The sequence below is a fragment of the Lathyrus oleraceus genome, chromosome 7, assembly GCF_024323335.1.
Source record: "Lathyrus oleraceus cultivar Zhongwan6 chromosome 7, CAAS_Psat_ZW6_1.0, whole genome shotgun sequence".
Classification (NCBI taxonomy): domain Eukaryota; kingdom Viridiplantae; phylum Streptophyta; class Magnoliopsida; order Fabales; family Fabaceae; genus Lathyrus; species Lathyrus oleraceus.
This window is the reverse complement of record NC_066585.1, coordinates 496989869-497061957: the sequence shown is the minus strand read 5'-3', so window position 1 is coordinate 497061957 and position 72089 is coordinate 496989869. Positions and strand designations below refer to the sequence as shown.

The following is a 72089-nucleotide window of genomic DNA, read 5'->3' as shown; positions in this document are numbered from 1 at the left end:
AATTCGGATAAAAATACAATTAGTTGTTATTTTATTGGATACGCTGAACGTTGTTACGGGTATAAGTTTTATAATCCCTTCGCTTGAACAAGTTTTGAAATGGGAAATGTTAGATTCTTAGAGGACATAAAGGTTGGAGGGAAATAAAGCATAAGAAGTGTTGTCTTTGATGAAGAAATTGTTTCTCACTATGATGAAGTCTTTGTACCTATCTTTGTTCCAGAAACAGGTCCTGAAATAAACAATAATGTTATTCCTAACATCACTCAAGAGCAAGACAATACTAAGTTTCTTCCTCAATCACCACCTATAGTTCAAACTCATTAATCCAACTGTCACCATTAAGAAGATCCACTAGAGAGAGGAGGAGTGCAATTCAAGTGATTATGTTGTATTTCTTCAGGAACATGAGGATGGATTGGGTTGAGTGAGGAAAATCCTATCAACTTTAGTCAAGCTATGCGGAGTCCAAACTCTTTTAAGTGGGTTGATGCCATGAAGAATGAATGAATTCGATGGATGAGAATGATGTTTAGGATCTTGTCAAATTACCTGAAGGAAAGAAACCCATTGGTTGTAAATGTATATTTGAAACCAACAGGGATTCAAAATGTAACATCGATAGATATAAATCTTGTCTTGTCTCCAAAGGCTCTACTCAAAAGGAAGGAATTGATTATAAAGAAACTTTCTCTCAAGTTTCTTCGAAATACTCTCTTAGGATCATGATGGCATTAGTAGCTCATTTCAATTTAGAGTTGCATTAGATGGATATAAAGATTATGTTTCTAAATGGAAACATTGAAGAGACAATATATATGGTGCAACCATAAAAATTGTGTCAGAAGACCCAAAATATATGGTTTACAAACTCAAGAAGCCCATCTATGACCTTAAATAGGATTTCCTTCAACGATATTACAAATTTCATTAAGTTATATCCTTATTTGGTTTTGAGGTTAATCCAGTTGATAATTGTGTGTACCAAAAGTTCAGTGGGAGTAATTTAATTTTCTTGGTACTAAACCAATAGATTTCTCACAAAGAATTTTGGCAAGCAACAATATAGGCTTTTTGCACGAAACCAACAATATATTTTCTTGGTACTAAACTAATTATATATATATATATGATATCCTTTTGGCAAGCAACAATATAGGTTTTTTGCACGAAACCAATAGATTTCTCGCAAAGAATTTTGAGATGAAAAATCTTGGGGATGCCTCCTTTGTCTTAGAAATACGAATACTTAGAGACCGCTCTCAAGGTATTTTAGGATTGTCATATAGGAGCTATATTGATATAGTTCTAGATAGATTCTCCATGAAAGATAGCAAACCAATATATATATATATATATATATATATATATATATATATATATATATATATATATATATATATATAGGCTTTTTGCATGAAACCAATAGATTTCTCGCAAAGAATTTTGAGATGAAAGATCTTGGGGATGCCTCCTTTGTCTTAGAAATACGAATACTGATAACATGAAACTATATCACATTTTAGGACTTAATTCAATTAAATTATATTATCATTTGCTTCAATTGATTTCATTTTACTCGATATTACTCGGTATTTCCTTTCTATTTATCTCAGGTAGTCTATTTGAAGCAAAAGTAAAAAAAGGAAGAAAAGGAGGTGCAAAAAGAAGTTTTTGGAAACAAATAGCAAAAGCCAAGCCCAGCCCAAAAAGCACAGGCGTTGTGCCTGTGACGAGCGACACAGAGGCTGTGACGAGCGTCACGCTATATACACTTGTGTGACGAGCGTCACACATGGTGTGACGGGCGTCACACCATTCCCCTACATTTTTGGCATAAGGAACGCACAGACCACGTTGCACGCTTGACCCTTTTTCAAAGTGATGGGTATATTTAAGGAAACGTTCGGAAAGCAGTTGGAAGAGGTGGCGTATAAATAGTAGCTTTTTGGAAAGCTCTCGGTTCCACGTTTCCACTCTCCTTTTCCAGTTTTCGCTTTTTCGCATTTTTCTTTTTTCAGCAGCTTAAGCATATTCTTTACAGTACTACTTTTACAATTTTTATATTGTTTCTTTTGCAATTCTATTTTCTTTTCTAGCATTTAATTAATTTTTCGCACAATAGTTTCTACACCGGAAACTATTGTGTACCTTTTACCGGATCTAACCTTACGTTAGAATCTAGTTTTTTTATTCCTTCGCTTTTATTTTTCTGCCTGATTGAAGAACTCAAGAACAAATCCAACCGGTCTGTGGTGGAGTGTTCAAGACTGCTATTTAATTATTCAGGTTCTTTATTTATTTATTGAATTTATATATGCTTATTTTTATTATTAATTTATACTGCTTGCCTGCGATGAATCTGTTTATGCATGCTGATTATTTGGATCTGTTGAGTATGTCTGGCTAATTCATTTAGGTATCGGTATGTAAAGTAAGCGGAATGAAGGAATCAAAACTAAGTTGGTTTAATTAAGTTTAAAATTAAAATCACTCTTTTTACGGTCTCAATTTACAGGTTTAATAACAAAGTTTTTGTACGAAAGTAAAAGACATAAAGAAGTTAGAATCAATAGAGCGAGAGTTTGAGGTTTTGACTGGACAGTGTAAATTGGACATTAATTCTAGATCAGGGCGAGAGCAATTTTTAGAGTTAATTAAATTCTAACCTTTTTCAAAAAGTATTTTTAAAGATTGAATGTGAGGACGAGAGTTAAGCATTTGAATTTAATTATATAACCTAAGTCAACATAGCGAGAGTTTGAGATAAGGGTGTTTAAACGATTAGTGTTTTCTTAAAAAGAGTTTCTACGGATTCTATTGTTTTCAAAAAGTGGTTTTTGACTTAACTATAAGTGACAACTACGTTAATATAAAATCATAGTTTATTCAACAGAGCGAGAGTTTGAGATAAAACTTTTAATCAATAGAGTCAACTGAAAAGATTCATTTTAAAACCAAGAAACCAACAAAGAATTGATTCCTTAATTACGACGAACTGCATACCGATATCCGCTTATTAGATATTAATTTTAGATCTTATTTTAGTTTTAGCTTTTTCCCCCAAAAAATCAAAGTATTACCTGCCTTAGCTTTACGAAGTAACCTTAGATAACGGTATATCAATTCATAAGTCCCAGTGGGATCGATATCTTTTAAAACTACGCGATAGAACTGTGCACTTGCAGTTTGTACCCCAAATTCGACTCATAAAGTCGCGATCAAGTTTTTGGCGCCGTTGCCGGGGACTTTTATTTAGTCGATATCGTAACTCTTGTGTTACGCTGTAGAGACTAAGGCTTTTCTTTCTCTTTTCTTTCTTTTGTTGATTTGTATGCCACGCACTCGCTCACAAGGCGAGCCGTTCTACTTACGAATCAACAATATCGAACTATATCTCCGAGTCTTACGACGAATTCAGGAATATCGTGCTGCAAACAATCTACCTCCTGTAGAACTTCCCGATTTCAAAAATATTTTCCCTTCGATACCCGAGATGGCAGAACCAGCTCGTGCTCTTCGAGATTACGCCGCTCCATCGCAAGATGAACCGCATTCAAGTATTGCTCCACCCGCAATCGAAGCAAACAACTTTGAATTCAAACCTTCACTGTTGCAGGCAGTGCAACAGAACCAATTCTCTGGAAATCCTACCGAGGATCCTAACCTTCATTTATCCGTATTTGTCCAATGCGCTGATACTGTTAAAGCTAATGGTGTCACTTCAGAGGCAATTCGACTTCGTCTTTTTCCTTTCTCACTAAGAGATAGTGCTAGAAGATGGCTTCAATCTCTTCCTTCCAACTCAGTCACCACATGGAACGAGTTGAAGAAAGTTTTTCTTGCTCGATATTTTCCGCCAAGCAAAACAGCTATGTTAAGAGCCCAAATAAATGGATTTAAACAGAAAGACAACGAATCTCTTTTCGAAGCATGGGAAAGATACAAAGACATGATGAGACTTTGTCCACACCATGGTTTAGAGGACTGGTTAGTAATTCATACATTCTATAATGGTCTCCTGTACAACACGAGGTTAACAATAGATGCCGCCGCAGGTGGTGCACTAATGAACAAACCTTATGCTGACGCTTACCAACTTATCGAAAGCATGGCTCAAAACCACTATCAGTGGGGAACCGAACGAACAATGGTGGAAAAACCTCAAACGAAAACTGGCATGTACGAGATAAGTAACCTTGATCATGTTAATGCAAAAGTGGATGCTCTGGTCCAGAAAATTGAAAGTTTAAATGTATCACCTCCAGCCACCGTGGTTGCCATAACTCAGAATTGCGAAGTCTGTGGAATCCAAGGTCACACTCCTGCAGATTGTCAACTCCTAACAGGAATCCAAGCGGAGCAAGTAAACTATGCTCAAGGAAGCCCTTACTCGCACACCTATAACTCAAATTGGAAGAATCATCCCAATTTTTCATATAAGAGTAATAATGCTTTATACGCACCTGGACAATCTCCAAATCAAGCCCCAACTATACCTCCGGGATATCAGAAGCCGATTCCATCTACATCTAACAATAACGCCCCTAGGAAATCCAACTTGGAAATCATGATGGAAAATTTTATAGCTTCTCAACAGCAAACCAATAAAGATTTCTTAAACCAGAATGTACACACTGGCGAACAAATTAAACAACTAGCAAGTAAAGTAGATGCCCTGGCTACTCATAACAAAATGCTGGAAACGCAAATTTCACAAGTAGCTCAACAACAAGCACCTACTGCTGCCCCAACTGGTACATTTCCTGGCCAACCCCAACCTAACCCAAGAAGCCACGCTCATGCAATTATACTGAGAAGTGGAACGGAAGTGGAAGGACCGTCTGACCCAAGGATAGAAAACCAAAACTCTAAAAAGTCAACTGAGGAAGAAAGTGAACCTAAGGAAAAGGAAGAGAGTAATAAGGAAACCGTAGAAAAGAAGGAACCTTATGTACCTCCACCACCTTATAAACCACCTATCCCTTACCCTCAAAGGCTTATTAAAACCAAAGATGCGGGCCAATTTAAAAAATTTGTCGACCTACTAAAACAATTAAACGTCACAATTCCGTTTACAGAAGCTATTACGCAGATGCCCTCATATGCCAAGTTTTTAAAAGAAATTCTTTCTAATAAAAGGAAACTTGAAGATAGCGAAACTGTTACACTCACCGCTGAATGTAGCGCTATAATCCAGAATATGCCTCCTAAACTTAAAGACCCAGGTAGTTTCTCTATACCCTGTCACATAGGAAAATTTGTCATTGACAAAGCCTTATGCGATTTAGGAGCCGGTATTAGTGTTATGCCTTTATCCATATGCAAGAGACTTGAAATGGGAGAATTAAGACCAACTAAAATGTCTGTGCAACTAGCAGATCGTTCCGTAAAATATCCTGTAGGAATTCTTGAAAACGTTCCAGTGCGCATAGGTCAATTCTACATTCCAACTGATTTTATAATTATGGATATTAGAGAAGATGAAGTTACACCCATTATACTGGGAAGACCGTTCTTAGCAACTGCCGGTGCAATCATAGATGTAAAACGAGGACGACTCACTTTTGGAGTAGGAGAAGAGAAAATTGAGTTCATTCTTTCCCAATTTTTGAAAGCACCTGCAATAGAAGATACATGTTACTTCATGGATATCATCGATGAATGCATAAAAGAAACGGAGTTAGAAAAAGACAAATCATCTGACTATCTTGTAGAAGACAAACTTAACCAATGTTTAGCAATAACACCGGACCCTACGCAATGCCTTAAGAAACCAACCTTAGACCTGAAAACACTTCCCAAGAATCTGAGATATGAATTCCTAGACTTAGAGCTTGAACGACCAGTGATAGTTAATGCTGACCTAGGAAGACTCGAAACAGAAAAACTCCTGCATATCTTAAGAAAATATCCAACCGCACTAGGTTACAACATCACCGATCTTAAAGGAATAAGTCCCTCTATTTGTATGCACCGCATCATGTTAGAAGAAGATTGTAAAACTTCTAGGGAACACCAGAGGAGACGAAACCCGATCCTGAGTGAGGTAGTGAAGAAGGAAATAACCAAGTTATTAGAGACAGGTATCATATATCCTATATCTGATAGCAAATGGGTTAGTCCTGTACACGTAGTACCAAAGAAAGGAGGTATAACAGTCATTGAAAATGAAAAAGGAGAAACTATAACCAAACGAAAATCGAATCGGGATGGAGAATGTGCATTGACTATAGGAAACTAAACAAAGCAACCCGAAAAGATCATTTCCCTTTACCATTCATTGACCAGATGTTAGAAAGATTAGCAAAACATTCTCATTTCTGCTATCTAGACGGTTACTCAGGTTTCTTTCAAATACCAATTCATCCTGATGACCAAGAAAAGACAACGTTCGCGTGCCCTTTTGGTACCTTCGCTTATAGACGAATGTCGTTTGGCTTGTGTAATGCTCCTGCAACTTTCCAAAGGTGCATGATGGCAATATTCGCCGATTTTCTAGAAAACATCATGGAAGTATTTATGGATGACTTTTCCGTATGCGGACAAAGCTTTGAAGAATGTCTTGAAAACCTAGAGAGAGTTCTAGAGCGATGTGTAAAAGTAAACCTAGTACTTAATTGGGAAAAATGCCACTTTATGGTACAAGAAGGAATTGTTTTAGGACACATCATCTCGAACAGAGGAATTGAAGTAGACAAAGCTAAAATAGAGGTAATCGAAAACCTTCAACCCCCGAAAACTGTGAGAGAAGTACGAAGCTTCTTAGGACATGCCGGTTTTTACCGATGATTCATTAAAGACTTCTCTAAAATAACTAAACCTTTAACCGGACTATTAATGAAAGATGCTGAATTCATATTCAACAATAAATGTTTAGAAGCATTTCAAACGCTTAAACAAGCACTGATCTCCGCACCCATAATGCAGACACCAGATTGGAATGAACCATTCGAAATAATGTGTGATGCCAGTGATTACGCTGTAGGTGCTGTTTTAGGACAACGAAAGGATAAAAAGCTTCATGTTATATATTACGCAAGTAGAACTCTAGATGAAGCACAAATGAATTACGCCACAACCGAGAAAGAACTTCTAGCAGTAGTGTTTGCGCTAGATAAATTTTGTTCTTACTTGGTCGGAGCCAAAATAATCATTTACACTGACCACGCTGCTATCAAATACCTCTTAACTAAAAAGGATGCTAAACCTAGACTCCTAAGGTGGATCCTGTTGCTACAAGAGTTCGATTTGGAAATCAAAGACAAGAAAGGAACTGAAAACGTAGTAGCATATCACCTCTCTAGACTTGAGAACCTTGAACCGGAAAGAACATCAATTAACGACGATTTCTCGTACGATAAGCTTATAGCTACTTTGGAAGAGAATAACGCTGATAAACAGGTAGAAACCACCTTAACTATATCGGTTACACCATGGCACGCTGACCTCGTCAATTATTTAGCTGCCGGAATAGTTCCACCTACCTTATCCTACCAACAGAAGAAACGATTCTTCTATGACATAAAACATTATTACTGGGATGACCCCTTACTTTTTAAAAGAGGCCCCAATGGTATTTTCCGTCGGTGTATACCCGAAGAAGAGGTAGAAAATATAATCCAACACTGTCACTCCGCTCCTTATGGTGGACACGCAAGTACATCCAAGACCTGCTCTAAAATCCTACAAGCCGGTTTTTATTGGCCAAGTATATGGAAGGATGTACATGCAGCTATTAAGAGATGTGATAGATGTCAACGCACAAGAAACATATCTAGACGTGACGAGATGCCACAAAAGGGCGTTTTGGAAGTAGAGATTTTCGACGTGTGGGGAATAGACTTCATGGGACCTTTTCCACCCTCTTTCGGTAACAAATACATACTCGTGGCAGTTGACTACGTATCAAAATGGATTGAAGCTATAGCTTCTCCAATAAACTACACACGAGTAGTAACTAGACTTTTTAAGAATATAATATTTCCAAGGTTTGGTGTCCCAAGAATAGTAGTCAGTGATGGTGGATCGCATTTCATATCCAAAGTACTCGAAAAACTACTGCTTAAGTATGGCGTAAGACATAGAGTAGCGACACCTTACCACCCTCAAACCAGTGGGCAAGTGGAAGTGTCTAACAGAGAAATCAAACAGATACTAGAGAAAACAGTCGCCACTTCAAGGAAAGACTGGTCATTGAAATTACCAGAAGCTTTATGGGCTTACCGAACTGCTTACAAAACTCCCATAGGGACAACCCCATTTAAGCTAATTTATGGAAAATCCTGTCACCTCCCGGTAGAATTAGAACATAAAGCCTATTGGGCTATTAAAAATCTAAATTTAAACTATAAAGCCGCCGGTGAAAAGAGAATCCTTGATATAAGCGAATTAGAGGAACTCAGAAGAGACGCTTACGAAAATGCCAGAATCTACAAAGAAAGAACAAAACAATGGCATGACAAGCGCATATCAAGGAAAATCTTCAAACAAGGCGATACAGTCCTTTTATTTAACTCCAGACTAAAGTTATTTTCGGGAAAACTACGCTCTAGATGGTCAGGTCCTTTTCAAATCACCAATGTTTTTCCCAGTGGAGCAGTAGAAATTAAAGGCAAATCTATGGAACCATTTACCGTAAACGGGCAACGTCTAAAACATTATCACTATGCAGAAAACAATGAAGATTCGCAAGTCTTGCACTTAGACGAAATGCCTCCAGAAATTATAGATTATAATTGATTGTTTTTATGTCGAGCTTGCGACATTAAACAAAGCGCTTAGTGGGAGACGACCCACAAATATTTTATCATTTTCTTCTATTATCATTTTTTATTTTTCTATTTCTTCCTTAATTATTCTTCTAATTTTTGTTTAGTATTCATTCTTAATTTATTTTAATTTATTAAAAACTTTTCTCTTCTTTCGGCATTTGGCCAAATCCTAACTAAAACTCTTGTTTTTCTTTTCTCTAGCTAACACTAACCTGATGGGACAAATTGATCGTATGGGTATCAAATTCAGAGGAACAGCTCAGAAACAAAAGTTTGAGGAACTAGCCACAAGAGAGATGCTACCTAGTCTGTATGCTGATGACTGGGCAATGACTGCCCTTGGACTAAGACAAAGTGTCCTGTATTTGCTGAATCAGATAGGGTGGGAAACCGCTCCTATCCGTAGACAATTTGTCACATACCAGAGACTGACTCTAGAATTCCTTAGTTCTCTGATCTATCTACCCAGCCATGGAAAAGGAATAAGCAGAGGTTTTATCCAGTTCAGAATGTTTAACATGGAGTACCAATTTAATATTCAAGATTTTACCAACCTTTTAGGTTTCCCTACATCCTTTGACACATTCACAGTGAGCCAAGAAGAACTTTTTGAATATAGAGAACTTGAACACTTTTGGGGTAACTTGACTGGAAATGACGATCCCGGGGAACATGAGTTTCTCTCTGGAAAAATACATAACCCGGCCTTCCGTTATTTCCATAAGATCCTGACCCACACCTTATTTGGGAAGAAGCCAAACAGTACCACAGTTTCACGTGACAAACTCTTCATCATATTTTGTGCTTCCCAGAACCGTCCAGTAAACGGTGCCACTTTTATGTTAGCAAATTTGGACCACCTTATCCAAGATGAGCGAGCACCAATTCAAATAGGCGGTTTGATAGCTATGATAGGTAATGCTATTGGATTACGTCAGCCTATGCTTGACTTGAGCCCTTTTTGTGGCATTACTACTATGAGTATACCCTTCCTCTTCAACACTATGTTTATAGCAAACCTAGGATCCGATGAGTTTGAGCTTATAATTAATAACCAAGTCCTTTGCCTATTCACCATGCCCGATCCTAGGACCAGTGTTCATAACCGCAACAACTGGCTCTACAATCTGAACGAAACCCCCTCTCCTGCTAGATCCACTGAATCCATCCAGGACTATGAGATTTGTGATGACTATGAGATTTATGATGACCAGATTCCTTATGCTGAATCAGACCCTCAGGCACCATCTGGTTATTATGATATTGATCCTCCTCCTCAACCTGTTCAGACCGAAGAATCGGCAATACCCGACCTTAGACATCATATGCCCGGAACTGATTATAACACTGCCATTGAAGCTTTGATGTCAGAACAAGAAGCCCTCAGAGAAGAGTTCGCTAACATGAGACACGAAGTTCAAGGATACATGAACGGTATGACAAATCAGTTTCACGAGTTGCTAAACCGTGTTAACTCCTTTGCTCCTCCGGCCAGAGATCGTGCAGATGGATAGAATTTATTTTTCTTAGTTATTTAGTTTTAAGTTAGATTATTTATTTAATGTTATTTCAAATTATGTTCGTGTTTGTTTCTCTTTCGCATTTTTGTTTTTCTCCATTGTTACATTATGATTATTTTATTGAAGCTATTTATTTATTTTATTATGTAATATCTACTATGCTCTCTACTGTTGCTGCCTACATGACTTATTATTAAGAACATAATACATTTATGCACTATTAAACCAAGTAGAATAGCATGCAGGAAAATTAAATAGCAAAACAAAATAATCTGAAGCAAAACAAAATAAATAATAAAAAATTAAATTACCATAGTTATTCTGAAGAACGCTAGCTGAAGCCATGCCAAAAAGACTGTGTGACGAGCGTCACACAATCTATGACGGACGGCACGCCAAGTACTTGTTACGCCCGTCACGCCCCTGTGACGAGCGTAACACCTTTCTGACTAGGTGAACGTTACAGTGCCGTTGGAGACGAACGTTACACCCTTTCACTTTTTACCTTCCCCATTTATTCACATTAACCCACATTTATTCACTTTTCAACCACCTCTTTTCCAACTTCCAAATTCTTTTCCTATAAATACCCACCAAACCTTCCTTCATTCACCACAAACCACTCTCTAATATAAAATACATTTCTTTTCTTTATTACTCCTTTAAATTCATTCATCAGTATGGCGGGAAATCAGAATTTCGGAAATATCATCTTCCGATCCGGAGATGAAAACTATCAAAGGGAGCAATTCGAGCGCTTTCAACAGCGAGGCGTCGTCTCTACCAGGTATCCTGATTCAACTTGTTTACAACAATTAGGATTACTTCAAGGTATCGAGTGGATGCTCCGCCTTGCCGATCTAACCTTTCTATGCACGCATAATCAACCCACCTACCCATCCCTAACCTTAGAATTCTTAAGTTCATACGCGTACAACACTCCCGCCGGTGAGGACGAATTCTTAACCGGTACCGCAACCTTCCGTATGTTCAACACCGAGTACTCCTTAACCCAAAACCAATTGAGTACCATGCTACAATTCCCCACAGAAGGTCAAGTCTACCCCAGAATCCCTCCAAACCTAAACTGGAGCGCAGTTGCCGCTTTCGACCTCTTTAAGAAAATATCCGATGTAGATGCCAACAACTGGGAAGAGCTCCTTGTTTCCTATATACATAACCCAACTATCCGGTACTTTATCCGCATCCTACAAAACACCATTTTTGGAAGACCGAACAACAGCAAGGTCAACGCAAAGGAACTCTTCTTCCTCGAATGCGTCTTCGAACCGCAAGCTAAGGTAAACGCCGCCTCCTTCCTATTTCATCATATCCGCACCTTATGTGCTAGAGGTCGTCAACCTTTTGTAATTGGTGGATTAATCACCACCATAGCACTTGGCTTAAACCTAGGGGATAGACTCCAAACTTTAGAATCTCTACCTCCCCTATTTATGGATATAGGCTACTGTCGGTCCAGCCGCCTAATAAAGAATAGAGTGGGCGGAAAATATTACCTCATGGTGAATAACCAGGCAGTCCCAAGCGTTGTTCTACCCAACATTGCCTTAACCGATGTCACCAATCCCAACCGCCACCTGTATGATCTGAATGCTCCCGAAGCTACCGAGCCTTCACATACAAACCCGTCTGCAGACGAGTTCGAAGAAATGGAGCAAGGTGATAACGCTCCTGCACAACAATCAGTCCCGCTCAACCCTTCCGATACTGCAGCTGGCCCATCCTCCCGACGTCGTCGACGAAGAAGGCCTGCAACCAACGACGACATCATGGATGCTATTGATGGTATGCAAGCACAGAATCTCGAAATGATGCAAATGATGCGCCAAATGCAACAACAACAGGAAGAGCGGAATGCCATAACCGATCAGCGGTTCACTGAGCTGTTTAGCAGGTTCGACAACTTAGACTTACGTCAGCGATCACCAGGCCCAAGAACAAGAGGCGGAAGGCAACCTTAACTTTAGTTTTTTTTTTCTTTCTTTTTGTAATTCATTTTTTTTTCCTTCAAACATTGAGGACAATGTGTTATTCAAGTATGGGGGGGAAAACCATGTTCTTTCTATCCTCCTTTTTCCTCTTCAAGTATGTATCTTTCTTTTCACTGTTATTTCCATTATAAAAAAATAAATAAAAAATAATATAATAAAATAATATTTCTTATAATATAGATTTATTTTAAGTTAAGTCCCAAATGTGAAAACCTTCTATTATCTATTCCCCTCAATTCTCTTGAGCCATAACAAAAAAATTTAACACACCCAATAAGTATAAAGGTCGCTTATTTTATAAAACTTGAGTAAAATCAAAACAAAAATTATTACCGTAACTACGCTCTAAGAACCTCAACATGTCAGATCAAGATAAGTACCTATTATACAAATCCCTTGAACTTTTAGTCCTATAGTAACCCCGAGTAGTTTATACGAGAAGTCAGCACCATCTTAATAGCAAACTACGTGGAGAGCCGATGAATATAAGTGAATGATTCCCAAAGTAACATAAAAAATATATATACATATCAGGAAATGCACTAATTAAGTTAGGTGATCCTTACCAGATCATTTAATCTAAAGGTTGCAGATCATACAAAAGCATAATATGAGAGATCCATTATGAGTTGGTTCAGCAGGTATCTGGTACTGAACTTGGTAGGGCGGACTACGGTCCGATCCCCCGCAATTTGCAATGGACTGAATAACGAAGTTATCCGACTTATGTACCAGAACTTCTAGCAAAAAGGGGATCAGAATCACTAACCGGTTACTCCACTATGTGCGCGAAAAGATAAAGGGCTTAATGTGATTTCGCTAGAATGAAAACGGGTGAAATAAGAGTAAAGGAACTAGGACAGCTATAATGGCATTACTCGACCTGGTTTGCATAAGGTGAGGTTATCTGAGGTTATGACGGTGGTTGTTGATTAAACTCAAGTTACTTCTAAACAAGTTTTACAGGCAACCTAGTACAAATTGATGTGTGTTTTGAAATTTCATCTGGCTAAAATTTTTAAAACAAGTTCTATACTATATTTTGCTTGAGGACAAGCAAAGATCTAAGTATGGGGGAGTTTGATAACATGAAACTATATCACATTTTAGGACTTAATTCAATTAAATTATATTATCATTTGCTTCAATTTATTTCATTTTACTCGATATTACTCGGTATTTCCTTTCTATTTATCTCAGGTAGTCTATTTGAAGCAAAAGTAAAAAAAGGAAGAAAAGGAGGTGCAAAAAGAAGTTTTTGGAAACAAATAGCAAAAGCCAAGCCCAGCCCAAAAAGCACAGGCGCTGTGCCTGTGACGAGCGTCACAGAGGCTGTGACGAGCGTCACGCTATATACACTTGTGTGACGAGCGTCACACATGGTGTGACGGGCGTCACACCATTCCCCTACATTTTTGGCATAAGGAACGCACAGACCACGTTGCACGCTTGACCCTTTTTCAAAGTGATGGCTATATTTAAGGAAACGTTCGGAAAGCAGTTGGAAGAGGTGGCGTATAAATAGTAGCTTTTTGGAAAGCTCTCGGTTCCACGTTTCCACTCTCCTTTTCCAGTTTTCGCTTTTTCGCATTTTTCTTTTTCCAACAGCTTAAGCATATTCTTTACAGTACTACTTTTACAATTTTTATATTGTTTCTTTTGCAATTCTATTTTCTTTTCTAGCATTTAATTAATTTTTCGCACAATAGTTTCTACACCGGAAACTATTGTGTACCTTTTACCGGATCTAACCTTACGTTAGAATCTAGTTTTTTTATTCCTTCGCTTTTATTTTTCTGCCTGATTGAAGAACTCAAGAACAAATCCAACCGGTCTGTGGTGGAGTGTTCAAGACTGCTATTTAATTATTCAGGTTCTTTATTTATTTGTTGAATTTATATATGCTTGTTTTTATTATTAATTTATACTGCTTGCCTGCGATGAATCTGTTTATGCATGCTGATTATTTGGATCTGTTGAGTATGTCTGGCTAATTCATTTAGGTATCGGTATGTAAAGTAAGCGGAATGAAGGAATCAAAACTAAGTTGGTTTAATTAAGTTTAAAATTAAAATCACTCTTTTTACGGTCTCAATTTACAGGTTTAATAACAAAGTTTTTGTACGAAAGTAAAAGACATAAAGAAGTTAGAATCAATAGAGCGAGAGTTTGAGGTTTTGACTGGACAGTGTAAATTGGACATTAATTCTAGATCAGGGCGAGAGCAATTTTTAGAGTTAATTAAATTCTAACCTTTTTCAAAAAGTATTTTTAAAGATTGAATGTGAGGACGAGAGTTAAGCATTTGAATTTAATTATATAACCTAAGTCAACATAGCGAGAGTTTGAGATAAGGGTGTTTAAACGATTAGTGTTTTCTTAAAAAGAGTTTCTACGGATTCTATTGTTTTCAAAAAGTGGTTTTTGACTTAACTATAAGTGACAGCTACGTTAATATAAAATCATAGTTTATTCAACAGAGCGAGAGTTTGAGATAAAACTTTTAATCAATAGAGTCAACTGAAAAGATTCATTTTAAAACCAAGAAACCAACAAAGAATTGATTCCTTAATTACGACGAACTGCATACCGATATCCGCTTATTAGATATTAATTTTAGATCTTATTTTAGTTTTAGCTTTTTCCCCCAAAAAATCAAAGTATTACCTGCCTTAGCTTTACGAAGTAACCTTAGATAACGGTATATCGATTCATAAGTCCCAGTGGGATCGATATCTTTTAGAACTACGCGATAGAACTGTGCACTTGCAGTTTGTACCCCAAATTCGACTCATAAAGTCGCGATCAAGTTTTTGGCGCCGTTGCCGGGGACTTTTATTTAGTCGATATCGTAACTCTTGTGTTACGCTGTAGAGACTAAGGCTTTTCTTTCTCTTTTCTTTCTTTTGTTGATTTGTATGCCACGCACTCGCTCACAAGGCGAGCCGTTCTACTTACGAATCAACAATATCGAACTATATCTCCGAGTCTTACGACGAATTCAGGAATATCGTGCTGCAAACAATCTACCTCCTGTAGAACTTCCCGATTTCAAAAATATTTTCCCTTCGATACCCGAGATGGCAGAACCAGCTCGTGCTCTTCGAGATTACGCCGCTCCATCGCAAGATGAACCGCATTCAAGTATTGCTCCACCCGCAATCGAAGCAAACAACTTTGAACTCAAACCTTCACTGTTGCAGGCAGTGCAACAGAACCAATTCTCTGGAAATCCTACCGAGGATCCTAACCTTCATTTATCCGTATTTGTCCAATACGCTGATACTGTTAAAGCTAATGGTGTCACTTCAGAGGCAATTCGACTTCGTCTTTTTCCTTTCTCACTAAGAGATAGCGCTAGAAGATGGCTTCAATCTCTTCCTTCCAACTCAGTCACCACATGGAACGAGTTGAAGAAAGTTTTTCTTGCTCGATATTTTCCGCCAAGCAAAACAGCTATGTTAAGAGCCCAAATAAATGGATTTAAACAGAAAGACAACGAATCTCTTTTCGAAGCATGGGAAAGATACAAAGACATGATGAGACTTTGTCCACACCATGGTTTAGAGGACTGGTTAGTATATCATACATTCTATAATGGTCTCCTGTACAATTTGGTTATGGAATTTTGTCACAAGCCTACACATCGTTGAGAGCATCGAAAAGCCCTTAAGGTTTATTGTGACAAATAGTGCAGTCATGTTATACTCCAACAACAATATGAGTTCTACAAAGTAAAATTTTATTGATATCAAGTATCTTGTTATGAAAGAAAGAGTTCAGAAGAAACAAATTTTGATAGAATTGTCATACCCCGATTTTGGTCCTGAATTTTTTTTTTTATTTTTTTTATGCTTGGCCTAACCTTACTTTGGTCTTATATGAGGATTGGTCTTGGTCCAAAGTCATGGTGTTGTTCATGTGATTGCGGATACATCTATGGTCTGGGTCATCCAAACAACCAATCCTCTTGTGTCTCAAGCCAAGTGCTAGTCATGCCCATTGATTCATGAATATTACATTAAAACCTTAACGATCTACAAGTTAAATTAAATTGTGCTTGGTGCAAATCAATCCCTAATACCATGGGGCTTCGATTTCCTACCTCAGATACTACAGCTTGGTGTTCTCAAAGCAAGAAAATGCCACTGAATAAGAAATGACATACCAGAGAAGATGATCGGAAAATCAACCGGTCTCACAGGAGGCTTAACAAAAGGCTTTATAGGAGGCATAAGCTTTCAAACGAACTCCCCTCCATTTAGGTGCAATAACCTGGCTGTTATGAAATATTGATTTTGCTTGGTATTGCCTTGATTTCAGGTTTTTTCAAGCTAGAAAATCTTGTTTGTGTTCATTGGGTGAGTTCTCGGTTGCTACGTAATGGCCTTTTTGCGGGATGTGTCCTATGTGTTCTAATCGTTATGCTTCTTACTAAGCTGATTATGGTGAATCGGCGACCAGCCACCGCAGGTTCAGATTTTGAGCATTTGAAATTGCTTGTTGTGACTATGCTCTTGGACTACAACATGGTGTAATGGCCTCTACTTTATGTTAGAACTCTGATTTGCATGTACACTTCTGACTTGGTTACGGATTACCCGTTTTGTTAGCATAAATGAAACTGAGTTAGTGAAATTTGCAGATTTTGGTTAATGACGTAAATGAAACGAAATGCCGACACGGACCAAAGTTATTACACTTCTATTTGTTCTGTTAGAGTGGTTCCTAATGTTATGTTAAGCTGAACAATTCGCTGCCATTATGTTAGTAAATTGGATTGTGGTTATTGCTGCAAGTTTTTGGTTCCGTTAAGAAGTGGGATCCTGTCACGTGATTTAGACTTAAGACTTGGATTACCATGCACATACTGAAAAATGTAATGCCAAACTAGTCTTCTGCTGTTATGTGTTTGCTTTCAAGTCCTGCATATTTCGTTGGCTTTCTTGTCATTTGTACGTGTAGGGTGGAATCACGGGACTGATTGAACTTGGTGCTTGGATTTTGGAGGTTTGCACGTCGTCATTTTGAATTGGAGCTATTGTTGTTTGCAGCTGGTGTGCGTGGATATCGCGTTTGGCTTGACGGGTAGCTGACTTACCTTTTGTAACACCAGGATTTGGGCATGGTGAAACTGCATAATGTTCGCGGCTTCACACGCTCAGTGCAACAACAACAATCAGGATCCTCCTTGGCAGGAACCTAGTCCGCAAACCATGGATTCTCCCACAGTTTTAGGAGTGTGATTGGGGTCGGGTGGGGCTGCATCGGTGATTTTGATAGTTGACACAAATACGCGGATGAGCTTACTGCTGGCTATGACGTTGTGGGTTAGATGGTCGGTGCAATTGGTTAAATTTCTTGACGGCAGTGCTGTACTGGAACATGCGCAACATTGGTTTTATGCAGGAGCATATATGCGGCGTTAGTGTTTCCGTAGCAGCATTGGTGTGATGCTGCAAATCCCCTCCTTGGAACCAAATTCTACTCCATCCCCATCATGAAAGGTTTTGACGAAATTAACAAATGTCTACACTGCTCATCCTGTCACGCGAGGATACTACAACCGGAAACCGCATCGTAAGGACCAGACACAAGCCAACAAATGCGTCCAATCCTATTCTTCTAAGATTTCAAGCCAACATCAACCTTGAGCAATAGAAACTCTACCTTGGTTCAGCTATGGCACAAAAACAGCATTCCAAGTTTTAGATGACAGCATACCACAAGTCTACTGCAACTGGCCTGTAATCAAAACAAATATCTAAAGACATGAATGCTAACAAGCCATACCAACAGTCATCATGCAAACAGGCCAACCAATTCACAATGCATCACAAACAAACCTGCAGTGTATCAGTTGTAGCTAAAGCATCAATGCACAAATCAATCATCCAAAAATGGAAAGAATCTATACTAAATTGAACAGATTGATCGTAAAATTGCAACAAATTGGATATAATCCAGATACGGGCATTGTTCTACATAACGTGGGAGAGGAAGAAAAATTGAGATCCATCTCGCATCACGGTGAGAAACTTGCTTTTGCATTTTCTTTAACTAAAAAACCTAATGGAGTTTCATCGATACGGATCATGAAGAATATACGTATCTGTGATGACTGTCATGTATTTTTGAAGCTTGCTTCAATCGCTGTAGCTCGGCCAATCATTATAAGAGATTCAAGCAAGTTTCATCATTTCTTTGGTGGAAAGTGTTCTTGCAAGGACCATTGGTGAAGTCTCAATCAAATTGTGTTATCCTCTGCACTTTGAATGTTTTCGAAAGAAGGATTCACAATATCATCTGCACTCTGTATTCTGTCTATTTGAAACAAGATGAAAAGCTATGATATGGATTGAGATTTCAAGGACTTGAGAAACTGTGCAAAATGCGAATGTTAAACAAGTAGAACCTGCAACAAACAACAAAGTTAGCAGCAAGACCTATCTCACAAGCAAATGCTCATGCTAAAAGCTTCATGATACCGATTTTGTCTCAGTTACCCGATCATCAAAACCAGAGCTGTAATCAAACCAATGCTCCAATCTTCACTGCGGTAAAAAGGAAAAAACACAAAGTAATTAGCCAAAGCAGTAAAAATTCAAGAAAATATCCCAAATTGGCATGAAGTCAAAACAGAGCAAGAAAGTACGAAGGTTCCGATTACCATTTTCGAACCTAGCATCAAAGAGGTCAATCCAATTTCTGAACATCAAAAGTGCTTTGCAGAGTTACTCTTCTGGAATACCAATGCACCATTTGAAACCCTAATCAGCAGAACATAAATAGAGAGGGAGAGTGAATCAATAAGGAGAGGAAAATTTGAAAGAAGAGAGGCGACCAAAAACAGAAGAAACCCTAAAATCGAAAACGAAGAAACCTAACCTTTTCGGAAGCAAAGTTTGATTTTCGTTGACGGCGGAAAGAACCTAGCAGAGAGAAGAGGGTTAAGCTCACCGTTACCACCGAAGGTGAGCCGTCCTATTTGTTTCTCTACTGGACATCGTGTTTTCTTGTGTTTAGGTTGAGAAAGGGAGGCGTGAGGTCGACGATTGATAGGAAAGAGAGACGCAATTGAAGGAGGGTTCTGGTGAGAGAAATGTGAGATTGAGGGAGATTGGGGACGAGGAGTCTTTTGGGTTTGTGATTACTGTGGTTTTCATTTTCCTTTTTTTTTGGGTTTCCTTTGATTTATCCCTTTTAATTTTTTTAGTAGAACAACATTGAAACCATTAGTTTTTTTTCTTACGTTTAAACTTCCTAGGTTTTTCATTTAATAAAGTTTTCATTTACTAGTGTATTAGTATAGTATTTTAGTATTCCCAATCAATCAGCCTCTAGAACCCAACAGCCGGGCGGCTGGGTTCGATTTCTTTTTTTTGTTTTTTTTTGTTTTTTTGTTTTTGATAGTCCAACAGACTTGTTTCTTTATATTAGCTTTTATCTTAATTCTAGTTTTTAATCTATTTTAGTTTATTTATCCAATCTAGCATCAAAATAACAGCTAGTCATAAATGGCCTAGTGGAGAGAAGGGTAGTATCATAGTCTTGAGTGGGGTGGGTTCAATACTCATGTGTAGCATTTTATTTTATTTTAGTATTTTATTTCTTTTAGCATTTTTTTGTTATGTTTATGCTTTATTATTTTCATAGTTTCATTATCATAACATAGATTTGTTTTCTTTTAATTTCATCATTCATTCAAAACCATTTTTAAACTATAAAAATCATATTTTTCTCGATTTGATATCGAGCCCATTTTCCATACCCTTGTAAGTCGATTGCTTTTTAAGCGTCGCCATCAACCTCACATAGCTTACTCTTGGGCTTTCTTACAATAGCCGGTTCTCTTGCACTTACACTCATATTTCGCATCATTTGTTGTTTGGGCCTGATCTAATTATTTCATGATTTTGAATCCCCATTTGACAAAATGTACCCCACTTCCCCAATGTGTATATAATGTTGTATTGTTTTATTTCTCTATTTGTTTTAGACACTAACACAAGAGTAAAATCCACCATTTCTAAAAAAAATACAAAAAAATATGACTCGATCCAACGTCGAGTATTTTCTCAATAAACAAATCAATTCATTTCGCCCTCCTATTCTATTCCCTTTCTTTCAAACTTTCATCAAATGCTTGATTCAACGTCAAGCCATTTTCTCTAATAAAAACTCAAAAAATTTTAATTCATAGTCAAGACTTTTTCAATAAAGATGGAAGTGGAACGTGGTGTATACCACGCACTCCTGAGACTAGGATTCGAGATGTATATCTCGCCAATCCTAGCTCTCGCCATCATCCAATTTATCCACTTTGCTCTATCAAACACTCATTCAAATCTTTCTCAAACGTCCATCAATACTTGATCTAGGTCAAGTCATTTTCACAACAAAACTCAAAATACCTAATTCTCATTTAATACCTTTTTTCAATAAAGATGGAAATGGAACATGGTGTATACCATGCACTCCTGAGACTAGGATTCGAGATGTATATCTCGCTCATCCAAGTTCTCGCCGTCATCTAAAATTGTCAATGCGGTTTCTTCAAACCCTTTCTCAATCAAATTCAAAAATACTTAATCTCTATTAAACACTTTTGCAAATAAAGATGGAAATGGAACATGGTGTATACCATGCACTCCTGAGGCTAGGATTCGAGATGTATATCTCGCCAATCCTAGTTCTCGCCATCACTCAAAACACATCCAACCAATCAAACTCTTTTTCTCGCCGCCGTGCGACCAATCAAAAACCTTTTAAAATGAAAGATATCTTGTCTTAAGAGATACAAAACAATGTTTCGGCCACGATTGTTGAGTAGAGATAGATGACGCTTTTCCGAATATAGATTTGTAAATCCTAACACCTAAGTACATATTGCATGACAACTCTAGGGCAGAACTTCCCCATTTCTTTTAGACCTTCCGTGCGTCTCCGATCTTGTGGCATGTAGTCCGTCCTATCGCAAAGAGGTAACCGCCTAAGACTCGATTCAGCGAGCTGCGACACCTACTGCTAGGACGTGAACACATTGCCCGCTCTCCTTTGACACAACTGGTGTCCTCCTTTGTAAGTCCATGTTCAGATGGCAAGCCCTATGTAGCCGAACTACGACAACTCTGATTCTCATGTTCAGATGAGATACGTAGGCACAAGATGCGATGTCTTGCCGAGTTTGACTAACGACTAACAACTAATCCTTGTTTGCTTTCGCCCTTGTTGCGATCATTTCTCTCGCCCTCGTTGCGATCGAGACCTTCCCTTTCTCTTGCCCTAGTTGTAATCGAGACCTTTGTTCCCGTAGTTAGCTGAACTACGTTTTACTCTGATTCTCATTCCCGATGGGATACGTAGGCATAAGACGCGACGTCTTAGCGAGCACATATCTCTTTCACCCATAGGTAGCCGAGCTACGAAGACTCTGATTCTCATATTCAGATGAGATACGTATGCAATGGATGCGATATCTGTGCGAGTCATTTTTCTCTTGACCCTTTTAGTAAATAGTACATTAGATAAACGCACACCCTTTAGACAAGAACAACAAGAGTGGATCCCGTAGAGTACTACGGATGCGTAGGGGTGCTAATACCTTCCCTTCGCATAATCGACTCCCGAACCCAAGATTTGGTTGCTAGACCTTGTCTTTTCCTTTCCTTTCTCCAGGTTTACTTCGAGCGTTTCCCTTCCCTCATTTGGGATAAATAACGCACGGTGGCGACTCTTCTGTCACTTCTTTCTCGCCGGTTGTTTTTTCGCACCCCAAGTATTTTTCAGGTTGCGACAGCTGGCGACTCTGCTGGGGACCCGGTTTCCCTAAGCGAGTCCCTCCTAGCTTTTGTAGGTTTCTTGTTTGTTGGGTGTTTATTCTTTTGTACAGTTATTTATTTTCAGCATTTACTTGCTTTACCTTATTGTATTCATGTACATATGTTTGCTGTATCTGTGGGTTCTGTGGGTTGTTTGTTTGTTGGGTTGGGACTGTTCTATAAGCCCACTACCCAGGCTTGAGTGTACACATAGGTGTTAGAGTGGATAGTCATGAGGCTTGCGTGGCATGTTGCTATGTTAAGTTGTTCATGAGACCCACATTCCAGACGAGGTTTCTGTTGGATATATTTTGTCCTATGGGTGTTCCATAATGACAAATATTCATTTAGAAATCGTCGACTCTGGTGACCATTTCCCGAGAACTCAGTCAAGGCCTCTCCTCCGAGACGTGTTTATGTTAGCTCTGGTGGGCGCATTCTCACTGCTCAATCCGAGGACCCCGAGACTGGGAACTTGCTTTAGGATATCCTGTTGAGGGGAGTCAGCAGAGGTCTTTTATCTCGTAATAATGCCAAACCTTCAGTGGTAAACGTATTATTCTCGACTGAAGGGCTAAAGCTGACAAACTTCTGTTCTTAGAACCTACCAGTGAGGGGCGGGCTAAATTCAGAAAACCTTAACCTCCAACCAACCCGGTTTTCTGGAGCAGAGTTTTGATCTTATATTATATTCTTCAGTGGGTTTTCTCTTCAGACAGTGCAACCCGACAGTTGCTCAAGCGGATACAGCAGTCCTGATTTCCATGTCACTGCATTGCATCACATCATTCTGCATTCATATCATTTAACACATGTTTATCCATTTCTAGGGGGTTTACATCTTCTTCTTGATTCCGGTCGGGGTTCTTTTGTTTTTCTACGATGGATATTGGCAGAAAGAGACACGTCGCTTACAAGTTTCCAGTGGTTTGTTTGGAGCCTATTCAACAACTGATGAAGTTAATGGATCACGATTCTCTAGAAGGATTCCGGAAGGATTACGGTTTGATTCTAAGCTTTGTCACGGTTCTCTCCAAAGATCAACACGATGCTCTCTTTACACTGTTGCAGTTCTATGACCCTCCATTGAGGTGTTTCACATTCCCGAATTATATTTTGGTCCCTACTTTGGAGGAGATTGCCAGTTTTCTCAGAGTTCCCATCAAGTCACAGTTGTTGATCTACAGTTCTGAGTTTCTGCCCGATCTCAGCATGGTTGCTTCGGCCACATATTTGGGGAAATCAGTCTTGAAGGCTAATATGTGTCAGAAGGGAGGAGTCAGTGGTTTTCATTTGAGTTTCTTACTGGGAGAAGCAAAGAAGAAATTTGAAGATGGTGACCAGAGGGGTTTCAATGCTGTGTTGGCTCTTTGTGTGTATGGGATTGTCCTGTTCCCTAATGTTGCCAAATTTGTGGACATGGACGCAATACGCCTCTTCGTGTTGGGAAATCTAGTGCCGACCTTGCTAGGAGATTTCTTTCATTCAGTGCACCACAGGAATGAGAATAGAAAAGGAGGGTTGTTGAATTGTTGTGCGCCTTTGTTTCATAAGTGGTTCGGTTCTCACCTACCCAAATCAGGAGCGTTCGTTGATGTCGAGGACTCGTTGAGTTGGTCGAAGAGATTGATGGGGTTGAGAGCTGAAGATATTTCTTGGTGGTCTGTCCGGAGCTTGCTTCGGGCGGATATTATTCACAGTTGTGGGAACTTCCCAAATGTACCGTTGGTAGGAAGAAGAGGAGGAATCAACTATAATCCTTCTCTAGCAGTCAGATAGTTTGGATATGCTTTAAGAACTCCGCCTTTGGAAAAGGATGTGGAAGAATCTCTATTTTTCCATTCTTCGCCTGATTTGACTGTATCCCGTAAGGCAGCTGAGGTCTGGCTCAAGGTGATCAAGAGAGGAAGAACTGTGCTTGGAAGAGGAGATTGTAGAACTTACCCTCAGTATGGAGAGTGGCTTCAAGGAAGAGTCGAAGAGTTGGGTCTGCCGTTTCCTATAGAAGAACCTTTGTATCCACCTACTCCTGCGCAGTCAACAATGGTGAGCCGAGAGGAGTATGACAAATTGAAGAAAGCCATGGAGGAGCTTCAAATTGAAAACTCGGAGTTAAGTGTGAAGTTGCAAGACTATATGCATCAATTCCATGAGGCAGAATATCAGAAGGGGGAAGCCGTCAGATTGCAAGGGGAAGCAGAAGGGAAATTAGTTGTGGAGGTGGACTTCTTCAGGAAGACAGACAAGGCCTTGGGATCATCCAGTTCTGAGTTGAAGCGAGTCAAGCAACAATTAATGGATGCTCATGGTAAATTGGCAGGGTGGCAAGAGTGATGGGATGCATTTTTAACTTCTCGGAAGGAAAATGAGGAGGAGATGGTGACCGAACTGACTGGTCAGATGGAGAAATTGAAGACTTTGCTGAAGGAGAAGAACAATGAGCTTCTGTGCGCCCGTTCTACCAATGGTTACATCATCGATCAACTCAATGAGGCTCGAGGACAGATTGAAGAACTTAAGGTGTTGGCAGGTTTGAAGAAATCCAGACTTGAAGAGGTATTCGGAGAAGATGACGGGAATTACTACAGAGAGCACATCAACGAGTTGGATGGAGTTATTCACCAAAGGAATCTGCTTATCCGGCATTTGATAGAATTCCCAGATCATCTTGACACGATAGCATTGCTGGCTGAAGTGAGGAGCAGTCCTCATGGTTTGTACACAGGAGGCTGAGTCCTGATTATTGCTCCTCCCTTTACTTATTGCTTTGTTGTTGTGTAGTGATGATCCACAGGCTTGTTGTGGAGATCCTCTTTTGATGTATTTTCGGCTAAGGCCCATTTCCTTGAACTTGTTTGTATGGTGGTTTCCCTTTATTGCATATTGATCTCGGAAGTTTATCCATGACTCGGTCTTCTTGCACTATTCACCTGATGTGAGACTGGAATCAAGGGGGTAGAATACCTTTTGGATTTGATAAACATGTCATTGCATTTACATATTGATGTTCATATCTTGCATAACAGGTACCGCTGCGGTGTTCTCATATTATTTGGTGTTCCACTAGCAGGATAGCTGATTCAGGAATTCACCGGTACGGTACCCGCAGAAACCAGCAGAAAGCTATGGAGGGTCTACAAGCAGAACTTGCTGAGATGAGGGTCCGCATGAACCAATTCATGGATGTGGTTTAGGGAGTAGCGCAAGGACAGCAGGAGATTAGACAAATGATACAAAGGAGTCCCGCAACTACTCAACCAGAGGTCGTGACTGATCCTCCAATTGCAGAGGTTAATGGATCGGGGCCTGTCCCGATCCCACATGACAACCACGATCAACAACCCATTCACGATGATCAAGATGATCAATTCTTGCTGCCAGAAGACTTTGGTTTGGGCCATGGTATGGATCCCATGTTCAGGAGATTATAGGAGAGGCTGAAGGCGGTAGAAGGACAAAACCCCCTGGGGGTAGATGTTTTTGACTTGGGATTGGTCCCAGGCGTGAGGGTCCCACCGAAGTTCAAAGTCCCAATCTTTGATAAGTACAATGGTAGCTCTTGCCCGAAGACCCATGTGCAAGCCTACTTCCGAAAGATGGTTGCATACTCTGATGACGAGAAGCTACTTATGTACTTCTTCCAAGACAGCCTAGCTGGGGCATCCCTGGAATGGTACATGAGGTTGGATAGAGCCCATATCCGTTGCTGGAGGGATTTGGCGGAAGCTTTCGTGAAGCAATACCAGTATAATGCAGACATGGCCCCGGACAGAACTCAACTCCAGAACCTGTCTCTTAAAAGCAATGAGTGCTTCAGGGAATACGCTCAACGCTGGAGGGAGACAGCTTCCCGTGTTCAACCTCCCATGTTGGAAAAGGAAATGGCCAACATGTTCATGAATACGTTGCCTGGACCTTACCTGGAGCGTCTGGTGGGGTGCAATGCCTCCAAATTTGCTGATGTGGTCTCTACCGGAGAGAGGGTAGAAAATTACCTGAAGACCTACAAGAGCCACAATGGAGGTGGATCTTCATCAGGAGTAAAGAAGCCGTTTATAGGAGGACAGAAGCAGAGGGAGGGGGTGTAAATTATGTGTCTTCATATCAAAACAGGAGAAATAATTTTCAAAACTATCATCAGCAACCGTATGTTGCAGCTGTGACTATTCCGGCTGCAGCACCACTACAACAACCACAACCACAACGTCAGCAAACTCAGTATCAACAACAACAACAACCAGGTAACAGACCCGCCTATCAACAGAGGCAGAGGATGATGGACCGGCGTTTCGACACTTTTCCAATGTCGTGCGCTCAACTGCTTTCTAGTCTTCAACAGCTGCAACTTGTGCAGTTACGCACTCTGGCTCCTCCGGTTGGTAGACTTCCGGTGGGTTACGATGCCAATGCTAGGTGTAGTTTCCACTCTGGGGCACCTGGCCACAACATTGAGAACTGCAAAGCTTTTAAGCACGTAGTTCAGGACCTCATAGATTCAAAGGCTATCAACCTTGCACCGGCTCCTAATGTCGTCAACAATCCCATGCCACAGCATGGTGGTGCAAATGTGAATATGCTGGAAGAAGAAGCCAAGTCCGTTAAGGATGTGTTGAAGTTGAAGACTCCGTTGTTGGAAATTAAGGAATGCTTGCTGAAGGCTGATGTTTTCCCCGGTTGTGGGAAAGGTTGTTTGGATTGCGCTATACAGGGTAAGGATTGCTTGAAGCTGCAGCAGGGTATCCAGGTCTTACTTGACAATGGTACCCTCCAAGTTGAAGACTTGTCTATCAAAGAGTTTGCTGAAGGGGTAGTTGAAGAGGTGTTTGAAGATGTTGTTGAAGAATTCATAGATGTTGTTCCTGCTGATTGTGTATTTCCCATTGATGTATTTAATTTTTCAAATGTTGTTGCTGATATACCAAACAATGTGTCTGATTTTGATGTAACTGAACTTGATTTCGGTGTTCCGAATGTTTTTGTTTCAATGAATGAGATTCCTGAGTATGACTATGATGTCGCTACTATCACCATCTTTTACCCGACTAATCAGATCAGTGTGCCAGAAGCGCAACCAGCGCCACCAGTGCGACCGGCCGCTATGACAATCACAACCCCTGGTCCTTTACCTTTCACAAGCGATAGGGCCATTCCTTGGCATTATGGGGGGAGTGTATACACACACGATCATGGGGTGGAACGACCTTTGAAGGTAGAAGAGGGTCAAAAATCTGAACTCGAAGTTGAAGGTCCCGCAGTGGACAATGTTGATGGAATCGGGCGATTCACCAGGAGTGGCAGACTATTCTCGCCACCCGTTACCCAAACTGAGAGCACTGATGCCGCGGTTAAGGCCAAAGGCAAACAAGTCGTGAATGAGGGTACCTCTGCACCCCAAGCTGGTTCTGAGCCCACTTTTGCGAAGGATGTGGACGAGCTTCTGAGAATCATAAAGAAAAGCGATTACAAGGTAGTCGATCAGTTGATTCAGACGCCGTCTAAGATATCCATTCTCTCACTCCTGTTGTGTTCAGAGGCACACAGGGAGGCACTTCTGAAGGTCCTTAATGCTGCATATGTGCCTCAAGAGATCTTAGTAAACCAACTAGAAGGGATCATTGCAAATGTTCATACAAGCAACGGGCTGGGTTTTACTGATTCTGACTTAACACCAGCTGGACGCAATCATAACAAGGCTCTGCACATCTCGATGGAATGCAGAGACACCGTGTTATCACATGTTCTGGTGGATATAGGTTCCTCTCTCAATGTGTTACCCAAGAGAGCCCTGTCAAGGCTAGAAGTAGAAGGTTTGGTCTTGAAGCCTTCTAATCTCGTGGTGAGAGCCTTCGATGGTTCTAAGAGGTCGGTGTTTGGAGAGGTAGAATTGCCCATTCTGATTGGATCACAAACCTTCAACACTGTCTTCTATGTGATGGATATCAGTCCCTCGTATAGTTGCTTGCTGGGTCGTCCTTGGATCTACAATGCTGGGGCAGTCTCTTCAACTCTACACCAGAAGATTAAGTTCCCGGTCAACAGACGAATTATCACCGTCTGCGGTGAGGAGGACATCCTGGTCAGTAACCTGTCTACATTCAAGTATGTAGAAGTAGAAGGTGAAATTCATGAGACCCTGTGTCAGGCCTTTGAGTCAGTTCATATCAAGGATGCAGCTCCGGTGGAAGAGGTTAAAGCAGGTGCCTCTATCTCATCCTTCAAGCAGGCACAAGCCTTGGTGGATTCCGGCGTTGCTCCCGGTTGGGGGCGTCTGTTGGAGTTACCAATGAAAGACGACAAGTTCGGGATTGGGTATCAACCAGCGCTGACTTCTACAACTTCAGCACTTCAGACTCGTCAGGGGCCGATTACTTTCTCCAGTGCGGCGTCATCCAATATGGACAGATCTCTGCAATCAATGATGAAAATGGGGATAGTGATTGCGACATCGACAACTGGGTGCGTCCGAGGATCCCGGGTGAAGTCATCAACAATTGGTCTGCCGAGGAAATTGTCCAAGTCACTCTTCTAGAGGAGTAATTTTTCTTTGTTTATTCATGCATGTCCAAGTCTTACGTTCCGCCCAGGGCGTAATGACTCATTGTAGGGCTCATCTATGTGAATACCTGCATTGTTTATCATAAATGAAGGACGTCTTTTGCATTCAAATATTTTGTTCACTGTCTTTCTATTTTTGCAGTTTTCAAAATTTCAAAAGAATAAAAATATTTGGCAATGTTTTGTTTAGTTTTCACTCACTGTTCACACTCATAAGCACATACCATCACTCATGCAGATGCACATCACCGGATCCTATTGATAACGGTTCTGCTATGGCTCGCTTCGACTTTGAAAATCCAATCTTCCAAGCTGAAGAAGAGGGTGATGAAGACTGTGAACTCCCTGATGTAACACCTCAAAATTTGCCCTCCTCTCTTGGGACTAGCTTAGCATATTGCATATCATTTTGTAGGTCATTAGGCATTGCATGTTTGCATATCATGTGGTTACATGGAACAAGTCATCCTCCTAAGTCTTGATCAGAAGATAAAGAGGTTAAGATTCAAGCTAAAGGTTTCATGGACTGATCATTAATCATCTGAGGATGTGTGATTCAAATTAGGGTTTCTTGGTTTCTCAAGGAGGGTTGAGCATCATCTTGGTTGAAATGGTACATCATCATCATCATGGTTTTGTCATCACCAAGAGATTGATCAGATACCTTGAGATTAGGGTTTTGACCACTGGTCAACCCTAATCAGCTGCATTGGGCCAATCAGGGCTTGCCAAGGAGATGGGGTTTTCAATGGATATGGGGATCATCACATGATTATATTGAGCTTATGGAAGATAGGGTTTCATCATTGAGCCATTTCATCAGAAGATTGAGGCTCAATTTGATCAGTCAAGCTGAAATTCATCTATCAGTCAGAAAAAGTCAATTGTCGTCAACTGTGCTTGAAATGATGGATTTGGAGGTTGGAGAGGGTTAGATACACTTCATTCATGTCTAAACAAGTTTCATTTGGCATTTCAAACATCAAGAATGAAGAAAATAAAGTCAGGAGAAAAGTTTCCAAAAATAGCAGGTGACCTGTAATTGGAAACTGCCAAAAATGGAAAGTTTTTCACCTCAAAATTACGGGTCCAAAAATGCTTCAAATGAAATTTTGTCCAACATGAAAGTTGTAGATCTTGCTCTCACCTTTCCAAAAAGTCCAAGAACATGAATTTCTCATGTGTGGTTGGAAAATTATGATCAAATCATTTTCAGAAAATGTTGAAATTCAAAGTGGCATAACTTTTGAATGGAAAGGCCAAATTGGGTGATCTTTCTTTGAGAAAACCACATTTGACATGTACTTTCATGATGCATCATCACATTTCATCAAAAATCATCATAGCAAAAGTCCATTTTTCAAGTGTTCATTTTGAAAATTGGTGGGAAAAATAGTGAATTTCCAAAATACAAGGCATTTGCATACAAGACCAATTGCAACACATCATAAACATCAAATGTGACTTGCTCCAACTGGTTTTGTACTGTTACATTGGCTGAATTGGAAAAGGAAATTTTGGCCATTTGACATAAATTGCATTTTTGCTAATTTCACTTGGATTTTGTTAATTGTGATTAACACTTGGATTAAGGCATGGTATAAAGGCATAATCATAACAGAAAATGCATAATCACAATTCACTTTTCAGATCTAACAAACTTTTCATCCAAATTCTCTCCAATTTTCTCAAAACCTTTTCACACTTTTTCATCATTTTTCATTGCAAATTCATCATCCATCGTGTGCATTCTTGTTTGATCCATCATCTCCAAGTGCTTGTGAAGGACTGTTTGCAACAAAATCATGGCCAAGCTTGAGGAATTGGAACTGTCATCACCTTGATCATCCATGGCATCTTGAAGGATTTTGGAACTGGAGCATGCTGGAGCTACAAAACCTCTTTCAATCATCTTTCTAAGCTTCAATCAACTTCTGTTTTCATCTTGTGGACCTTGAAACACGCGATTGCAGCTTCTATACATTCATAAGGTGAGATCTCGAATTTTCCAGTTCTTGAAATTAACACATGGCTTTGATAGATCTCCTAGTGTAGAGTAGAATGAAACTTGAATCGTGCGTTTTGGTTGAGTATTAAGGAAGAAATCTGGAATTGAAGTTTGATGTTCAAATGTTGTTTTGATCGATTCATGCTGTGTAGTTAGAATTAGGTCAAATTAAGTTCATATCCATGATGTACATTGAACGAGGATTCCATTGATATAAAGATTGTTGAATTTGGTTGAAATTTGTTCTTGACGATTTCTGGAGATGATGAATGTATGAATAATTGAAGAACTCGTTTCCAGTTGGTGTTTGATCCATTTTTCCTGGCTTTAAGTTCAAATTTCTGTTTCCCGCGAGTCCTGACCAATCACATGCTGCCATGCAATAAAACAAAACGCCGCGTTTCATTTTCTGGACTCAATAATTACGCATTTGCCATTGTGACATTTAATTTGTATTATTTCATTTTTCTTTTTCAATTTTTATTTCACTTTGATCATTGATCTTTAAAAATCCATAACTTCTTCAAAAATAATCCAAATTTGGTGAGACTTTTTTCACCATTCTCCTTGTGATGTTTACTTTTTTATGATGATTTTTAATATTTTTGTGCACGTGTGGAAAAATTAAATGCCTAGGGATTGTTTGAATGTGTCATTTGTGTACAATGCTCACCATTTTGATCATAAAATCTTGATGTTTCATTAGGAATTCATGAACTTTTACATGCATGTTCTTGACTCTTTCCTGGTGATTTTGATGTATAGTTTGCTAATTTTGAGTTTCTGGATTGATAGATATGATGTGATCAAGTTGAGTGTGACAATGTGTGTCACACTATGTTATGTCCACTTCTTGAATTTTGTTTCCATGCTTATTGAATTCCATTTGCCCTGAATTTTTGCATGTGATTCCATCTGTATGTTAGGCTTAACCATGATTTTTTGTAGGATTTGTTGATCCATTTCCTATTTGATTGATAATTTTCTTTGCTGTTTAGCCATTTGTGAATCTTTCTTGAGTGATCAACTTACATGACTTGTGAAATTCTCATTCCTTATCATATGAAGATGAAATTTGGTGGATTGTTTCTTAATATGTTTAATGTCATTTTGGCTTTGGAGTGATTCATTTATCATTTGTTTCCACTGTTTTACACTTGCTTGAAGTTGACACATGCTTTGTGGCCTTATTTGAAGTTGTATTTGCATACCATGACTTCCTGATTTTAATTTCCCTACTTCCACTTGTCCAAATAGCCTGAAATTTTATATGCTACTCATTCAATGTGGTCTGTGTAGACGTGAATTTTTGTGGAATTTATTGAGCTGTTTTGGTATTGATTTGATGGTGATCATTCTGTTTGGTCCTTTGAGGTTGCAAATTGCATGTTTTGTGCTATTTTGTTCATGAAATGATAATGATGAATGATATGAGTGTGGAATCACTTGGATTGGTTTCTTGATTGTTTGATTGTGATTTTGGATAATTTTCACTTGCTGTTTTGGATTTTTCATCTCCTTTTGACCCTAGGCTTGTCCTAGTGGTCTTGGTTCTCATATTTGAGTTTGGCTTTTCAGGTTAAGAGGCAAATGCTTTAAGGAGATTAATGCAAGTTGATTGAGTTTGGTTGATTGTTATGAACTAACTTGTTCTATTTTGTAGGGTGCTTAGCTCACTTGCTTTGGGTTTGTGCTTTGCACATGTGATTGATTGCATTGTCTGTTGGTTCTTATCTGTCTGTTTTGACTTTGTGACTTGAATACTGACTGTATTTGATTGATTTCAGGTACATTAGTTGCTAATAGTTCTTTGAGAACTTGCTGTGCTGTTGCTTGGTTGTGTTAACCAATTGAGGTAGAATTTCTTTTCTCCATGTAGTCTGGAAGACCTGGCCTGTTACTTGGCCAGGCACCTGTCTGAAGTCCTCCTTAAGAGGCAATGTTTGTGCTTGTTTATTTTTGTCCCCAAGCAGGAAAAGACCTTTGTTAAGGCAATTGGCAGACACAAGAGGTGTGTAGTCCATCTCCTGCTATTCTGTTGAGTCGTCCCTCTGCTCACACCACTGTGTTGATGCATTGGGACATTAACCCAAGATCTTGTACAGTTGTACAGTTGAGTCAGAGTCATGAGTGTAGAAGGGTTCCCACTTTCTGAACCCACGCTCCTTTGTCTGAAGCTCTCCCTGGCCAGGGATAAGAGCTGTGAAGTCTAATCTTCACTCACCTTTCATCAGCTTCACCCTGACTCTCAATGTCAGGGTTAAGAGCTAACACCACCCTGACACAATTGTGTTGCTTTTGCAACTTAACCCTTGATTGAGCCACATCTGTCTGTATATAGTGTGTGCTAACTGTGAATGTTTGATTTGTTTTGTTTATGCTTGCATGCTTTGCTTTTTTCCTGGTTAGGATTAGCTTGCTGTTGTGCAAGTAGATAGAAACCATAACATAGGGCAATGATGCATGATAACATCTAGGCTCGAGTCCAGCTCCCTAGTAGCGTGTCTCCCTTTGTATCTGGTTAGAATTTCTTTCCCGTTCAGGGGAACTACGTCGCCCTGATCCTCATACCAGATGAGGTACGTAGGCAGGAGACCGTGCGAGGTCTCTCCGGGCACCCTTTTTTTTTTTAGTGTGTTGTGCTTGACAGCTATCAGGCTCGAGTTCCCGACTCCCTGTTAGTCTGTGTGTTCACCCTTCTTGGTGTTTGCTTGACAGTTGCTAGGCTCGAGTTCCCGACTCCTTAGTAACTTGTTGCTTGTTTGTTCTTGTGTGTGTAGGAGATGGATGTAAGCCCAGCAATTGGCATTCCATATCCTCTTGTTGTGTGCTTGGAGTCCGGTATAAGTCCATCAAGTGGCATCTGGTTTCCAGTGTGGGTTTGTTTGGTTCGGAAGCTGATGTAAGTCCAGCGATTGGCGTTCGGGTTCCATGTTTGCCTGTTTTGCGTGTGTTTGTTTCGGCGTGCGTGAGCCGAACTACGACAGCTCTGATTCTCGTTCCAGATGAAATACGTAGGCATAGGATGCGATATCCTAGCGAGCCCTCTCCCCTCTTCCTCCACCTGTGTTGTTTTCAGTGTGTGTGTGTGATGTTTGTTTTAGCAACCTTTTCCTATCTTTTGAGCGTGGATCCCGTCGAGTACGACGGATGCGTAGGGGTGCTAATACCTTCCCTTCGCATAACCGACTCCCGATCCCATTCTCTTTGGTCGCAAGACCATGCTTTTCCCAGGTTTACTTTGAGCGTTTCCTTTCCCTCTTTGGGATAAATAACGCACGGTGGCGGCTCTGTGTTGTTTTTGTTTCAGCCCGCCGGTTGTTTTTCGCGGATGCGACAGCTGGCGACTCTGCTGGGGAATATCGAGATGTTGACCTGTGTTGGTCCATCTTCCCTAGGCGAGTCTCTCCTAGCGTTCTAGGATAGTTTAGGTTGTTTGTGCCGCTTTATTTATTGCATTTATTATTCTGATTGTGTATATATTTGCATAAATATTTGCATGCATCATACTATCATGTTGCTGTCCTCTGTACAGGTGGTTCCTCTGTTTGGGGTGGGTGTTCTGAGTGGGGCTAAAACCCAGGCCCGAGTACACACCTAGGATTAGTGTGGTCTCACGTTCCTCATTTGCTTTATCAGCATATTGTTGTAACGTGACATACCACAAGCCGGACGAGGTTCATCTGAGTGCTCTTCCTTTGTGGGGTTCCACTTTGGTTGAGTCACCTCATCTGAACTATTGACTTCGGTGACCGATCATTTCCCGGATCTTTGGTTTAAACAATCTTAAGAAAGCTACAATGGCACACCCGAAAGGGCAAACCCATTGAGTATCTTTGCCTGATTGTCGAGACTATTATCCGCCTTAGGATAACCTGATTAGAATTCACCTGTGAGGGGAGGGTTGATTCTTACAGATGCATGTTCAGATGGTGACTTTGTTGGTGACTATTGGTTCCGTTGATCAGAGTCCTATTTATAAGTTGGATTTATGGGCATTTCTTTCTGAGACGCCGGAGTGCTGTCCGAGTTATTTATCAGTGGGGATCCGTTTATTTCAGGATTCCCCGGGCCGATTCAGAGATGGTTACGGGTATCTGCTCAGGGTTTGTCTGATGATGATGATGGTGTATCTTTCAGTTCCGTTTATTTCGGAACCCTTGAGGTGGATTTGTGGTTACATATTCCTTCAGATGGTGGTGATCAGTTCAGAGATCAGGGTTGTGATTCAGAGCAACAGATGTTCGGATGACTTGGAGGATGGCAATGCATTGCATTCATTCATCAGCATCATCACATTTTGCATTTATCTGCATCTAACACATGTTTATCCATATGCAGGGACATTTTTGATTGAGGTCCTGGTCGAGAGACTTTTTGCTCAGATATGAGGACCGGTTTGAAGGACGATGTTGTCTACAGTTTCTTCAACCCAGAGATTGATGATTTGAGAGATATGATAACATTGATTACGCCCGACCATGTGGGGATGTTCAGAGAGGCATACGGTGGTATTCTGAAGATGGCTTTCAGACTCACTGACAGCGACAGGAGCGCCATTCATACACTTCTCCAGTTCTATGACCCGGGTCTGAGATGTTTTGTGTTCCCGGATTACTTATTGGGGCCTCTGATGGAGGACTATGCCAGCATCTTGGGTATGCAGATCCAAGATCAGATTCCTTTCTGTGCCATTGGGGGACAGCTTGACATCCTTGGGATTTCCCGTGCTCTTTATTTGAGTCCGGAGATGGTCAAGGAGGGTTTGAAGGAGAAAGGAAAATTACCGGGTTTTCATTTGAGTTTCTTGGAGGCTAAGGCCAAGGAACATGCTGCTGCGGGTAATTGGAAGACAGTCTGTGCTTTGATTGCTGTGGGCATTTATGGTGTCATTCTGTTTCCTAATCAGAAGAGCTTTGTGGACCATAATGTTATCAGATTGTTCATACAGAGGAACCCTATTCCTACTCTTATCGGAGATGTCTATTACTCGGTTCATAACAGGAACGAGAAGCGGCGTGGTGGCTTGATCCGGTGTTGTGCTCAGTTGCTATTCAAATGGTTTATGGGGTACTTGCCTTCCCTAGGTGTTTTTGCTTCTCTTGATCCTACGGTCAAGTGGTCGGTCAGGTTGATGGGTTTGCGGGCTGCTGATATAGCTTGGACTCATAACGGTATGGCTGGACGAGACGTCATATATAGCTGTGGGAGTTTTCCCAATGTGCCTCTTATAGGAGTTCAGGGTTGCATTAATTACAACCCGACGCTTCTTAGGAGACAAATGGGGTTTGCTATGGAGGTTCCTCCTCTTGAGCGAGAGATTCAGGAATCCTTCTATTTCCCAGCTGAGGGTAATCAGGCCAAGGTGAGACAAGTGTCTGGGTCATGGCGCGCAACGTTAAGAGAAAAGGAAAGGTTCCTTTTGGCAAGGTCAACAATCGGTCTTTTCCTCTATTTGATGATTGGCTTCGGAAGAGGATCGAGATTACACATCTACCATTTCCGGGAGGTGATCCTGGGTGTCCTATGATTGAGGGTCTGCATTCTTCTATCAGTATGGAAGAATTCCTCGAGATGAAGAGAGCCAGAGATCAGTTGCTTGCAGAGAAAACCGAATTGGAGATGAGTGTTGCTCGGATTCAGACGGCTAGTCAGGAGATCAAAATAAGGATGGAAGATCAGGATAAGCGACATGCCCTGGAAGCCAAGCGCTTTGAGATGGATACTGCCTACTATGGGAAGATCAGCCAAGCCTTAGCGTCATCGACAAAGGAGCACGACGTCACTAAAGAGAAGCTAGCCAGAGCTTCAAAGGTCATTGAAGATGAAAAGAGGAGGCAAATCCTCGTGAGAGATCAGAGGGACGACCGAGTCAGAGTCCTCGTCGCTGAGTGGGAGGCAAAGCTGAAGATTAAGGAAGCAGAGAATCTGAAGATCATCGCCGAGAGAGATCATTATCAGGTTGAGCGAGATCATTATTTCAGGCAGATGAAGATTCACCAGAAGGAGGTGGGGAGATTACAGCAAGAGAACACCGAGCTCAGGTTCGCCGCAGAGTTCGCGAAGATGGTTGATGATATAGGGCCTTCTGTGGGACCCTCATCAGGCTAGACCTTTGTCATTTGTGTTGAATTACCGTCAGGCATGTTGACGGAATTCATTTGCTTGTATTTCTTTCCCGATTCTGGAGAATTGTATCAGCTTTGATGTATGACTATGGCACTTATTGTGTATTTTGATATACAATGGTTGTTTTCATTCAGTGGTTGATCTTCAAGCTTTATTTGCTTTACCGTATGCACTCACACAGCACACACATGGTTGGGGTATTTTTCTAAAATCACATATCTCTGATCCGTATGATGAAATCAAATGATGAATGTTAGAATGTTGCCGCCGGATTTTTATCTGTCTCGATGAAGCCAGGATCGAGAGACAAAGTGTTCCTCATGTGAATAGACATTTCATTCATGCATAACCATAATAACTTGTCTTCTGTTTTGCAGGTGTCAGTTTCTAACCTGTTTGATTGATACAGGAATGGTGAATCCGCCCAACGCCGACCTTCTCGAGCTGAAAGAGAAGATGGGAGAGCTGATCAATGTCATGCAAGAGTTCGCCTTGGGGCAGAAAGTCATTGCCGAGAAGGTGGGGAGGATTGAAGACTGGTTGAAGAAGGGGAAAATACCAGGAAATGCTTCATCGTCTGGAACGAAGAAATCCTTTGGTGATGGTCAGTATAAGAAGGAGGATGGCGCGAGTGCTGTGAATGTCCATGCCCAGAGCGGACACGGTAGGGGTCATTACTACCAGAATACTGCTGCGGTAATGATTCCTATTGGTAATCAGTCGGTACAACAGCAGCATCAGTTCCCTCAACAGAGAGCACAGAGAGCTGGGTGCAAAGTGAGAGGAATGGGGATTGATCGTCAATTTGATAGGCCACCTGTCATACCCCGATTTTGGTCCTGAATTTTTCATTTTTGTTTGGCACTTGGCCTAAGGTTCATTTTCATACATTCATTCCCAAATCCATATTTTTGTTACACATTGGTCATTGTCTGTGCCTTTTTGATCATGGTGCTTTTGATTATAAAATGGATTTTAATCATTTGATTTTTTTTAATTTTTCAATTTGATTTTAATTTCAAATTAAGCTTAATTCCAAATTTCAATTTAATTTTAATTGTTATTTTTACTCTAATTGATTTTAATAAATGTTAGAATTGATATCAAAGTAATTTTAACAAATTATGAATTAATTTGATTTTAATTTGGTTTTTACTGATTTTTTATTATTATTTAAATTGATATTTAAATTAGTCTTGGATTATTTCTAAAAATCCATTTTATAACCAAACATGATCCATTTTTCATCCATAGTTCATCCCAAATCAAAATAGCACATACACACATTTCATAACATTCAATAATATTTAGCTTTCAAGCATTTCCAAACTCATTTTCATACACATATTTTCATGTCCAATTACATTCAATTACCATTGCATATCCATTTCCATTTCCAATTCATTACATTTGCAACACCATAATTTGTTATTCAGTTGCTATTCAAGTCATATGCACCACAGTTCATGTTCAAATTCATTCCAAATATCAATTAGTGCAAATCATGGCCATATAAATTTCATTCAAAGTGTTTTATTCCATTCAAATGATCAATTACATTATTACAATCCATCACACATGTTGATTCCGCACCTCTCCGAAAACCTTTCACTCGTGCTTCTATCCTGTTCGATCCTAAAAAAGCTGCTGATATTAATATTGGATCCATTTTCACTTTTGCTCTTCAAGATTTGGAGGTTCTTATTAACAACGATGAACCGTTCAGGAATTATGAGATTGATTTTGTTCAGCCACCAAAGTAAAGAGTTGGATAGAGAGTTAATGGGGTTGAACGGAATAATCAACATAATGTGTTGAATAATTCTTATGCTACCATCTGCACTTCAAACTTTTGAATATTTGATATGAAGACACAAGATTCACGTGTACAACAAGGGGGATTTGATATTGTGCGCATTGCCATACCACGACACACATGCGTTTGTTCGAATAGTACAAATACTTGACATAAGGAGTGGTACATGGGGGCTTATGGAGGGTGTGAAAGTCTTTGGTACACCACCACCTAGGATGGTTATAGTGCAGCAATGCCTTCGTGACAAGGGTGTATTAGAAGTTCTATGCAATAACACATCTCCATCTAAAAAATTTCAACCTTCGAAGAATTTCTAAAGATGAATACTGCCAGCAGGCTTTGCTGTCCTTGATAGAAAAGAATCTTCAGGCAATCGGCTGGATGATAGCATGATAAAGGATATGTTTGTATTTTTTGCTTCCTCAAAGTTCAAACATGCATTCCGTGAACACCTCCATTTCTTAGTTGCGCCGTGCAGTGTATCACCGGCCCGCCTATTATCTAAAGTTTTTCACAGATGAAGGTGTTCCTGCTGCAGTTCAGGTTGAAAGTCTTCAGTGCTATGCATTTCTATGTAGTCTGTCACAAGTTAAATGACAAACTGAATTTTTGGCCGAATTTCCTTCTATCCTTGTTCCATTGGCCGGTGATGATCAGACTGTAAGGGTTCCAAACTGATTGGAAAGTACACAATCATCAAACTAGAGCTATCAGCCCTTGAATCTTGTAGGTGTAGTGTTCTCCTGCAAAAAAAATAAAGAGAGGTTGTTTTATCTCGAGTCAGCAAAGTAACAGAAGACACGAATTGTAAAAGGAAATTCAAATAGAAGGGTAAGGATGTATTGGCTAAAGCTAAAATAGGTGATAACATGAAATTATATCATATTTTAGGACTTAATTCAATTAAATTATATTATTATTTATTTTAGTTCACTTCATTTTATTAGATATTACGCGGTATTTTCTTCCTATTTGTCTCAGGTGGTTTATTTGAAGCACAAGTAAAAATGGAAGAAAAGGAGGTGCAAAAAGGAGAGAAAATGAACCAAATATCAAAGCCCAGCCCAAAGCACAAAACACAGGTGTTGTGCCTGTGACGGACGTCACAGAGGCCGTGACGAGCGTCACGCCTTGCACACTCCTGTGACGGACGTCACACATGGTGTGACGAACGTCACACCATTCCCCTACATTTTTGGCGCAAGGAACGCTTCAGAGACGTTGAGGGAGAGTTGAGCCCTATATCCACGCCCAACTTTTATGCACGTTGAAGACCTTTGAAGCGGAGGCAGTTACTCAAGGCACCAATATAAATAGCCCCTTTCCAAACCTAAAAGGGTTCCACGCTTTTTCCATTTTTTTTCCTTGCCGTTTTCGCCTTTGCATTTTCTTTTCCAGCAGCTTAGGCATTGTTTCTTTATTATTTTTACGAGTTCTACACTATTTCCCTTGCAATTTCTATTTTCCTTTTTTTAGCATTTAGTAAATTCTTTTCGCACAATAGTTTCTACACCGGAAACTATTGTGTACCTTTTTACCGGATCTAACCTTACGTTAGAATCTAGTTTTTATTTCCTTCGTTTTAATTTGTTGTTTAATTGAAGAATCCAAGAACAAATCCTACCGGCTTGTGGTGGAGTGTTCAAGACTACTGTTTAACTTATTCAGGTTCTTTAATTATTATTTAATGCTTTATTTTATTATTTATTTATATTATCTGCCGGGGATGAGTCTGTTTATGCATGATAAGTATTTAAGTTTGTTTAGCATGTCTGGCTAATTCGCTTAGATATCGGTATGTAAAGTAAGCGGAATAAGGAATCAAAACTAAGTCGGTTTAATTAAATTTAAAATTAAAATCACTCTTTTTACGGTCTCAATTTACAGGGTTAATAACAAAGGTTTTTACGAAAGTAAAAGACATAAAGAAGTTAAAATCAATAGAGCGAGAGTTTGAGGTTTTAACTGGACAGTGTAAATTAGACATTAATTCTAGATCAGGGCGAGAGCAAGTTTTAGAGTTAAGTAAATTCTGATCTTTTCCAAAAAGTATTTTTAAAGATTGAATGTGAGGACGAGAGTTAAGCATTTGAATTTAGTTATATAACCTAAGTCAACAGAGCGAGAGTTTGAGATAAGGGTGTTTAAACGGTCAGTGTTTTCTTAAAAAGAGTTTCTACGGACTTTATTGCTTTCAAAAAATGGTTTTTGACTTAATTATAAGTGACAACTACATTAACATAAAATCATGGTTTATTCAACAGAGCGAGAGTTTGAGATAAAACTTTTAATCAATAAAGTCAACTGAAAAGATTTATTTTAAAACCAAGAAACCGGCAAAGAATTGATTCCCTAATTACGACGAACTACATACCGATATCCGCTTTATTAATATTTAATCTAGATCTTAGTTCAGTTTTTAGCTTTTTTCCCCCAACATAGAAACATTATTCACCTTAGCTTTACGAAGTAACCTTAAATAACGGTATATCGATTCATAAGTCCCTGTGGGATCGATATCTTTTAAAACTACGCGATAGAACTGTGCACTTGCAGTTTGTACCCCATTCTCGACTCACGAAGTCGAGCGATCAAGTTTTTGGCGCCGTTGCTCTGTTGAATAAACCATGATTTTATGTTAATGTAGCTGTCACTTATAATTAAGTCAAAAACCATTTTTTGAAAGCAATAAAGTCCGTAGAAACTCTTTTTAAGAAAACAATGACCGTTTAAACACCCTTATCTCAAACTCTCGCTCTGTTGACTTAGGTTATATAATTAAATTCAAATGCTTAACTCTCGTCCTCACATTCAATCTTTAAAAATACTTTTTGGAAAAGATCAGAATTTAATTAACTCTAAAACTTGCTCTCGCCCTGATCTAGAATTAATGTCTAATTTACACTGTCCAGTTAAAACCTCAAACTCTCGCTCTATTGATTTTAACTTCTTTATGTCTTTTACTTTCGTAAAAACCTTTGTTATTAACCCTGTAAATTGAGACCGTAAAAAGAGTGATTTTAATTTTAAATTTAATTAAACCGACTTAGTTTTGATTCCTTATTCCGCTTACTTTACATACCGATATCTAAGCGAATTAGCCAGACATGCTAAACAAACTTAAATACTTATCATGCATAAACAGACTCATCCCAGGCAGATAATATAAATAAATAATAAAACAAAGCATTAAATAATAATTAAAGAACCTGAATAAGTTAAACAGTAGTCTTGAACACTCCACCACAAGCCGGTAGGATTTGTTCTTGGATTCTTCAATTAAACAACAAATTAAAACGAAGGAAATAAAAACTAGATTCTAACGTAAGGTTAGATCCGGTAAAAAGGTACACAATAGTTTCCGGTGTAGAAACTATTGTGCGAAAAGAATTTACTAAATGCTAAAAAAAGGAAAATAGAAATTGCAAGGGAAATAGTGTAGAACTCGTAAAAATAATAAAGAAACAATGCCTAAGCTGCTGGAAAAGAAAATGCAAAAGCGAAAACGGCAAGGAAAAAAAATGGAAAAAGCGTGGAACCCTTTTAGGTTTGGAAAGTGGCTATTTATATTGGTGCCTTGAGTAACTGCCTCCGCTTCAAAGGTCTTCAACGTGCATAAAAGTTGGGCGTGGATATAGGGCTCAACTCTCCCTCAACGTCTCTGAAGCGTTCTTTGCGCCAAAAATGTAGGGGAATGGTGTGACGTTCGTCACACCATGTGTGACGTCCGTCACAGGAGTGTGCAAGGCGTGACGCTCGTCACGGCCTCTGTGACGTCCGTCACAGGCACAACACCTGTGTTTTGTGCTTTGGGCTGGGCTTTGATATTTGGTTCATTTTCTCTCCTTTTTGCACCTCCTTTTCTTCCATTTTTACTTGTGCTTCAAATAAACCACCTGAGACAAATAGGAAGAAAATACCGCGTAATATCTAATAAAATGAAGTGAACTGAAATAAATAATAATATAATTTAATTGAATTAAGTCCTAAAATGTGATATAATTTCATGTTATCAAACTCCCCCATAATTAGATCTTTGCTTGTCCTCAAGCAAAATACAGTATAGAACTTGTTAAGATTTTTAGCCAGATGAAATTTCAAAACACACGTCAATTCGTATTAGGCTGCATGTAAACTTTGTTTAGAGGTAACTTGAGTTAAATCTTGACATCAACAACCACCGTCACAACCTAGATAACCCCACCTTATGCAAATCAGTTCAAGTACACTATGATAGCTATCCTAGTTCCTTCACTCTTATTTCACCCGTTTTCATTCTAGCGAAATCACATTAAGCCCTTTATCTTTTCGCGCACATAGTGGAGTAACCGGTTAGCGATTCTGATTCCCTTTTTAGCTTGAAGTTCTGGTACATAAGTCGGAGAACTTCGTTATTCAGTCCATTGCAAATTGCGGGGGATCGGACCGTAGTCCGCCCTACCAAGTTCAGTACCAGAAACCTGCTGAACCAACTCATAATGGATCTTTCATCTTATGCTTTTGTATGATTGCAACCTTTAGATTAAATGATCTGGTAAGGATCACCCAACTTAATTAGTGCATTTTCTGATATATATATTTTTATGTTACTTTTGGGAATCATTCACTTATATTCATCGGCCCTCCACGTAGTTTGCTATTAAGATGGTGCTGACTTCTTGTATGAACTACTCGGGGTTACTATAAAACTAAAAGTTCAAGGGATTGGTATAATAGGTACTTATCCTGATCTAACGTGTTGAGGTTCGTTTAGAGTGTTTGGCGGCAGTAGTCTTTGTCTTAATTTGTCTCAAGTTCGATAAAATGAGCAACCTTTATACTTATTGGGTGTTGAATTTTTGTTGTGGCTCATGAAAATTTGAGGGAATAGATAATAGAAATTTGTTCACACTCGGGACTTAACTAAAAATTTTAATGTTTTTTTTTTTTTTTAAACAAAGGGAAATAACAATGAAAGGGAAAAATAACATACTTGAAAAGGGAAGGTTGAAAGAACAAGGAAAAGGTTTTCCCCCCCATACTTAAATGAAACATAGTCCTCAATGTTTGAAGGGAAGGAAATACAATAGGGAAAGGAAAAAGAAACTACAACTAATTATGCCTTCCGCCTCCTGTTCTTGGGCCAGGTGATCGTTGACGTATGTCTAAGTTGTCAAATCTGCTGAACAACTCAGTAAACCGCTGGTCGGTTATGGCATTCCTAGCATCCTGTTGTTGTTGCATTTGACGCATCATTTGCGTCATCTCGACATTCTGTGCTTGCATACCATCAATAGCATCCATGATGTCGTCGTTGGTTGCAGGCCTTCTTCGTCGACGACGTGAGGATGGGCCAGTTGCATTATCGGAAGGGTTGAGCGGGACTGATTGTTGTGCAGGAGGTTGGTCACCTTGCTCCATTTCTTCAAACTCGTCTGTGGGCGGGTTTGCTTGTGAAGGCTCGGTGGCTTCGGGAGCATTTAGATCATAGAGGAGGCGGTTGCGGTTTGTGACATCGGTCAGGGCCATGTTGGGTAGGACAACGCTTGGGATGGCCTGGTTGTTCACCATAAGATAATATCCTCCTCCTACTCTATTCTTAATCATGCGGCTGGATCGACAGTAGTTGATGTCCATAAATAGGGGAGGTAGAGATTCTAAGGTTTGGAGTCGGTCCCCTAAGTTTAAGCCAAGTGCAATGGTGGTGATTAATCCACCAATTACAAAGGGTTGGCGGCCTCTAGCACATAAGGTGCGGATATGATGAAATAGAAAAGAGGCAGCATTTACCTTAGCAGTCGGTTCGAAGACGCATTCGAGGAAGAATAGTTCTTTTGCGTTGACCTTACTGTTGTTTGGTCTTCCAAAAACTGTGTTTTGTAGGATCCGGAGAAAATATCGGATGGTTGGGTTATGTATGTGGGAAAGAAGGAGTTCTTCCCAGTTGTAGGCATCTAGGCCGGATATTTTCTTAAAAAGGGTAGAAACGGCAACTGTGCTCCAGTTTATTTCGGGAGGGATTATGGGGTAGACCTGACCTTCTGTGGGAAATTGTAGCATGGTACTCAATTGGTTTTGGGTTAAGGAGTACTCGGTGTTGAACATTCGGAAGGTTGCGGTGCCGGTTAAAAATTCGTCTACATCGGCGGAAGTGGTGTATGCGTATGAACTTAAGAATTCTAAGGTTAGGGAGGGGTATGTGGGTTGGTTATGGGTGCATAGAAAGGTTAAGTCGGCTTGACGGAGCATCCATTCGATACCTTGGAGTAATCCTAATTGGTGTAAACAAGTAAAATCAGGGTACCTGGTGGAGACGACGCCTCGCTGTTGGAAACGCTCGAATTGCTCCCTTTGATAATTTTCATCATTGGATCGGAAGATGATATTTCCAAAATTCTGATTTCCCGCCATAGTGATGAATGAATTTGAAGGAGTAATTTGGAAAGAAAAGAAATGTATTTGATAGGAGAGAATGGTTTGTGGTGAATGAAGGGAGGTTTTAATGGGTATTTATAGGAAAAGAATTTGGAAGTTGGAAAAAAAGGAGTGGTTGAAAAGTAAATAGATGTGGGTAAATGTGAATAAATGGGGAAGATAAAAAATTGAAGGGTGTAACGTTCGTCTCCAACGGCTATGTAACGTTCACCTAGTCAGAAAGGTGTTACGCTCGTCACAGGGGTGTGACGATCGTAACAGGCACTTGGTGTGCCGTCCGTCATAGATTGTGTGACGCTCGTCACACTTTCTGTTTGCAAGGCTTCAATAGCGTTCTACAGAATTACTTTGGTAATGTATTTATTTTTATTATTTTGTTTTGCTTTTAGATTATTTTATTTTGCTTTTAATTTATCTTGCATGCTATTCTACTTTGCATAATAGTGCACTAGTAATTCAATAAGTTATAGGTAGCAACAGTAGAGAATATAATAGCTATTGCATAATAAAATTGAATAAATAGCTTCAATAAAATGATCATAATGTAATATTGGAAAGAAAAACAAAAAATGCAAAAGGGAAACAAATGCAAACATGAATTCAAATAACATTAGTAAATAATCTAACTTAAAACTAAATAACTAAGAAAATAATTTCTATCCATCTGCACGATCTCTGGCCGGAGGAGCAAAAGAGTTAACACGGTGTAGCAACTCGTGAAACTGATTTGTCATACTGCTCATGTATCCTAGAACTTCGTGTCTCATTTCAGTAAACTCTTCTCTGAGGGCGTCTTGTTCTGACATCAAGGCGTCAATGGCGGTGCTATAATCAGTTCCGGGCATATGATGTCGGAAGTCGCCAGGAGGGTCAATATCATAATAGTCGGATGGTGTCCGAGGGTCGGATTCGGCATAAGGGATCTGGTCATCACAAATCTCATAGTCCTGGATGGATTCAGTGGATCTAGCAGGAGTGGGGGTTTCGTTCAGATTGTAGAGCCAGTTGTTGCGGTTATGAACACTAGTCCTAGGATCGGGTAAGGTAAATAGGCAAAGAACCTGGTTATTAATAATAAGCTCAAACTCATCAGATCCTAGGTTTGCTATAAACAAGGTGTTGAAGAGGAAGGGTATACTCATAGTGGTAATGCCACAAAAAGGGCTTAGGTCGAGAATCGACTGACGTAACCCGATAGCGTTACCAATCATGGTTATCAGACCGCCTATTCTAATAGGTGCTCGCTCATCTTAGATAAGGTGGTCTAAATTTGTTAGCATAAAGGTGGCACCGTTTACTGGACGGTTCTGGGAAGCACAGAATATGATGAAGAGTTCATCACGTGAAACTGAAGTGCTATTTGGCTTCTCTCCAAATAAGGTGTGGGTCAGGATCCCATGGAAGTAACGGAAAGCTGGGTTATGAATGTTTCCAGAGAGGAACTCATGGTCCTCGGGCTCATCATTCCCAGTCAAACTACCCCAAAAGTGTTCAAGTTCTCTATACTCAAAAAGTTCTTCCTGGCTTACTGTGAATGTGTCAAAGGAGGTAGGGAAACCCAAAAGGTTGGTAAAGTCTCTAATATTAAATTGGTACTCCATGTTGAACATTCTGAACTGGATAAAACCTCTGCTAATTCCTTTTCCATGGCTGGGTAGATAGATTAATGAGCTAAGGAATTCTAGTGTTAGTCTCCGGTAGGTGGCGAAATGTCTTAGGATAGGGGATGTCTCCCATCCTATCTGATTCAGCAAATACAGGACACTTTCTCTTAGTCCAAGGGCAGTCATAGCCCAATCATCAGCATATAAACTAGGTAGCATCTCTCTAGTGGCTAGTTCGTCGAACTTTTGTTTCTGAGCTATCCCTCTGAATTTGATACCCATACGATCAATATGTCCCATCTGGTTAGTATTAGCTAAAGAAAAGAAAAACATGAGTTTTAGTTAGGATTTGGCCAAATGCCGAAAGAAGAGAAAAGTTTTTAATAAATTAAAATAAATTAAGAATGAATACTAAACAGAAATTAAAAGAATAATTAAGGAAAAAGTAGAAAAATAATAATAATAATGTAAGGAAATAATAAAATAATTGTGGGTTGTCTCCCACTAAGCGCTTTGTTTAAATGTCGCAAGCTCGACAAAGAAACTGTTAAATACAATCTATTAATCCTGGAGGCATTTCGTCTAAGTGTAGGATTTGCGAATCTTCGTTGGTTTCCGCATAGTGATAGTGTTTTAGACGTTGCCCGTTTACGGTGAACGGTTCTGTGGATTTGCCTTTAATTTCTATCGCTCCACTGGGAAAGATGTTAGTGATATGAAAAGGACCTGACCATCTGGATCGTAGTTTTCCCGGGAATAACTTTAGTCTAGAGTTAAATAAAAGGACTGCGTCGCCTTGCTTGAAGATTTTCCTTGATATACGCTTGTCATGCCATTGTTTTGTTCTTTCTTTGTAGATTCTGGCATTTTCATAGGCGTCTCTTCTGAGTTCCTCTAATTCGTTTATGTCAAGGATTCTCTTTTCGCCGGCGGCCTTATAGTTTAAATTCAGATTTCTAATAGCCCAATAGGCTTTATGTTCTAATTCTACCGGGAGGTGACAGGATTTTCCATAAATGAGCTTAAATGGGGTTGTCCCTATGGGAGTTTTATAAGCAGTTCGGTATGCCCACAAAGCTTCTGGTAATTTCAATGACCAGTCTTTCCTTGAAGTGGCGACTATTTTTTCTAGTATTTGCTTGATTTCTCTGTTAGATACTTCCACTTGTCCACTGGTCTGAGGGTGGTAAGGTGTCGCTATCCTATGTCTCACGCCATATTTAAACAATAGTTTTTCGAGTACCTTGGATATAAAGTGCGATCCACCATCACTGACTACTATTCTTGGGATGCCAAATCTCGGAAATATTACATTCTTAAAGAGTCTAGTTACTACTCGGGTGTCATTTGTTGGAGAAGCTATAACTTCGATCCATTTTGATATGTAGTCAACTGCTACGAGTATGTATTTGTTACCGAAAGAGGATGGAAAAGGTCCCATAAAGTCTATTCCCCACACGTCGAAAATCTCTACTTCCAAAATACCTTTTTGTGGCATCTCGTCACGTCTAGATATGTTTCCTGTGCGTTGACATCTGTCACATTCCTTAATAGCCGCATGTACGTCCTTCCATATAGTTGGCCAATAAAAGCCGGCTTGTAGGATTTTAGAGCAGGTCTTGGATGTACTTGTGTGTCCACCATAAGGAGCGGAGTGGCAGTGTTGGATTATATTTTCTACCTCTTCTTCGGGTATACATCGACGGAAAATACCATCGGGGCCTCTTTTGAAAAGTAAGGGATCATCCCAGTAATAGTGTTTTATGTCGTAGAAGAATCGTTTCTTCTGCTGGTAAGATAAAGTAGGTGGAACTATTCCGGCAGCTAAATAATTGACGAGATCAGCGTACCATGGTGTGACAGATATAGCTAAGGTGGTTTCTACTTGTTTGTCAGAGTTATTCTCTTCCAAAGTAGCTATAAGTTTATCGTACGAGAAATCATCATTAATTGATGTTCTTTCCGGTTCAAGGTTCTCAAGTCTAGAGAGGTGGTCTGCTACTACGTTTTCAGTTCCTTTCTTGTCTTTGATTTCTAAATCGAACTCTTGTAGCAACAAGATCCATCTTAGGAGTCTAGGTTTAGCATCCTTTTTTGTTAAGAGGTACTTGATAGCAGCGTGATCAGTGTAAACTATTATTTTGGCTCCGACCAAGTAAGAACGAAATTTATCTAGCGCAAATACAACTGCTAGGAGTTCTTTCTCGGTAGTGGCGTAATTCATTTGCGCTTCATCTAGGGTTCTACTTGCGTAATATATAACGTGAAGCTTTTTATCCTTTCGTTGTCCTAAAACAGCACCTACAGCATAATCGTTGGCATCACACATTATTTCGAATGGTTCATTCCAGTCGGGTGTCTGCATTATGGGTGCGGAGATCAATGCTTGCTTAAGCGTTTGAAATGCTTCTAAACAGTTATCGTCGGATATGAATTCAGCATCTTTCATCAATAGTCCGGTTAAAGGTTTAGTTATTTTAGAGAAGTCTTTGATGAATCGTCGGTAAAAACCGGCGTGTCCTAAGAAGCTTCGTACTTCTCTCACGGTTCTTGGGGGTTGAAGGTTTTCGATTACCTCTATTTTGGCTTTGTCTACTTCAATTCCTCTGTTCGAGATGATGTGTCCTAAAACAATTCCTTCTTGTACCATAAAGTGGCATTTCTCCCAGTTAAGTACTAAGTTTACTTTTACACATCGCTCTAGAACTTTTTCTAGGTTTTCAAGGCATTCTTCAAAACTTTGTCCGCATACGGAAAAGTCATCCATAAATACTTCCATGATGTTTTCGAGAAAGTCGGCGAATATTCCCATCATGCATCTTTGAAAAGTTGCAGGAGCATTACACAGGCCAAACGGCATTCGTCTATAAGCGAAGGTACCAAAAGGGCACGTGAACGTTGTCTTTTCTTGGTCATCAGGGTGAATTGGCATTTGAAAGAAGCCTGAATAACCGTCTAGATAACAGAAATGTGAATGTTTTGCTAATCGTTCTAACATCTGGTCAATGAACGGTAAAGGGAAATGATCTTTTCGGGTTGCTTTGTTTAGTTTCCTATAGTCAATGCACATTCTCCATCCCGATTCGATTCGTTTAGTTATAGTTTCCCCTTTTTCGTTTTCGATAACGGTTATGCCTCCTTTCTTTGGTACTACGTGTACAGGACTAACCCATTTGCTATCAGATATAGGATATATAATACCTGCTTCTAATAACTTGGTTATTTCCTTCTTCACTACCTCACTCAGGATCGGATTTAGTCTCCTCTGGTGTTCCCTAGAGGTTTTACAGTCTTCTTCTAGCATGATGCGGTGCATACAAATAGAAGGACTTATTCCTTTAAGATCGGTGATGTTGTAACCTAGTGCGGTTGGATACTTTCTTAAAATATGTAGGAGTTTTTCCGTTTCGAGTCTTCCTAGGTCTGCATTAACTATCACAGGTCGTTCAAGTTCTAAGTCTAGGAATTCATATCTCAGATTTTTGGGAAGTGTTTTCAGGTCAAGGGTTGGTTTGTTAAGACACTGCGTAGGGTCCGGTGTTATTGCTAAACATTGGTTAAATTTGTCTTCTACAAGATAGTCGGATGATTTGTCTTCTCCTAACTCTGCTTCTTTTATGCATTCATCGATGATATCCATGAAGTAACATGTATCTTCTATTGCAGGTGCTTTCAAGAATTGGGAAAGAATGAACTCAATTTTCTCTTCACCTACTTCGAAGGTGAGTCGTCCTCGTTTTACGTCTATGATTGCACCGGCAGTTGCTAAGAACGGTCTTCCCAGTATAATGGGTGTAATATCATCTTCTCTAATGTCCATAATTGTAAAATCAGTTGGAATGTAGAATTGACCTATGCGTACGGGAACGTTTTCAAGAATTCCTACAGGATATTTGATGGAACGATCTGCTAGTTGCACAGACATTTTGGTTGGTCTTAATTCTCCCATTTCCAGTTTCTTACATATGGATAAAGGCATAACACTAATTCCGGCTCCTAAATCGCATAAGGCTTTGTCGATGACAAATTTTCCTATGTGACAGGGTATAGAGAAACTACCCGGATCCTTGAGTTTAGGAGGCATGTTTTGGATTATAGCGCTACATTCGGCAGGGAGTGTAACGGTTTCGCTATCTTCAAGTTTCCTTTTATTAGAAAGAATTTCTTTTAAGAATTTGGCATATGAGGGCATCTGCGTAATCGCTTCGGTGAACGGGATTGTAACGTTTAATTGTTTAAGGGGATCAACAAATTTTTTAAATTGGCCCGCATCTTTGGTCTTAATAAGCCTTTGAGGGTAAGGGATCGGCGGTTTGTAAGGTGGTGGAGGTACATAAGGTTCCTTCTTTTCCATGGTTTCCTTATTACTCTCTTCCTTCTCCTTAGGTCTATTTTCTTCCTCAGCTGACTTTTGAAAGTTTTGGTTTCCCATCCTTGGATCAGACGGTCCTTCCACTTCCGTTCCACTTCTCAGTATAATTGCATGAGCGTGGCTTCTTGGGTTAGGTTGGGGCTGTCCAGGAAATGTACCAGTTGGGGCAGCAGTAGGCGCTTGTTGTTGAGCTACTTGTGATATTTGTGTTTCCAGCATTTTGTTATGGGTAGCCAGGGCATCTACTTTACTTGCTAGTTGTTTAATTTGTTCTCCAGTGTGTACATTCTGGTTTAAGAAATCTTTATTGGTTTGTTGTTGGGAAGCTATAAAGTTCTCCATCATGATTTCCAAGTTGGATTTCCTAGGGGCGTTATTGTTAGGCATGGATGGGTTCGGTTTCTAATATCCCGGAGGTATAACTGGGGCTTGATTTGGAGATTGTCCGGGTGCGTATAAAGCGTTATTACTCTTATATGAAAAGTTTGGATGGTTCTTCCAATTTGAGTTATAGGTATGCGAGTAGGGGCTTCCTTGAGCGTAGTTTACTTGCTCTGCTTGGATTCCTGTTAAGAGTTGACAATCCGTAGGAGTGTGACCTTGGATTCCACAGACCTCGCAATTCTGAGTTATAGCAACCACGGCGGCTGGAGGTGATACATTTAAACTTTCAATTTTCTGGACCAGAGCATCCACTTTTGCATTAACATGATCAAGGTTACTTATCTCGTACATGCCAGTTTTCGTTTGAGGTTTTTCCACCATTGTTCGTTCGGTTCCCCACTGATAGTGGTTTTGGGCCATGCTCTCGATAAGCTGGTAAGCATCAGCATAAGGTTTGTTCATTAGTGCACCACCTGCAGCGGCGTCTATTGTTAACCTTGTGTTGTACAAGAGACCATTATAAAATGTGTGAATTACTAACCAGTCTTCCAAACCATGGTGTGGGCAAAGTCTCATCATGTCTTTGTATCTTTCCCATGCTTCGAAAAGAGACTCGTTGTCTTTCTGTTTAAATCCGTTTATCTGGGCTCTTAACATAGCTGTTTTGCTTGGCGGAAAGTATCGGGCAAGAAAAACTTTCTTCAACTCGTTCCATGTGGTGACAGAGTTGGAAGGGAGAGACTGAAGCCATCTTCTAGCGCTATCTCTTAATGAGAAAGGAAAAAGACGAAGTCGAATTGCCTCTGAAGTGACACCATTAGCTTTAACAGTATCAGCGTATTGGACAAATACGGATAAATGAAGGTTTGGATCCTCGGTAGGATTTCCAGAGAATTGGTTCTGTTGCACTGCCTGCAACAACGAAGGTTTAAGTTCGAAATTGTTTGCTTCGATTGCGGGTGGAGCAATACTTGAATGCGGCTCATCTTGTGATGGAGCGGCGTAATCTCTAAGAGCACGAGCTGGTTCTGCCATCTCGAGTATCGAAGGGAAAATGTTTTTGAAATCAGGAAGTTCTACAGGAGGGAGATTGTTTGCAGCACGATATTCCCGAATTCGTCGTAAGACTCGGAGATATAGTTCGATATCGTTGATTCGTAAGTAGAATGGCTCGCCTTGTGAACGAGTATGTGGCATACAAATCGACGATAGAAAGAATAGAAAGAAAAGAAAAAACCTTAGTCTCTACAGCGTAACAGAAGAGTTACGATATCGATTAAATAAAAGTCCCCGGCAACGGCGCCAAAAACTTGATCGCTCGACTTCGTGAGTCGAGAATGGGGTACAAACTGCAAGTGCACAGTTCTATCGCGTAGTTTTAAAAGATATCGATCCCACAGGGACTTATGAATCGATATACCGTTATCTAAGGTTACTTCGTAAAGCTAAGGTGAATAATGTTTCTATGTTGGGGGAAAAAAGCTAAAAACTGAACTAAGATCTAGATTAAATATTAATAAAGCGGATATCGGTATGTAGTTCGTCGTAATTTGGGAATCAATTCTTTGTCGGTTTCTTGGTTTTAAAATAAATCTTTTCAGTTGACTTTATTGATTAAAAGTTTTATCTCAAACTCTCGCTCTGTTGAATAAACCATGATTTTATGTTAATGTAGCTGTCACTTATAATTAAGTCAAAAACCATTTTTTGAAAGCAATAAAGTCCGTAGAAACTCTTTTTAAGAAAACACTGACCGTTTAAACACCCTTATCTCAAACTCTCGCTCTGTTGACTTAGGTTATATAATTAAATTCAAATGCTTAACTCTCGTCCTCACATTCAATCTTTAAAAATACTTTTTGGAAAAGATCAGAATTTAATTAACTCTAAAACTTGCTCTCGCCCTGATCTAGAATTAATGTCTAATTTACATTGTCCAGTTAAAACCTCAAACTCTCGCTCTATTGATTTTAACTTCTTTATGTCTTTTACTTTCGTAAAAACCTTTGTTATTAACCCTGTAAATTGAGACCGTAAAAAGAGTGATTTTAATTTTAAATTTAATTAAACCGACTTAGTTTTGATTCCTTATTCCGCTTACTTTACATACCGATATCTGCTTTATTAATATTTAATCTAGATCTTAGTTCAGTTTTTAGCTTTTTTCCCCCAACATAGAAACATTATTCACCTTAGCTTTACGAACTAACCTTAGATAACGGTATATCGATTCATAAGTCCCTCTGGGATCGATATCTTTTAAAACTACGCGATAGAACTGTGCACTTGAAGTTTGTAGCCCATTCTCGACTCACAAAGTCGAGCGATCAATAGGCACGAAAAAAAAAACAGTTACCTTCTTGCTCCAGTCATGTTTGTGAAAATTCCCCTGTTAAACTTTGCATATCTGATGCTAGCACTAGAGTCTTTACTCTTCCAACTGTGCCTAATTTTATCAGCGAAAGTCGTAGATCCTTTGTCAGGCCGGAAGTCGAAGGATGAAGGGGGTGTTAGTGCAGTTGAGGTTCCACCAAACGTGGGTCCTACCATTAAGGCTTCTGCTGCCTCACAGATGGAGTCTGCAATGGCGGCATTATCCGTTGAACTAAGCAAACTACGGACAGGAAGAGCATCCGCTGGAATGATTGATCACATTATCGTAGAAACTGGCGGTGTCAAGATGCATTTGAATCGGTTTGCTCTTGTTTCCGTACTCGATTAAAAAACCTTATTTGTTAATCCTTTTGATCCAAAGACACTTAAACAATTAGAGAACGTCACTGTTTCATTTCCATTAGGATTAAATCCTAAAACAGATGGTGAAAGATTGATTGCTGTCATTCCACCATTGACCAAAGAGCACGTGCAGGCTATGAATAAGTTGGTGACTAAATCTTGCGAGGATACTCGGCAAAGCATTAGAAGAGCTCGACAAACGGCGATGGATGCCATTAAGAAGCTGAACTCCATGTCTTCCCCAAGGATGGCATAAAAAGATTGGAGAAAGAAGTTGATGACTTGACAAAAAATCTATCAAGACTGCGGAAGATATATGCAAGGCAAAAGAGAAGGAAATTAGTCAAGTTTGAGAAAATGCTGTTTGGTGAGGAATTCAAGAAACAAAGACTTACAGCAGCAAACATACCAAGCCAGCTAGACACCATTATCACTACAAAACGAAACAAGCTACAACCTTTTCCAATCAAAGCAACTTGGGCATAACCAATCGGTGATTGTAATATAAATGCTCATTCTTCCAATGCTTGCACATGCCTTTCAAAATGGGCAAAGTTGGGAAGTTGTGAATCCTGCAATTGTAAAAACAATCATAACAGTCAATTTAAAATCATCTGGTTACGATTTGCAGAGAATGTCCAAGATGCATGTGTTGAAGCAGCCAGCATTGCTGAACAGCCAATTTCCTATGTATTGGACTCGTGTATGGACTTGCAATATGTTCTTGTGCATTGCAGCTCTGGGTTGGAAGACTTTTGGTTATTCACGGAAAAACACTTGGTGGTGAGTTTGTAACTGTTTCTTTTTGTTGTAACTTTAAGTGGCCTGGGATTGAGTCAAGCAGCAACAAACTTCTACTCCTTTGAACAAGGGCGGATAGCTACTTATAGGTTACATGAGATGATGAGTCGATCCTCCTCAACTGTTATCCTGCATAAATGAAGAAAATACAAGCTTGAATGATCAAATATTGGGATTTCCAAAAACAAGTAGAGTGATGTTAGGACGGCGTTACATAAGAAGACCATGCTAACCTTGTGAAATGGTCTATTCACTAGCCGGCACACCAAGAAACAAAGCTTGCGGTATCCCGTTGCCAAACCTACTGATTCACAAGGTAATTGTCAGTTAATTGTTGCACCAACAACAGGTTGTAGCAGGAAATTATTGCAATCCTGTATCAGTTACATTTCCTACCTTTTCACATGAACCACCACCATTTTTCCAAGTGCTAAAGAGTCACCGAACCTCAAGGTTACAAGAGCCTTCACTGCGGTAAAACACATAATAGACAGCAAAGCAGTAAAATTTCAAAGAGTTCCCAATTTGGCATCCAGACAAAACAATTGGAGAAAGCGTGGTTCAGATTACCTTTCCAAGGCCAAGCATCAAAGGAGGTAGTCCAATTCTGAGCATCAAAAAGACTTCTGGAAATTTTCTTCTTTGAGCTTTTGAGTACCAAAGCCGAAAACCCTAATCTGTGAGCATAAAAGGAGAGGCGAATCGTTTCAGAAGGAGGAGGAAATTAGAAGGAGGCGGAATTGAAAACTTGAAAGCAAGAATCAAAACCTAATCCTAAGAGAAAAAGAACACCAGCATTTGAAGAAGTGAAGGGGAGATTCCAGCTCTACCTGAGCTCGTCATTACCGTCACCGAAGGTGAGTTTTCGATTGGATTCCTCTGAGCATTTGATAGAGAATGACTGATTGAGTTTGAGAGCGTGAGAGGGTTCGTGGGTAGCGATCGAGAGCGAAAGGGAGATTGAGAGCGAGAGAAAAATCTTGAGCGATGAGGGAGGGCGATGGCGAGCTTTGATGAGAGGTGATTTGATAGATTGAGGTCGCAATTGGGAGATTAGGCGAAGGTTGAGAGTGAGGGAGATTCATGTGAGAGACGGAAAGATGCGAGTGAGGAGGATGAGAGGATTTTCATTACTGTTCCTTATACTTTTTATTCATTTATTTTTATTTTTTTCAAAAAAAAACATGCTTTAAACCAGAAATTTAATTAACGGTATTTAGTTTTCCTCTGTTTTATTAAAAAGGTGTATATTAGTGTATTGTTTTGTATTCCCAATCCATTTCTCTTTTGAAAACCCAACAGGCGGCTGAGTTTTAATTTTTGGTTCCTCCATCATTTATTAGGGTAGTCCAACAGGTTTCTTTTTTTATTAGTTTTTTATTTTAATTCTTTTTTTTAATTTATCTTGGTTTATATAGCTAAATTAGTATTATAATAACAACTAGTCATAAGTGGCCTCGTGGAGAGGGTTGGTTTCTATGGTCTTTAGTGTAGTGGGTTCGATACCCATATTGAGCAGTTTATTTTCTTTTAGCATTTTATTTTCTTTTAGCATTTTATTTTCTGTTTATGTTTTTATTATACTCATGGTTGATCTGCTTTCTTTTAATTTCATCATTCATTCAAAACCATTTTAAAACTATAAAAATCATATTTTTCTCGATTCAATGTCGAGCCCATTTTCACACCCTTGTAAGTCGATTGCTTTTGAGCATCGCCATCAACCTCATATAGCTTACTCTTGGGCTTTCTTACAATGAGTCGGTTCTCTTGCACTTACACTCATGCATTATTTGTTGTTTGGGTCCGATTTAATTATTTCATGATTTTCTAATCCCCATTTGACAAAATGTACCCCACTCCCCCGATGTGTAATAATCTTGTACTATTTTATTTCTTTATTGTTTGGTTGTTTACTTAGCTACTAACACAAGAATAAAATCAACCATTTCCAAAAAAATACAAAAATAATGACTCGATCCAACGTCGAGTATTTTCTCAATAAACGAATCAATTCATTTCTCCCTCCTATTTTATTCCATGTCTTTCAAACTTTCACCAAACGTTTGATTCAACATCAAGCCATTTTTTCTAACAAAAGCTCAAAAAAAATATTAATTCATAGTCAAGACCTTTTCAATAAAGATGGAAGTGGAACGTGGTGTATACCATGCACTCCTGAGACTAGGATTCGAGATGTATATCTCGCCAATCCTAGCTCTCGCCATCATCTAAATTTATCCACTTTGCTCTCTCAAACACTCATTCAAATTTCTCTTAAGCGTCCATCAATACTTGATCTAGGTCAAGTCATTTTCACAACAAAACTCAAGATACATAATTCTTATTTAACACTTTTCCAATAAAGGTGGAAATGGAACATGGTGTATACCATGCACTCCTGAGGTTAAGATTCGAGACGTATGCCTCGCCAATCTTAACTCTCGCCATCGTCTAAAATTGTCAATGTGGTTTCGTCAAACCTTTTCTCAATCAAATCTAAGATACTTAAATCTTATTTAAAACTTTTTCAATAAAGGTGGAAATGGAACATGGTGTATACCATGCACTCCTGAGGTTAAGATTCGAGACGTATGCCTCGCCAATCTTAACTCTCGCCATCGTCTAAAATTGTCAATGCGGTTTCTTCAAACCCTTTCTCAATCAAATTCCAAAATACTTAATTCCTATCTTAACCTTTTTCAATAAAGATGGAAATGGAACATGGTGTATACCATGCACTCCTGAGGCTAGGATTCGAGATGTATATCTCGCTCATCCAAGTTCTCGCCACCACTCAAAATACATCCAACCAATCAAACCCTTTTCTCGCCGCCGTGCGATTAATCAAAAACCTTTTTCATAAACGAAGATATATTGTCTTAAGTGATACAAAACAATGTTTCGGCCACGATTGTTGAGTAGAGATAAATGACGCTTTTCCGAATGTAGATTTATAAATCCGTTCGATGTGTGGTATGCGTCCACTCCTCATCTGTTTTGGGTAAAACAATGTTTTCGTCGATTAATACAGTATAGCTTTCATTAAAATCGACCAACAAACAAACATTTTTCTACCCAGAACTACGTAAGCCTTGATTTCTCTTTTGAGATACGTAGGAGCAGGATTTTTAAATCTTGTCAGGCCCACTAATAAAAAACTTAGGTTTAGTCTTTCGTCAAAAATCCAAAAATATTCTCCTGTCTTTTATTCATTCTTTCCCACTTAATAACTTGAAAAGCCTAACATTTCAAACTAACATTAACGCACACAACTGACCTAATGGTTCCCGTTGAGTACAACGGACGTGAGGGGTGCTAATACCTTCCCCTTGCGTAATCGACTCCCGAACCCTGATATTGGTTGCGATGACCATATCTTATCCTTTCTTTTGTCTTGGGTTTTATCGATATTTCCCCTTTCCTTTTTAGGAATAAATAAAGTTCGGTGGCGACTCTGTTTGGTCCATCATTGCGAGCGTGCGATCGCGCTTCGCTTTGAAGTCGTATCCCCATTTTCTTCGAGGTGCGACAGATGGCGACTCTGCTGGGGACTGGCAAATCCCTAAGTGAGTCAAGCCTAGTTAGGACGTTTGTGTGCTTTTGTTTGTTTAATTATGTGGCTTTTCCCTTATTTATTGCTTTTTAATATCTTTATTGTTATATTGATATTTGTTGTATATTAGTTCCACCGTGTTGGGTACTTGGATTTTGATTGCAAACCTTGTGGGAAAGACTTTTTACCCGAGTCTCGAGTAGAAACATAAGATAGGACGAGGTTGAGTAGTGCGGGTCCGCGAGATGTATTTCTCGTTGGGTTGGTACGAGAACCTTACTTAGAGTAGATCCTTGAGAGGATGTTGTCGCTCGGCAAGTAAGTTGCCATAAGCTTCGATATTTTCTTTAGGATCCATGACTCTGAGAACCATTTGTAGAACCTTAGTTCTTTGTCCAACTAGGAAAGATGGTTGCGTAGTGTGGGTCTGCGAGATGAATTTCTCGTTGGATCGATGCGAGAACCTCACTTAGAGTAGATTCTTTAGATGGAGTTGATGCCCGGCAAGTAAGTTGCCGCAGGTAGCAAACAGTCTAATGGATCCATGACTCTAGGAACCTTTGTAGCCCTAGATCATACCCGGTGAGAACCTATTCTTGGAGAGCAGTCCGATTCATCAGTACCTCAGACTTTTGAACCCGTGTATGAAAAAAAAAACAAATATGCATGGCTTGCATTGCATTCATTCACATTTCATTGCATCTGCATCTCACCATAACGCATGTCATTTTCCAGACAAAAAAAAAACTCATCCATCCTTTGTCCGTGATCAGCAAAGTGATTCTCAACACGCATTTAGAACAAAGAACCATGTCTCAGGAGATGATGGACGAGCTAAGAAATAGCCAAGAAGCACTGAAGGGGGAACTTAATCTTTTGAAGAGCCAAATGAGATGGGTCTTGGAAACCCTGCAAGTCTTGTTGGGAAAAGAGGGTCACCCAATATACACCGCTGCAACAAAGAGAGTTATTACCCCACATCCGTCTGGTGTTACCCCAAGTCAAGGGAATTTCTATGTGGCAACTCCTCATTTACCAGTATGTGGACCTCCCTCAAGACGTCATCATCAACATCCTCTGGCTATTGCTCCTCAAAGTGACCCAAGCCAGGTTCAGAACAAAAATCAGAATCAGAACAAGAGGAACAAGGATCACAATGACTCGATTCCGGTGCCATATAGCAAGCTCTACCCGCAACTGATCCAAAATGCTTTGGTGACCCCTCGAGCTCTCGCACCTGTGTCACCATACCTGCCATGGTACAATCCAAATGCAACATGTGAATTCCATAAAGGAGCATTGGGACATGACCTGGATTCTTGCTTAGCGTTGAAAGCCTTGGTGCGAGGGTTGATTAACAAAAAGAGCTTAATCTTTGAAGAAGATCATCCGAAGGTCAAGTGCGAATACCATATTGGGACAATGGGGCACTCCATCGAGGAATGCAAGAGTTTTAAGCTCAAGCTGCAAGGATTGATTGACATAAGGTCACCAACACTCAAGGAGGAAGGCTCAGGTACATATACCTTGATTTCTGAGCCAGGTAATGAGAAAGGGAAAGGACCCTTGAAACCCCTCAAGGTTTTGTTCCACAAGGAAGATGTCAGGGATGTGGCTAAAGAGCTATCATTGTTTCCTGGTAAGAGCATTGAGATACCGTCTTGGATTTCCAATGTCACGGCCCATACCAATGAAAGAAAAGAAGAAGTGAGTAGTGGAGCCAAGAGGGTTGCGTTCAACGATGAGATTGAAGGAAAAGAATTTGAAGATCATCATGCCAATGTCAAAAAGCTTGTTGATCCCAACCTTCAAGTTTGAAGAAGTCAATTCCCTAAAGTTGGCAATCATTGGGCTGTCTCAGCATTTCTTTGTAGTTTCCTCGCATGTTGATTGTTAATTGCTTTTAAGCATTGTTGTTTTATTTGAATTGGTAAGATTAATGAAAGGTTTATGCATCTTTTGAATTAATCCATTCGTATTCACTCGTTTTTCATTTATGTTAAAAAACAAAAACAAAATACTCCTCTCATTCACTTTTGTTTATCAAACTATTGTGTTAACAAAGATTGGAAGGAGGATGATGAAAACGAAACACCTGAAATTGTTGTGGTATGCTTTTGAGTAAAACCTTGTCGATGATGTAAGGCATTGTTTCAAATCCCCAAACACTGAAGAGATAAGGAGTTAATCCCTAGTCAACCACTTTGAGCCTAGAAGTTGGTGTTTATTTCGGATCTAAAACCCTTAATCTTAACCTGGGGCAGGGTAGTTGTGTTCAGATAGTTTGATCGTGCATTCGATCTTTCAAAAAGATCGTCCATATGTATACCCTCCAATTGGGTTCAACCACATGTTATCCTTCGTGCACATGTTGAAATGTCGAAGAAGTTAAGCTAAAATTAGTGTTGGTTGATCCTCATCCACCAATAATGTGGCAGTCAATACCTTTAAAAAATAAAAAAAAGCCCGCTAAATCAAATACCATGAAATGACTTAGGCAAAAGTTAGGGCATCCCGATGGACCAAAAGCTTCAGAGAAGCGGTCCAGGCAAAATTAGGGATAAAGAAAATCAATCAAAAGAGGTCACCAAAATCCTCAACAAAACAAAAAAAAAATATAATAAGGTGACTGCCATTTCGAGAAAATTCGTCTTGAATCCTCATCACACCTTCGAACCCTCTTGGGAGTCAAATGCGTGTATTGAATTAACTGAACATAGGAACTGGAGATCATCAAGAAGAAGGGGTGGGTAAAAATAAATTTTGAGCCTTATATCCTTTTGTTTCAAAAAAAAAACCGTGAACCAGACCACGTTACAACCCTTAAAAGACCTAATTGAGGCAAGGTTTATTTTGAAAGCATACTATAACAAGGTTGTGTTAACTTGACTCCAAACGATTTTTGTTAATCATTTGATGGCACCAACTTGCATACTGCGAGTGACTAGATCATCATTGTGTTCTTATCATTGACCCGCCCACTATATTTCACCCTTTCATATCAATAAATTTTGATTTCAAATTTTTGCATAAGCATTGAATTAAAATTACCATTTTTGAATGAACAATCTTGTTTGCGAGTCAACACTTAGCATCAAAGAAATGCCAAATACAGTTGAGGAACTTGATGGAGTGAAAGAAGTCTAGTCAGGGGAAAATCACTTTGAGCATCAGTTAATTCGAGCTAATCACCCTAAGGGTCATCTCGCCAAGAGTAATTTGTTTCAAGACTCAGACCGGGGCAAGCCACCTCAGAGCTCAATGAGTCCAGCTATCCAAAGGATAATCAATCAAGAGTCTACCATTCCAGCATTTGGTTAGTCAAGTTCGGACCATTGCAAGTTTCAAACACTTGGGGCAAGCCATCTCGAGGTAGTCTCATGGCAAGTTGTTTCCAAACCCACTTTCAAGGTTAACATTGCCAAAGTCCCAATAAATAGGGGCAAGATGAGCCACAGAGGGGCAGAACCTCTTTCTTCGTGCTTTCAAACTGCTCAAACAAATTCTGTCATACGTCAACAACTATTGAGTTTAAGACGAGTGCCCGAAAATTATGCTAGCACGATTCATTAATCCTCCAAAAGGATTCCATTGGCTAAGTTGTGGCTATCAAACTGGATAGAATCCTCCTTTGACAACATCTATCATAAAATATTTGGTTGAGTTCTCGGTGTTGAGGAATCATGAGCTTCCATAGAAAGCCTTTACAAACTCCCAGTCTGCCCAGTGTCAGCATTCTCATAATCATGATCATTCATATATCATGCATAAAAGAAAATTCAAATCATGCATAGCCGAAATGTACTTCGTGCTCATTTTGCATTGACTCAGGTCTTGTTGTCGATCCTATGATCCTTTGACCTTTGATTCCAATTTGTATTTGGTGCCCTTAAACCCACATCCGGTTTTCGCAGTCATTTTCAAATCCAAGTTTTGTTCAATACTATTCAGGTCATGTATGAACCTGTTGTTGAGCTTTTATTCCGGGGTCAGGTCATACTTGAACTTGCTCTGAAGAGTTTTTCCAATTTTTGTTCAATACTATTCAGGTCATGTATGAACCTGTTGTTGAGCTTTTATTCCGGGGTCAGGTCATACTTGAACTTGCTCTGAAGAGTTTTTCCAATTTTTGTTCAATACTATTCAGGTCATATATGAACCTGTTGTTGAGCTTTTATTCCGGGGTCAGGTCATACTTGAACTTGCTCTGAAGAGTTTTTCCAATTTTTGTTCAATACTATTCAGGTCATATATGAACCTGTTGTTGAGCTTTTATTCCGGGGTCAGGTCATACTTGAACTTACTCTGAAGAGTTTTTCCAATTTTTGTTCAATACTATTCAGGTCATGTATGAACCTGTTGTTGAGCTTTTAGTCCGGGGTCAGGTCATACTTGAACTTGCTCTGAAGAGTTTTTCCAATTTTTGTTCAATACTATTCAGGTCATATATGAACCTGTTGTTGAGCTTTTATTCCGGGGTCAGGTCATACTTGAACTTTCTCTGAAGAGTTTTTCCAATTTTTGTTCAATACTATTCAGGTCATGTATGAACCTGTTGTTGAGCTTTTATTCCGGGGTCAGGTCATACTTGAACCTGCTCTGGAGATTTTTTCTCTATTCGTTCAATACTATTCAGGTCATGTATGAACCTGTTGTTGAGCTTTATTCCGGTGTCAGGTCATACATGAACCTGTTCTGAAGAGTTATTCTCCATGATTTTTCCCCAGCGTTGTCAGGTCATATATGAACCTGTTTTGTTGTGTCTGAACCTGTTATGCATTTTCTTCCTTATTCAGGTCTGGTAAGTCATATGTGAACTTACTCCCTAAATCTCTTGTACTCCGAATGCTGCTTATCAAATTCCACTTAGATTACTCCCCAGTGTGTGTTTGACTCTCCAGCAGGATTTGTTTTCCCCAGCGAGTTTGTTTCTTACCACTTGTCTGTCTTCCTGTGGACCATCAGCATTCCCCACAACTTGGTCTATCTAGTAGCATCCCCTGTCAAGGGTCCACCATATCCCTAGCAGGGAAGAAAATTAAAAAAAAAAGAATCATGCATCCACGCATATCATGTCATGCATATCATATCATATCACACCATGTCATAGGGATTCAGGATCAAAATTCGGGTCTTCTTAGTATTTAACCATCTCCCACTATGATCATATGAAGAACGTCCTGCTTCATATTCTCTAGTTGAAGACGCTTAAATAGGGGCAACTGTCATACCCCGATTTTGGTCCTGAATTTTTCATTTTTGTTTGGCACTTGGCCTAAGGTTCATTTGCATATATTCATTCCCAAATCCATATTTTTGTTACACATTGGTCATTGTCTGTGCCTTTTTGATCATGGTGCTTTTGATTATAAAATGGATTTTAATCATTTGATTTTTTTTAATTTTTCAATTTGATTTTAATTTCAAATTAAGCTTAATTCCAAATTTCAATTTAATTTTAATTGTTATTTTTACTCTAATTGATTTTAATAAATGTTAGAATTGATATCAAAGTAATTTTAACAAATTATGAATTAATTTGATTTTAATTTGGTTTTTACTGATTTTTTATTATTATTTAAATTGATATTTAAATTAGTCTTGGATTATTTCTAAAAATCCATTTTATAACCAAACATGATCCATTTTTCATCCATAGTTCATCCCAAATCAAAATAGCACATACAAACATTTCATAACATTCAATAATATTTAGCTTTCAAGCATTTCCAAACTCATTTTCATACACATATTTTCATGTCCAATTACATTCAATTACCATTGCATATCCATTTCCATTTCCAATTCATTACATTTGCAACACCATAATTTGTTATTCAGTTGCTATTCAAGTCATATGCACCACAGTTCATGTTCAAATTCATTCCAAATATCAATTAGTGCAAATCATGGCCATATAAATTTCATTCAAAGTGTTTTATTCCATTCAAATGATCAATTACATTATTACAATCCATCACACATGTTGATTCCGCACCTCTCCGAAAACCTTTCACTCGTGCTTCTATCCTGTTCGATCCTAAAAAAGCTGCTGATATTAATATTGGATCCATTTTCACTTTTGCTCTTCAAGATTTGGAGGTTCTTATTAACAACGATGAACCGTTCAGGAATTATGAGATTGATTTTGTTCAGCCACCAAAGTAAAGAGTTGGATAGAGAGTTAATGGGGTTGAACGGAATAATCAACATAATGTGTTGAATAATTCTTATGCTACCATCTGCACTTCAAACTTTTGAATATTTGATATGAAGACACAAGATTCACGTGTACAACAAGGGGGATTTGATATTGTGCGCATTGCCATACCATGACACACATGCGTTTGTTCGAATAGTACAGATACTTGACATAAGGAGTGGTACATGGGGGCTTATGGAGGGTGTGAAAGTCTTTGGTACACCACCACCTAGGATGGTTATAGTGCAGCAATGCCTTCGTGACAAGGGTGTATTAGAAGTTCTATGCAATAACACATCTCCATCTAAAAAGTTTCAACCTTCGAAGAATTTCTAAAGATGAATACTGCCAGCAGGCTTTGCTGTCCTTGATAGAAAAGAATCTTCAGGCAATCGGCTGGATGATAGCATGATAAAGGATATGTTTGTATTTTTTGCTTCCTCAAAGTTCAAACATGCATTCCGTGAACACCTCCATTTCTTAGTTGCGCCGTGCAGTGTATCACCGGCCCGCCTATTATCTAAAGTTTTTCACAGATGAAGGTGTTCCTGCTGCAGTTCAGGTTGAAAGTCTTCAGTGTTATGCATTTCTATGTAGTCTGTCACAAGTTAAATGGCAAACTGAATTTTTGGCCGAATTTCCTTCTATCCTTGTTCCATTGGCCGGTGATGATCAGACTGTAAGGGTTCCAAACTGATTGGAAAGTACACAATCATCAAACTAGAGCTATCAGCCCTTGAATCTTGTAGGTGTAGTGTTCTCCTGCAAAAAAAATAAAGAGAGGTTGTTTTATCTCGAGTCAGCAAAGTAACAGAAGACACGAATTGTAAAAGGAAATTCAAATAGAAGGGTAAGGATGTATTGGCTAAAGCTAAAATAGGCACGAAAAAAAAAACAGTTACCTTCTTGCTCCAGTCATGTTTGTGAAAATTCCCCTGTTAAACTTTGCATATTTGATGCTAGCACTAGAGTCTTTACTCTTCCAACTGTGCCTAATTTTATCAGCGAAAGTCGTAGATCCTTTGTCAGGCCGGAAGTCGAAGGATGAAGGGGGTGTTAGTGCAGTTGAGGTTCCACCAAACGTGGGTCCTACCATTAAGGCTTCTGCTGCCTCACAGATGGAGTCTGCAGTGGCGGCATTATCCGTTGAACTAAGCAAACTACGGACAGGAAGAGCATCCGCTGGAATGATTGATCACATTATCGTAGAAACTGGCGGTGTCAAGATGCATTTGAATCGGTTTGCTCTTGTTTCCGTACTCGATTAAAAAACCTTATCTGTTAATCCTTTTGATCCAGAGACACTTAAACAATTAGAGAACGTCACTGTATCATTTCCATTAGGATTAAATCCTAAAGCAGATGGTGAAAGATTGATTGCTGTCATTCCACCATTGACCAAAGAGCACGTGCAGGCTATGAATAAGTTGGTGACTAAATCTTGCGAGGATACTCGGCAAAGCATTAGAAGAGCTCGACAAACGGCGATGGATGCCATTAAGAAGCTGAACTCCATGTCTTCCCCAAGGATGGCATAAAAAGATTGGAGAAAGAAGTTGATGACTTGACAAAAAATCTATCAAGACTGCGGAAGATATATGCAAGGCAAAAGAGAAGGAAATTAGTCAAGTTTGAGAAAATGTTGTTTGGTGAGGAATTCAAGAAACAAAGACTTATAGCAGCAAACATACCAAGCCAGCTAGACACCATTATCACTACAAAACGAAACAAGCTACAACCTTTTCCAATCAAAGCAACTTGGGCATAACCAATCAGTGATTGTAATACAAATGCTCATTCTTCCAATGCTTGCACATGCCTTTCAAAATGGGCAAAGTTGGGAAGTTGTGAATCCTGCATTTGTAAAAACAATCATAACAGTCAATTTAAAATCATCTGGTTACGATTTGCAGAGAATGTCCAAGATGCATGTGTTGAAGCAGCCAGCATTGCTGAACAGCCAATTTCCTATGTCTTGGACTCGTGTATGGACTTGCAATATGTTCTTGTGCATTGCAGCTCTGGGTTGGAAGACTTTTGGTTATTCACGGAAAAACACTTGGTGGTGAGTTTGTAACTGTTTCTTTTTGTTGTAACTTTAAGTGGCCTGGGATTGAGTCAAGCAGCAACAAACTTCTACTCCTTTGAACAAGGGCGGATAGCTACTTATAGGTTACATGAGATGATGAGCCGATCCTCCTCAACTGTTATCCTGCATAAATGAAGAAAATACAAGCTTGAATGATCAGATATTGGGATTTCCAAAAAGAAGTAGAGTGATGTTAGAACGGCGTTACATAATAAGACCATGCTAACCTTGTGAAATGGTCTATTCACTAGCCGGCACACCAAGAAACAAAGCTTGCGGTATCCCGTTGCCAAACCTACTGATTCACAAGGTAATTGTCAGTTAATTGTTGCACCAACAACAGGTTGTAGCAGGAAATTATTGCAATCCTGTATCAGTTACATTTCCTACCTTTTCACATGAACCACCACCATTTTTCCAAGTGCTAAAGAGTCACTGAACCTCAAGGTTACAAGAGCCTTCACTGCGGTAAAACACATAATAGACAGCAAAGCAGTAAAATTTCAAAGAGTTCCCAATTTGGCATCCAGACAAAACAATTGGAGAAAGCGTGGTTCAGATTACCTTTCCAAGGCCAAGCATCAAAGGAGGTAGTCCAATTCTGAGCATCAAAAAGACTTCTGGAAATTTTCTTCTTTGAGCTTTTGAGTACCAAAGCCGAAAACCCAAATCTGTGAGCATAAAAGGAGAGGCGAATCGTTTCAGAAGGAGGAGGAAATTAGAAGGAGGCGGAATTGAAAACTTGAAACCAAGAATCAAAACCTAATCCTAAGAGAAAAAGAACACCAGCATTTGAAGAAGTGAAGGGGAGATTCCAGCTTTACCTGAGCTCGTCATTACCGTCACCGAAGGTGAGTTTTTGATTGGATTCCTCTGAGCATTTGATAGAGAATGACTGATTGAGTTTGAGAGCGTGAGAGGGTTCGTGGGTAGCGATCGAGAGCGAAAGGGAGATTGAGAGCGAGAGAAAAATCTTGAGCGATGAGGGAGGGCGATGGCGAGCTTTGATGAGAGGTGATTTGATAGATTGAGGTCGCGATTGGGAGATTGGGCGAAGGTTGAGAGCGCGTTGAGAGTGAGGGAGATTCATGTGAGAGACGGAAAGATGCGAGTGAGGAGGATGAGAGGATTTTCATTACTGTTCCTTATACTTTTTATTCATTTATTTTTATTTTATTTTTAAAAAAACATGCTTTAAACCAGAAATTTAATTAACGGTATTTAGTTTTCCTCTGTTTTATTAAAAAGGTGTATATTAGTGTATTGTTTTGTATTCCCAATCCATTTCTCTTTTGAAAACCCAACAGGCGGCTGAGTTTTAATTTTTGGTTCCTCCATCATTTATTAGGGTAGTCCAACAGGTTTCTTTTTTTATTAGTTTTTTATTTTAATTCTTTTTTTAATTTATCTTGGTTTATATAGCTAAATTAGTATTATAATAACAACTAGTCATAAGTGGCCTGGTGGAGAGGGTTGGTTTCTATGGTCTTTAGTGTAGTGGGTTCGATACCCATATTGAGCATTTTATTTTATTTTAGCATTTTATTTTCTGTTTATGTTTTTATTATACTCATGGTTGATCTGCTTTCTTTTAATTTCATCATTCATTCAAAACCATTTTAAAACTATAAAAATCATATTTTTCTCGATTCAATGTCGAGCCCATTTTCACACCCTTGTAAGTCGATTGCTTTTGAGCATCGCCATCAACCTCACATAGCTTACTCTTGGGCTTTCTTACAATGAGCCGGTTCTCTTGCACTTACACTCATGCATTATTTGTTGTTTGGGTCCGATTTAATTATTTCATGATTTTCTAATCCCCATTTGACAAAATGTACCCCACTCCCCCGATGTGTAATAATCTTGTACTATTTTATTTCTTTATTGTTTGGTTGTTTAGTTAGCTACTAACACAAGAATAAAATCAACCATTTCCAAAAAAATACAAAAATAATGACTCGATCCAACGTCGAGTATTTTCTCAATAAACGAATCAATTCATTTCTCCCTCCTATTTTATTCCATGTCTTTCAAACTTTCACCAAACGTTTGATTCAACGTCAAGCCATTTTTTCTAACAAAAGCTCAAAAAAAATATTAATTCATAGTCAAGACCTTTTCAATAAAGATGGAAGTGGAACGTGGTGTATACCATGCACTCCTGAGACTAGGATTCGAGATGTATATCTCGCCAATCCTAGCTCTCGCCATCATCTAAATTTATCCACTTTGCTCTCTCAAACACTCATTCAAATTTCTCTTAAGCGTCCATCAATACTTGATCTAGGTCAAGTCATTTTCACAACAAAACTCAAGATACATAATTCTTATTTAACACTTTTCCAATAAAGGTGGAAATGGAACATGGTGTATACCATGCACTCCTGAGGTTAAGATTCGAGACGTATGCCTCGCCAATTTTAACTCTCGCCATCGTCTAAAATTGTCAATGTGGTTTTGTCAAACCTTTTCTCAATCAAATCTAAGATACTTAAATCTTATTTAAAACTTTTTCAATAAAGGTGGAAATGGAACATGGTGTATACCATGCACTCCTGAGGTTAAGATTCGAGACGTATGCCTCGCCAATCTTAACTCTCGCCATCGTCTAAAATTGTCAATGCGGTTTCTTCAAACCCTTTCTCAATCAAATTCCAAAATACTTAATTCCTATCTTAACCTTTTTCAATAAAGATGGAAATGGAACATGGTGTATACCATGCACTCCTGAGGCTAGGATTCGAGATGTATATCTCGCTCATCCAAGTTCTCGCCATCACTCAAAATACATCCAACCAATCAAACCCTTTTCTCGCCGCCGTGCGATTAATCAAAAACCTTTTTCATAAACGAAGATATATTGTCTTAAGTGATACAAAACAATGTTTCGGCCACGATTGTTGAGTAGAGATAAATGACGCTTTTCCGAATGTAGATTTATAAATCCGTTCGATGTGTGGTATGCGTCCACTCCTCATCTGTTTTGGGTAAAACAATGTTTTCGTCGATTAATACAGTATAGCTTTCATTAAAATCGACCAACAAACAAACATTTTTCTACCCAGAACTACGTAAGCCTTGATTTCTCTTTTGAGATACGTAGGAGCAGGATTTTTAAATCTTGTCAGGCCCACTAATAAAAAACTTAGGTTTAGTCCTTCGTCAAAAATCCAAAAATATTCTCCTATCTTTTATTCATTCTTTCCCACTTAATAACTTGAAAAGCCTAACATTTCAAACTAACATTAACGCACACAACTGACCTAATGGTTCCCGTTGAGTACAACGGACGTGAGGGGTGCTAATACCTTCCCCTTGCGTAATCGACTCCCGAACCCTGATATTGGTTGCGATGACCATATCTTATCCTTTCTTTTGTCTTGGGTTTTATCGATATTTCCCCTTTCCTTTTTAGGAATAAATAAAGTTCGGTGGCGACTCTGTTCGGTCCATCATTGCGAGCGTGCGATCGCGCTTCGCTTTGAAGTCGTATCCCCATTTTTTTTCGAGGTGCGACACCACCCATGACGTATGCTCTTCTGTTGAAGAAGTTGAAAGATCTCGGAATGGTACAATTGAGGACGTTAGCTCCATTGAGATCAGATCAGAAGCCTCCCAACTATGATGAGAACGCCAAGTGTGAATTCCATTCTGGTGCGTCTGGACATAACATTGAGGGTTGTAGAGCCTTTAAGCATGCTGTCCAGGACCTGGTGGATTCCAAGGCCCTCAATTTTACACTGTCACTGAATGTTGGTGCTAATCCCATGCCGGCGCATTGTCAGATGATGGTGGGTGCAATTGCCGAAGATTCCAATCATGTCTGTACGGTGGGGGAAGAGACTGACAGTGACTGTGAACTTGACTCGTAGATAAAGCTGTGCGCGCCAGGGATGGGAATCCAGAACTGGAAGGCTGAAAAGATCATCACTGTCATTCATCCGGAAGAGTAATATTTTCTGTTTTCAATTCTGTTTGCATGAAAGCCATACGTTTTGCCCGAAACGTAATGGTCCATTGTAAGGGCCACCTCATGTTTCATTTTGCAACATTTTGCATCATTAATAAATGGATGTTTTTCAATTAAAAGCGGTGTTCCCTGTTTTTCATTTATTTTTGCAGTTTAAAAACAAATAAAAATGGCAATGTTTGTTTTCATTTTTCCCTTTCTTTTTGATTTGTCTCGTTCCGACATCGAAAAAAAATAATTCTCCGGATCTCATTGATAACAATTTGGTTACACCTCTGTATGACTTCGACAATCCGATCTATCATGCCGAAGAAGAAGATGAAGAAGATTGTGACCTGCTGGAAGATTAGCCAGGTTGTCGAAACAAGAGGAGAAGGTGATTCAGCTGCACGAAGGGCGAGTTGAGCTTGTTAACCGGTATACAGCCGAGGTCAGAAAGGAAAAGAAAATTGGGAGCCGCTTCAGAGGCGAGTCAAGAGCAGAATGGTAGCCCCGTTGAAAGAGCATGTGGATACCTTCACCTGGTCGTGTCAGGATGTGCCAGGGTCGGGTACCGATGTCGTTGTGAACAGGCTACCATGGAGAGAAGACTGTCCTCTAGAGAAGCGAAACGCCGGTGCTACTTATCAGAGAGCCATGGTGACTTTGTTTCATGATATGATTCATCATGAAATTGAATGTTATGTTGATGACATGATAGCAAAGTCCCAAACAGAAGAGGGGCATCTGGTGGATCTGGCCAAGCTGAGTGGACCAGTTGGGACAATTCAAACGGAGGTTGAATTCAAATAAGTGCACTATCAGAGTGCGGTCCGGTAAGATGTTGGGGTTCATTATAAAAAGGGGAATCGAGGTTGATCCTGCTAAAAAAAAGAGAGAAAAAAAAGAGAGGAAAAAAACAAGAAATGCCTGAACCGAGAATGGAAAGAGAGGTTCGTGGTCTCCTGGGTAGATTGAACTACATGTCATGGTTCACATCTCACCTAACAGCCACGGGGGAACCCATTCAAGAAAAAAAAGATCAAACGGTCAGGTGGAATAATGATTGCCAAGGGGCATTGAAAAAATAAAAGAATAAGTTGCAGGAGCCTCCGATTCTGTTGCCTCCCTATGGAGAGAGACTGTTAATCTGGTACTTGACAGCCCTCGAGGGGTCTATGGGGTGTGTACTGGGGCAGCATGACGAGTCTGGTCGAAAAGAGCATGCAATTTACCTTAGCAAAAAGTTTACCGACTGTGAAACAATACATTCACTGCTCGAGAAAACTTGTTGTACTTTGGCATAGGCTGCTCGCCGACCGAGACAGTGTATGCTGGTTCATA

The 72089-nt window shown here is 39.5% G+C and overlaps 2 non-coding genes and 5 pseudogenes across 2 annotated transcripts; 5 read left to right on the top strand and 2 right to left on the bottom strand.

Annotated features, from left to right (window-relative positions):
• Positions 1-3874: 3874 nt before the first annotated feature.
• On the bottom strand, positions 3875-3981 carry LOC127108908 (small nucleolar RNA R71). Its single transcript, XR_007796406.1, has one exon. It is a non-coding gene; the product is annotated as a small nucleolar RNA R71 (small nucleolar RNA).
• Positions 3982-15764: 11783 nt separating this feature from the next.
• LOC127108907 (small nucleolar RNA R71) lies at positions 15765-15871 on the bottom strand. The gene has a single exon (XR_007796405.1). It is a non-coding gene; the product is annotated as a small nucleolar RNA R71 (small nucleolar RNA).
• Positions 15872-38381: 22510 nt separating this feature from the next.
• Positions 38382-38952, top strand: LOC127104556 (uncharacterized protein At3g06530-like; annotated as a pseudogene).
• Positions 38953-51959: 13007 nt separating this feature from the next.
• On the top strand, positions 51960-52059 carry LOC127109189 (uncharacterized; annotated as a pseudogene).
• A 516-nt stretch (positions 52060-52575) lies between these two features.
• LOC127104555 (uncharacterized) lies at positions 52576-54498 on the top strand (annotated as a pseudogene).
• Positions 54499-64469: 9971 nt separating this feature from the next.
• LOC127104553 (uncharacterized protein At3g06530-like) lies at positions 64470-65040 on the top strand (annotated as a pseudogene).
• A 72-nt stretch (positions 65041-65112) lies between these two features.
• LOC127104552 (uncharacterized) lies at positions 65113-66339 on the top strand (annotated as a pseudogene).
• Positions 66340-72089: the final 5750 nt, after the last annotated feature.